This window comes from Mytilus galloprovincialis, chromosome 10, assembly GCF_965363235.1.
Source record: "Mytilus galloprovincialis chromosome 10, xbMytGall1.hap1.1, whole genome shotgun sequence".
Classification (NCBI taxonomy): domain Eukaryota; kingdom Metazoa; phylum Mollusca; class Bivalvia; order Mytilida; family Mytilidae; genus Mytilus; species Mytilus galloprovincialis.
In genome coordinates this window covers 18,674,880-18,745,816 of record NC_134847.1, presented here as the reverse complement: position 1 = coordinate 18,745,816, position 70,937 = coordinate 18,674,880, and the positions used below count along the sequence as shown (strand labels likewise).

The 70,937-nt window shown below is 33.1% G+C and overlaps 2 protein-coding genes and 1 long non-coding RNA gene across 3 annotated transcripts; 2 read left to right on the top strand and 1 right to left on the bottom strand.

Moving 5' to 3' along the window:
• Positions 1 to 2,021: 2,021 nt before the first annotated feature.
• LOC143049023 (uncharacterized) lies at positions 2,022 to 4,143 on the top strand. Its single transcript, XR_012970001.1, has 3 exons — positions 2,022 to 2,117; positions 2,642 to 2,710; positions 3,474 to 4,143. It is a non-coding gene; the product is annotated as an uncharacterized LOC143049023 (long non-coding RNA).
• A 6,348-nt stretch (positions 4,144 to 10,491) lies between these two features.
• Positions 10,492 to 37,876, bottom strand: LOC143049967 (furin-like protease kpc-1). The gene is made up of 15 exons (XM_076223747.1): positions 37,790 to 37,876; positions 36,682 to 36,907; positions 32,554 to 32,685; positions 29,146 to 29,238; positions 28,553 to 28,678; positions 24,332 to 24,399; positions 21,686 to 21,774; positions 20,645 to 20,826; positions 20,143 to 20,346; positions 18,600 to 18,700; positions 16,446 to 16,564; positions 15,378 to 15,495; positions 14,688 to 15,001; positions 13,644 to 13,721; positions 10,492 to 10,594 (listed from the first exon to the last, which is right to left on the bottom strand). Exons 2-14 carry the CDS (start codon positions 36,904 to 36,906, stop codon positions 13,660 to 13,662), a joined length of 1,833 nt encoding a protein of 610 aa, XP_076079862.1. The 5' UTR covers position 36,907; positions 37,790 to 37,876; the 3' UTR covers positions 10,492 to 10,594; positions 13,644 to 13,659.
• Positions 37,877 to 50,995: 13,119 nt separating this feature from the next.
• LOC143049966 (uncharacterized) lies at positions 50,996 to 57,865 on the top strand. The gene is made up of 7 exons (XM_076223746.1): positions 50,996 to 51,130; positions 52,182 to 52,318; positions 52,782 to 52,802; positions 53,396 to 53,650; positions 54,786 to 55,031; positions 56,385 to 56,420; positions 56,668 to 57,865. Exons 1-7 carry the CDS (start codon positions 51,039 to 51,041, stop codon positions 57,138 to 57,140), a joined length of 1,260 nt encoding a protein of 419 aa, XP_076079861.1. The 5' UTR covers positions 50,996 to 51,038; the 3' UTR covers positions 57,141 to 57,865.
• The last annotated feature ends 13,072 nt before the right edge of the window (positions 57,866 to 70,937 follow it).

The window sequence follows — 70,937 nt, the reverse complement described above, 5'->3', positions numbered from 1 at the left end:
TTGAAAAAGTTATTAAAAAAATTAAAGTGTACTATCTCTGTTTTGTCTGAATTGCAAATCCTAGCTTTTTATACCAAGATTACTTTAATTCTTAAATTTTACAGCAATACAACAAAAAACTAAATGAAATGGGATTCAGTAAGCTTGATATATATGTAAGATAGCTGCATAGTTTGATGAAAATCCAAGTTGATTTGAAAAAGTTATTAAAAAAATTAAAGTGTACTATCTCTATTTTGTCTGAATTGCAAATCCTAGCCTTTTTTACCAAGATTACTTTATTCTTAAATTTTACAGCAATACAACAAAAAACTAAATGAAATGGGATTCAGTAAGCTTGATATATATGTAAGATAGCTGCATAGTTTGATGAAAATCCAAGTTGATTTGAAAAAGTTATTAAAAAAATTAAAGTGTACTATCTCTATTTTGTCCGAATTGCAAATCCTAGCTTTTTATACCAAGATTACTTTAATTCTTAAATTTTACAACAATACAACAAAAAACTAAATGAAATGGGATTCAGTAAGCTTGATATATATCTAAGATATCTGCTTAGTTTGATGATAATCCAAGTTGATTTGAAAAAGTTATAAAAAAAATTAAAGATGCCTATCTGAATTTTTATATAATAATTTTTTTTTTACATATTGTAAAATTAAATTCTTTCATTTCACAGCAATAAATCAAACTACCTAATAAGCTTGAATTTTGTAAGATCAATATTTAATTTAGTTAGACGGGCTGATTTACACCAGTCAAAACTTAATTTGAAGGTCAAGACTAGTCGAGACAGGTCGAGACTGGTTGAGACTGAGTCGAGACTAGTCGAGACAGGTCGAGACTAGTCAAGACAGGTCGAGACAGGTCGAGCCTTGGTCAAGACCATTTCAGACTACACAAAGATCATCAAGTACTGAATCAGACTAATTAAGTAAAGTCGAGACCTAGTCGAGTACACTTAAGTACAGTTAAGTACAGTCGAGACAATGTCGAGACTAGTAGAGTAAAATGTGTGCTCGATTTTACTGGTCGAGCACAAAAACTGGTCAATTCAGACTCTGAGGAGTTTGTAGTGTAATGGACCTTGAGATGAGGAACTCAGATGACGTAATTAAAAAAAATATTAGTCCGCCATACAATTGTGGATGCTGTGATTTTAAAAATGGACATAAATGAACAATAAGAACTGTTTTATAGAGCTGATGTGATGAGAAAAGAAATATGTAGATTTGACCTGAAATAAATTATTAGAAAGGACATTTTTTATTGAATTTTATGATCAGAATTTTGAGATTATTTCATGAGGAGAGTGACATTTTTCACCATCTTCCGGGGTCCAGCAATTTGCGAAAAAAGTAATCTCACTTGCCACCCCGAAAATTTAACCAGACATGTATAAATGTACCAGCTTCGATATGAGCCATCATACATGTTCAAGTAAACGATATGGACTGAGCAACGGAGGAAAACGTTACCATTACCGCCTATGGAGAATTAATTGTAAATGTTGACCCATCTATGGATATAAAATTTATATAATTCAAGTGTTATGATTTTATAGAAATGCTGTTTATTAGTGTTGACTGGTTGATTACACTGTATTGACGCCATAACGTGCTTAACGTCTTTAACGAGTATACAGCATTACGACATTTCCATTGGCTATTCATGAGGTCATTGATCACTTTCGGTCCATGCCAACATACATTTATGTGATTGATTCAATAATACACTGAATACTGAAAAATTTCTTCTTTTTGTCAAATTTTATTACATTCTTAAGCGTACAAACGTCTTAAAATGTCTAATGTTAAAGTTATTAGAAGCTTAATTCTAGAAGTTTTCAAACTGGTCTATGGATGATTTCACCTTGCACACCACCAAAAATGATGGTAAGAAGTTTTTGAAATTTATACCTAGTTATTATAAATGGTTTAAGATAATAAAGATTAGCAAAACTCAATGAAATTTTCGCTTTTAAAATGAATTACTGGCACGGGGCTGAACACTGTTTTTAGGCACAATCATAACTTTGTTTACTTCCGAGAGATCCGAAAGGAATTTCTTTACTATATTGAAAAAGGCAAGAAATAACTTTTAAATATTATTAAATTGTAGGTAAACATGACACAATATAGTCTTTGTTATGTAATTATAACTCTGGTCTACAGGAATACCTGATAATCAAGGGAGATAACACACTTCATACGAGTAAAGTGAGATACATCATCGCATGTGCTTTTATCCAATGATTTGACCCCTGGTTAGTAGATATCATATGCAAAAAAAAAAACAAAAAAAAAAAAACATGTACATGTTTTAAGAAAATCATGAATTATTATTTTTAATGCACTTTAGCAAAACAAAAGATATTGTCATTTCTCAGTGAAAAAGGGGGAGGGTCAAACCTTTTTGAAAACAATATTTCTACATCTATTCAACTATTAAGCTAGTTAGCTACTACCCATTGCTTCTAATATAAAAGGTTTAAATGAAGGTGTCTAAGCCACAAGGGAGAAGCATTTGTCTTCTTTGTGATTAAACTTTCAAGAATTAGATTTTTTCTCTCTCAATGATACTTTTGTATTTAAATCAAATGATAACACAGCCTGAGTATATTTTTTTTGTCTTATTTCAGTTCCAGACATATCATTACTTCTTAACCTGAGATGGCAAACTAGAGGTTTTAAAAAGTCCTGAATAACTGGTAAGCATTTTGTTTTATTAGGCAAGCTCTAAATTGTTTATTGATGGTATTTATGCAATTGAAATTACAGTCGGTATGTTAAAAATATGCTAATATGAAAACCGTTGCTATGGTCTTGGTATTAAATGAAAAGGCTTAGTTACAGATCGTTTCGAATCAATATTTCGAGTTAAATCTTGTGGCAACTGTTTCTCACGTAACACTGCAAACTATATTTAGCACTATTTTGATCTGTCGTTATCTAATGACACCATAATACATGTGATGTCACAATGTTTCCTTTAAAACCTCATATGGATTTCTCACTGATAAAAGGTTTTCACTGAAATACATGTAAAAAATATTTTTTTCTCAAATGGAATTATGTGAAAGGACAAGTTTTGAAAATTTGCACTAAATTGCACTCTAATTATATGATAAGGATGACTTTCCCAGCAGTTTAGAGTGGTTTCCACAGTATTTAATACCAGAGTTCCACTAGTAAGAATAATTATTTTGGTGTTGATTTTTTTATAAATTTTTTTTTTGCATAATTTCTCTGTCAAAATGCACTTTAAGGCACAAGAAAGTTTTATAGAATGCTTTAACAGGGTCTGTGTATTGTAATTAAAGGTTATAATCAGAAGTTTTGTCCTTGTTTTGTCTAGTGAAAGTATTCTGGAAGAAATTAATTATACATACACATTGTATTCAAAATAAATCAATATAGCGACGAAAGTGTCAATGCCTTATAGTGCTAAAAAAACTTTATTTTTTTTTTCAGAAATGAACAAAAACACACAGATTTATTCAGAATGTTATACCGATGAAGATCACATAAAAATATTTGGAAAAATCAGAAGTATGGATTTCAATATGGGTCAGGATCCCTAATGGACCTTGAGATGAGGAACTACGATGACGTAATTAAAAAAAAATATTAGTCCGCCATACAATTGTGGATGCTGTGATTTTAAAAATGAACATACATGAACAATAAGAACTGTTTTATAGAGCTGATGTGATGAGAAAAGAAATATGTAGATTTGACCTGAAATAAATTATTAGAAAGGACATTTTTTTTATTGAATTTATGATCAGAATTTTGGGATTATTTCATGAGGAGAGTGACATTTTTCACCATCTTCCAGAGTCCAGCAATTTGCGAAAAAGTAATCTCACTTGCCACCCCGAAAATTTAACCAGACATGTATAAATGTACCAGCTTCGATATGAGCCATCATACATGTTCAAGTAAACGATATGGACTGAGCAACGGAGGGAAACGTTACCATTACCGCTTATGGAGAATTAATTGTAAATGTTGACCCATCTATGGATATAAAATTTATATAATTCAAGTGTTATGATTTTATAGAAACGCTGTTTATTAGTCTGGACTGGTTGATTACACTGTATTGACGCCATAACGTGCTTAACGTCTTTAACGAGTATACGGCATTACGACATTTCCATTGGCTATTCATGAGGTCATTGATCACTTTCGGTCCATGCCAACATACATTTATGTGATTGATTCAATAATATACTGAATACTGAAAAATTTCTTCTTTTTGTCAAATTTTATTACATTCTTAAGCGTATAAACGTCTTAAAATGTCTAATGTTAAAGTTATTTAATGTAAATAGTGAAAAATAAACTCGCCGTAGGCTCATTTATTAATACATCGAAATTAAACAACTCGAGTAGATATCAAGCGATAGATATCCCATTCTCACTCGATATGAAACCTATAATTATTATTGATTTCTATGTTTTGGGACGAATAAGATAGACTAAGATTAAAATTCAAAAATTCATTTAAAAAAATGAAATCCACAAGGTCTAGGTACCATGTGCATCTCATTCCCGTGCCCCCAACCCAGCCAAAAAAAAATTCATGAACAAAATTTTAACCGACGCAAAGATTGGCATCAAACTTTTCTAGAAATTTAGAGTGGGTCGCATAAAATTTTGTAAAGCATTCCATAAAGTGTAACTCTCAAAATAAATATAGGCTATTTTAGGATTTTTTACTTCCAAAAGGATCAATCGAAATAAAAAGTGTAAAATTGGTGCAATAAGTTTACAGACTTTTAAAACCAGTCCTCTGGTTTATGTGCATGCTTATTTTTGTTCTTTCAGTGATATGATGCTATTTCAAGCTATTTTTTACCCTGACCTAGCATACATTCCAGTCTTATTTGTAACAAACCTTTTCGGTAGATGGCAACAATCATTCCATATTTCATTAATGCTCTTCATAACCATTTAGAAGATATGAATTAGACACGGTTTTACTGCAAAACTGATCCATCTACCAGTTGAAAATACTGAAAAATATAAAAGACTAATAATAATAAACATTTACCTTACTGTGGTAAAAACAATCAAAGAAGCTATGTTCTTAAATTTCACTTACAGCATATTCACGATGCGCCTTCAACTAAAATTCCAGATGTTTCAGATTGGGTCCCTAAAATGTATCCTCAGGATCTAGATATTAAAGAAACTTCAGAAACAGCATCGTGCTCATAATATCCAGACACAACTCAAATAGACAAATTTATAATAAAAGAGATGATTTTTCAGTTCCTATAGTTAATTATCCAGTTTTAGATGGTGACGTTCTTGTACGATTCGCTCGTGTATGTAACAACGTATTAGATTTTAGCGAAATAAATTTATGTATTACTGAAAAATTATTACACCAGGGTTTTCGATATCAAAAACTAGTCAAAAAATTTACTAAATTTTATCACCGGTATAAGGAAATGATCCGTAAATATAACTCAACATGCAGACATCTTATACGTTCAGGTATTTCACATCCAATCTTTTATGGTAATATTCTTTACAAAGCACAAAAATGTCAGTATTCATCTCAAAAGCTTACAAAACTTTTAAACAGACTTATTAAGAAGGGATATAGTTACGATAATGTTGTCAGGTCATTAAAGATTGCATATTTTGGCTTTTATATTGATTCACTTTGCATCGGAACTAAACACATTTATTTAAAAAAAAAGTTGTCGGCATGTCACGGGTTATATTCTTCTCTTATGACAGTATGATACTAAACCCCTAATAGGAAGGATTGTGCCTGATATTCATATGATGAAGACATAATCTTTCAATCAGTTTAACTGAGGTCTGGAGCTGGCATGTCAGTTAACTGCTAGTAGTCTGTTGGTACTTATGTATTATTGTCATTTTATTTATTTTCTTTTGTTTCATCTTCTGACATCGGAATCGGACTTCTCTTGAACTGAATCTTAATGTGCATATTGTTATTCGTTTACTTTTCTACATTGGCTAGATATATAGGGTGAAGGTTGAGATTTCATAAACATGTTTAACCCCGCCGCAATTTTGCGCCTGTCCAAAGTCAGGAGCCTCTGGCCTTTGTCAGTCTTGTATGATTTTTGATTTTAGTTTCTTGTGTATAATTCGGAGTTTAGTATGACGTCCATTATCACTGTACTAGTATACATATTTTTAAGGGGCCAGCTGAAGGACGCCTACGGGTGCGGGAGTTTCTCGCTACATTGAAGACCCATTGGTGGCCTTCGGTTGTTGTATGCTCTATGATCGGGTTGTTGTCGCTTTGACACATTCCCCTTTTCCTTTCTCAATTTCATTAAGAATAGCGTATTGACTTGACAAATCAACGATACAAGGATGAGACTAAGAAACGGGGAAATGTGAGACTCTTATTATAGGGTTATTTTTATCTATTTCATTTATGTTTGTAAAAATCACCTTTTAAAACGACCACGTATCTTGTGGAGTTATATAATAACACAATAAAATAATCTGTTGGAACCAATCCGATAGTGAACGAATTCGTTTGAGTATGGACTTAAATGACAACAATATGCATAAAACATAATGATTTAAAGTTTTAAACAAAACTATTGTTGTCCAAAAGAAGGACGAAAGATAACAGAGGGACAGTCAAACTCAGAGATAGAAAATAAACTAAAAACGCCATGGCTAAAAGTAAAAAGACAAACAGACAAATAATAGTACAGAAGACACAACATAGGAAACTAAAGAATAAGCAAATACAACAAACTTGCAATTTGCAAATGAAATAAGTTTAAGTTGTTTCACGCTGCGTTGCTTACATTTGAAACAAAAACAAGTTGAAGACGTCGTCGTGAATAAATAAATATAGCTCCTGCAACTATTGTTCAAATATTTATGACGAAAAAGTGATATCGTGTCAGTGACTGTAATTGACACAGAAGTATACAGCCAATGCATTTCAACTGCTCAAATAGAACGAGTGCAGTATAAAAGATATAAAAGAACTTGCAGCTGCTACTCAGACGGTAAAATATCATCGGTGTCTGATAAAAAAAAACACCGATTCGTCCCTTTTCTCAAATTGTTCATCTAAAAGTATCAAGACGTTACATATAAATATTTAATGTTAACTTCAAAAATACTTCAAGAAAGCTACACGCTATAAAACCAATTTAAACCAAATATTCTCTTCGAAAAAAAACCTGTACAAGGTCCTGAATATGGCAGTTGATATTCACTTGTGTCGTTGATTGATTGAGTTTGATTTGGTCAGTTTTTATCGACCTTCCCTTTTTGTATATGTCTTGGAGTTTAAAATTGTTTGTTGTACTTAATTTTTAGCGCATTTTTCAATATAATAAAGTAATCGTTCATTGATCTGTTCATGCACCAAAGAAGACACTTCAGAAAAGATAAAAATAAAAACATAGAATTTGTGTATGTGTATGTGTGTGTGTGTGTGTTTGTGTGTGATGGTATGGAAAACTAATAGTATGAAACGGCACACACGCTGGTAACATTATTTACTCTGAAATATTCTACTAATTCAAGCACTGTAAAGTATTTGAAGAGTGATAGTTAAGGGAGGGAAGTAAATAATTTAGCATAGGTTTAACTGTGAGTAATTCAAAGAATATAAATGTTTGAAAAACATTTAAACTATTCAATTTAATTATTTCCACACGCATAATTTAAATATGTGCAGTGTAATATGCAGTGAAAATAGATGTGAATAAATGATATTGATATTTAATTTTTCATTTCCATAACATGTCCTTGAATATTACTGGCTATTAATCTAAATGATTTAAACAACTTGTATTCGATAAGACTAATGCGTATTTTTGTTAAATATGAATAATAATAGACTTTCATTTATACGAGTTCGGGCGATTCTGAAGCTGAAATCATCCCTTCGTGAATTTTAATGACGCCATCACGAGTTGGTTGACCGTTACTGAATAATCGTTTCACAAATGATATCGGATATGCTTTCATGAATGTGACCTACCGAATTAGACTATTTACCGGGTTTGTTATAACATAAGCAACACGACGGGTGCCACATGTGAAGCAGGATCCGCTTCGGAGCACCTCAGATAACCCCTAGTTTTTGGTTGGGTTCGTGTTGCCTATTCTAAAGTTTTCTATGTTGTGTCAGGTGTTCTACTGTTTTCTTTCTCATTTTTAGCCAGGCATTGTCAGTTTATTTTCGATTCATGAGTTTGACTGTCCCTCTGGTATCTTTCGTTCCTCTTTAAAGATCAATGAAAGCGATGAAGTATTTTTTGTTTGTGAAGAAACGTCGTTTGAAGAAGAAAATTACCATCAATGAGTCCTGTTAAAGACAGATAAAAGTTACATCAGTTAAATGAATACACATCATTCTGCGCAGACTATATAGAAGAGAAATTGATGGCAATTTTAATCAGATACGTGAGGTATAACGTTACTGGAAAATCAGTTTCAGATATACACAAGGTTTAGATTAGACTAAGTCACAATTTTGATGAGACAGTTCAAGGGCAAAACCTATTGAATTCGCAAAGATTAATATTCAGTCAATGAGACGTGTTCCTCGTACACATACACACATAAAACTTGTCATTGGAGTAGAAACTTAAAATTTGAAAAAAATAAGGAGTTGAAGATCAATAAAAACAAGAAAATACTGCAAATTCGTACAAATTTTACTAAGACTATTCAGTTAAAGAAAGATTATGCGAATCAAATATGAGAATAGAGAATAGAACAAATAACATAGAAACGATTGAATATCAAAGAAAATATATATCCACTAGATTTTAAGCAGAGGGACGAAAGATACCAAAGGGACAGTCAAGCTCATAAATCTAAAACAAACTGACAACGCCATGGCTAAAAATGAAAAGGACAAACAAACAATAGCACACATGACACAACATAGAAAACTAAAGAATAAACAACACGAACCCCACCAAAAAACTAGGGGTGCTGCAGGTTATCACGACATCGGATCCTTTGTTTTCGGGAACTTGTTTATGTTGATCCAAATTTCGCCTCGTTTTTTAAATAGTTAAATGTGGAAAATCTATATATGTCTATACACAAACATAAGTCATTTGTGATCATTTAGATGGGGGTACCATTCAATATATTTTGTAAATGAATATATATCTAATGAATTTCTAAGTCTTGTTCAAGTACTAATGTATTTACTTATTTTAATCTTTTATATTTCCTAGTCACATTATTACCAGGTCATTTATTTTACTTACTTATGTCTTGTAACAATATGAGTATATGCATGTAGTTTGAACACATATTAAAGAATCAATTGAAATTTGAATGGAACAACAAATACAGCATGTATAGCTTAATAAACGTGTTTCTTTAAAGTTGTTTGGACGTATTTGCTGACGAAAAAGCAAAAGAACTGCTAGTCTCTTGTAGAGAGTTGTCTCATTGGCAGTCATACCACATGTTGTTTTTTATATTTATATGTATAAATGTTTATTTAATAAAATGTCAAAAGGCACATGCTTACATTAATCATTTTAAAAGCAACACCAGGGTAAACAAAAATCAAAAAGAAAAGACACATTTACCACCAAACATAATATTTATTGCCGGAAAATGAGAAACACAAACGTATGTAATCGATAATGACATGGACTTAAGGAAAATGTGGAACATATTTTAAATCATATCTGTAGTAAACCCCATTAGGTAAAGTTGATCTTATGCATATTCGGTGGTATTGACTCTTGACCTTGTGTTTGTATAGGTCCACTTTTAAGTATATACATCCTCGGCTTGTTATATTTTTAGCTCAATCGTTTCTCATGAAGGCAAATTTAGTAAAGCATTTTAGATGCATTTATAGATTTTAGTTAAATACATTTTGACACAGATATGCCATAACGACAATATAACAAAGAATTCTGTAAAATGTTTTGTAATAGAATGACATCAAATTAATTCGACTTTTTATACATGTTACATGTTTTTATTTTACCGTCACTGATGCGTCTTTTGTAAAATCCAGGAATCTATAATTGAGTTATTTACAATGACGAGTTCTTTGTACAATAGCTATTTGTATGCAGCATCGCTCTATCTAAATCATGAATAGTTCTGATAAACTGCTTATAGTAAAAAAAAAGGGAAAAAAAGATGGTGACGACAAGATAACAAATCTGTGATCATCTTTGACCTATACTTCGCAAATGGCCCAACAAATTATATCGCGACCTTAAAAATTGAAGGAGATGAAACCTTTTGGCAAGACAATTCAAGCAGCCTGTTTATTAAGATCGTACATGGACATGTCTTATTTCAAATGTTGTGCGACAAGAGGTTAATATATTTTCAGACGTTAATCATTTGTTAATTGCAGAAAAAGATTTTTTTCCATATATGTCTTCAAAAAATGGTGTATCAGACTCAGGAAAATATGCTTGACTGATATACTCCTTAAGGTTGTGAATTGCATTCATCTAACACAAAATAAATATCAAAAGTTTATTAAACTGGAAATCCTATCACAAATATGTTTTTTTTATAAATATTAAGGTAATGTCTAAACTGTGAAATTCCGTTGACAAATACACCTGAAATGAAACAAATAAGAAATTTATGTGTACATAATCCAATTATATGAAAGTAGTAGGGCAATAAGGCCCTGATTTGGCCCAAAAAATACTGTAAATTTAAAAGTTATCATACATATTTTTAAATTACTGTACAGTATCTAAGATACAAGGTATTTAGAAAAACAAAACAATTTTAGACATTGAACAAGTTACCATGGCAACAAAGCATGACTTAATTTGCATAATTTGTAAAATTTCGTGATTTTCTTTGTTTTTCATCAAATCTTTAAGAATATTTAAGATTGAAAAAATATGTGCGCACACAAGAAACAACTTTATATTTGGTGATATTTTGTTAATAGTTATAATAAAGCATTTGTTAAATAATTTTGTTGTTGTTTGGCTGCGCAACAGGAATAAAGATAGAAAACTGCATAAATTCTGTATTTTTCATCGTGTTTGTGACAACAGTACATATAATGACGTAATTGTGACGTCATCACATAAAAATCTTAATGTTTTTCATTGATATTTCTTGATCCTATGCATTTCTAAACATTATGTGCCAATTTGAAAAAGTTATCAAAGTTTTATTTTCTTGAGCCAAAACCAGGCCTTAATGTCCATACTCCTTTATAACAGGATGATTTGCTGGACTTAAAAATCACAATCCTGATTTGAGACAATGCAAAACGATAGCACAAGACAAGCTGTGCTAAATTTCTTATTATTTAAAAAAATGTCTTCGGATTTTTATGAGATTCGAAAAAAAAACTATTTAGCTTAAAAAGATCAACAAACAAAACACAGTACACAAAACACTTAGAAAAGTAAAGACTGAGCAACACGAACCCCATCAAAACTGAGGATAATCTCAGGTGCTCCGGGATTGTCCGCAGATCCTGCACCATATGTGACACCCGTTTTCTTGCTCATTAACATATTAACCCATAGATAAGTCTAGTTCGTTAGGTGACATTTGGGGAAGAGGGGATTATTCCTCGTATGACCAACAATAATAGTTTACCCTAGAATCCTTAGTTCACAAATATACAGCTTCCAAACGAGAATTTGTGTGAACAAATCATAAAGAGAAAATAAGAAGTTACCACAAGAAGGAAACAAAATCATAACGCAAAGGACAGTCAGACAAAAATACGACCAAATCCATAATGGACAAACAACCCTTCGTAATAAAATACGCTTTAGATCTTATTTATTGAGATTATGATCCCCCTTATTAAAACAACGACTGACGTATTCAGATTCTTAATCTGTTAGTATTATCTTAACTTTATTTCTATTATTTCTCGGTAGATATATTCCAAAAAGTAAAACCACAAAAATAGTGAACTCCGAGAAAATTCAATCGTTAAGTCCCTTATCAGACACTTGAGAATAAAATGAGAATAAATAACTAGAGGCTGTAAAGAGCCTGTGTCGCTCACTTGGTCTATGTGCATATTAAACAAAGGACACAGATGGAATCATGACAAAATTGTGTTTTGGTGATATTAATGTGTTTGAAGTTCTTACTTTACTGAACGTTCTTGCTACTTACAACTATATCTATAATGAACTTTGCCCATTAGTAACAGAGGAAATTATTTGGTAAAAATTTACAAAAATTTACCAAATTAATGAAAGTTGTTAAAAATTAACTCCTTAAGGGGTCAACTGACCATTTTGGTCATGTTGACTTATTTGTAGATCTTACTTTGCTGAATATCATTGCTGTTTACAGTTTATCTCTATCTATAATAGTATTCAAAATAATAACAAAAAACAGCAAAATTTCATTAAAAATTACCAATTGGGGCAGCAACCCAACAACCGGTTGTCCAATTCATCTGAAAATTTCAGGGCAGATAGATCTTTACTTGATAAACAATTGTACCTCATGTCAGATTTGCTCTAAATGCTTTTGTTTCAGAGTTATAAGCCAAAATCTCAATTTTACCCCTATGTTCTATTTTTAGCCATGGCGGCCAATGTGGTTGGTTGGCCGGGTTACCGGACACATTTGTTAAACTAGATACCCTAATAATGATTGTGGCCAAGTTTGGTTAAATTTGGCCTTGTAGTTTCAGAGGAAAAGATTTTTGTAAAAGTTAACGACGCCGGACGCCGGACGCCGGAAGCCAAGTGATGAGAAAAGCTCACTTGGTCCTTTGGGCCAAGTGAGCTAAAAATACACTGAAGAAACTTGAGGCCGTAAACTCCAAACAAACAGAGGTGATTATGTTTGTAGACAGTATAAAAAGAGGTGGCATATACCAAGGTACAAACAAAACTCATATTTAGAAGTGAAACCGACAAAGTCGTGTCAAAAAATCATGATGCGTCTGAACTCTCAATTCGAATCCAAATGATTAAAAGTTACAATATGTTTTCTTTTTTATGTATATGTCCCTTATTCCTCAAACCTTCAGCAGTATGATTGAATTTATTTATAAATAACAAAATATCTTTGAAGCATACTAAGTCTTTTACTAGCACTTCACATATCATTTTCTTATAAGGTAAATGTTAAATAGACTAATACTTGCGACAATAATTGTACCTTGATAGACAGGTTTTTATCCTTTTATTGGATTTGATGATGTGCCATAGAGAGTAAAATAGTTTAACTATGATAGACAGGTCTAATCCTTTCAATGGATTTGGTGATTTTCCATAGAGAGTAAGATAGTTTAACCTTGATAGACAGGTTTTTATACTTTCATTGGATTTGACGATGTTCCACAAAGAGTAAGACACGGGAAAGGATTTATATAGGCTGGGCCTTTATCCAATCCTTTTGTTTGAAAGCTTATACAATAATCTCTTTGAATTAAATTGAGAGTAAGATAGTAATCTTAATAAACAGGGTTTCATCCTTTCATTGTATTTGATGATGTTCCATACAGAATAAGATCGTTTTACCATTATAAGACAGGTTTTTATCCTTTCATTGGATGTGATCTTCCTGAACATGCATGAAATATTTTCTACTGAACGTTAAGCAATCAACAATCAATCAATCATTGGATGTGATGATGTTCCATAGAGATAATGATATTTTTACCTTGACAAGCAGGTTTTTAACCTTTCATCGGGTATGATGATGTTCCATAGAGAGTAAGATACCACTCTTTTAGTTCCGCTGAAAAAGACAAAGGTTTTAGATATTTATAAGTTGTTAATTAGGTGTAGCAGGACTTTTACATATCGCTGTACAGAGTGACTGTTTGTTGTTCCTGAATTTGTGGGATAATTAGCATTAAGAGTATCTTAAACAAAAGGAAAAAAACTTTTGTGGATAGCTGTTTACTTCACCATTTTCTTCGTAAATGGCGATAACAAATCAGCATTCTACCAGATATTTACGAACGTGCCATTCGTTGAAATCGTCGAGCATTTGGTTTTGTTCACACAGGGTTGTCAATATAATGGAAATTGTATGCAGCTGTCATGAAAGTGAAAAGTTAAATTAGCTATAAAAACAGGTTTAATCCAACGTTTTAACACAAAAAAATGCCTGTATCAAGTCAGTAATACGACAGTTGTTATACCTATTCGTGTGATGTGTTTGACATTTTATGTTTATATTTGCGGATATTTTATTGTAATTAGGCATTGTAGATTGTAAATGCATATCATGACACGCTTACTGTGTCCGAGCTACCCGATGTTTGCCAGTTTGACGTTCATGAAATTTCCTAGTTTTTAGATAAGATGCTGTAGTACAGTTTGTGTTCTAATATGACTAATATCAACTTTCAAAGAGACTTTCATTTGAGGGTCGTGGGCTATTTGACCTTTTTAACTTTTTGGATTCAAGCGTGATGATTTTTTAAGACGATACGCACGTCTAGCGTGCAATATTTTATCCCTAGTATATAAGATAGTTATGAAAAAAGTAAGATGTGATATGATTGCTTTTGAGACACTCTCCACAAGATACCAAAATGACACAGAAATTAACAATTATAGGTCACTGTACGGCCTTCAACAATGAACAAATCCCATACCGCAGAGTCAGCTATAATAGGCCCCGTTTTTATAAAATTTAGATTTCAAAAAACAGATTTCGCCTCTAATATTGTTTTAATAATTGAAAGATACATACCACTGACTATCATGCTGTCTACCTTAAGTAAAACTTTCCACTTTCCCAAAGGATTTTCTCCCCATAAATGAACAACTTTGTAAGTCCAAGTAAAAGTGCCTGATATTGAGTATGTATAGTACGCGTCGGTGTATCGTTTAGGAAGCAAAACTACTTTGGTCCCACTGGGTGAAATAAGGTATACTTCAACTGCTCCTCTACAGCGTGAGTAATCAAAACTCACTGTAGCCATTACATGTTCTAAATGACGGATTGGACAATCGCTACGGGAGACGTCAATTTTGTCTCTTACTTTTGATCTTTCCTCTAGTGTCCTACAAGTAGAGTGAACATTTATTACTTATTGTGATTTTCATATCATTACAAGTATTATTTCGCTGCAACAATTTCATAAACCGTCAATTGATAAATTTATAATTTCTGTTTCAGGTATTGTTTAATTTTTTTCTATTCAATAATGAATCGAAATGCTCTACAAGCCCACATATTGTTTTCAATCATAACTCCATAAATCTAAGTAAAAAAACTACGGGAATCGAGCAAACATCTTTATATTCAATTTACCAACAATAAACCATTTGGGAGTGGGGCATATTTTACAATGTGATAGCAATCACACGATGCTAAGTTTAATGTCCTAATACTTTTTCTTACACGACGCTAGTTTTAACTCCTGTAACTTTTACTCACATGTTTGGCCTGTTGACTTGTGATTGCCAAGTTAGTTGTTCTGGAACAGTTTTCCACTTTATTGCCTTCTTAACCATAGCCTTAGCATTCATCAAACCGAATCCCATTTTGTGGTGAACTAATTAAAAAGATTAATTATGTCAAATACAATTTAAAATGCATCTAATATTGATGTAACCATTGCACCACAAATACAGGGGAAGTCCATAAAAAGTGTCCAAATCAAACGTTATCAATCAATGGAACAAGTGAAAACAACTGCCATATTCCTGACTTAGCGCAGGCGTTGACACATCAATGTATCAGGTTGGGGGAATGGTTTTGTTCCAGAGAAAAACATATATACTTCGTTCAACACATTCTATATGTGTCTATCCTAATTCAGGAATCCGTAATTCAGCGGATACCGTTTATTGTGGAATATTATATTCGATTTTCGCATTATAGTTTACTGGTGAGAATTATTTTAAACTATCAAACACTCTTTAACAAGTTCGTCAGGTCTAATTCAGTTTGAGACAAAACGACCGAATTGATTCAATCAAAATAACCTTTATTAGATTACTGTATAAGTAAAATATTCAACTACATATATAATGCACATGATATGGCATAAAAGTGATAAAACTTCGACATTGAGATTTTTAATTGTTAAACAGTGAGCTGATCAGTAACCACGATAATAATTTACAATAAAGTAGTAAAAATTCAAATAAATAAAATACCGAACTCCGAGGAAATTCAGTCCCTAATCAAATACCAAAATCAAAAGCTCTAACACATCAAACGAATGGATAACAACTGTCATATTCCTGACTTGGTACATGTAATTTATTATGTAGAAAATGGTGGATTAAATCTGGTTGTATAGCTAGCAAAACCTCTCACTTGTATGACAATCGCATCTTGACTAATTATTTAATAAAATATTACTGATTTCACCATTACATTTGACATATTATACCACTAAATTTTAGTAAACATAAGACGACATAAAAAGGTTATGCATGCAGTAAGTGATAATAATACAAAAAGACAAAATAAAGAGACTTTATAAGAACTACAAACCCCTCAAGCCTGCTCCATTTCGTTGCCATTTGTTCTCAATATCAAAGGTATCCTTGAATCCGTATGGTTTGGAAGTTCTAACTATTAAATGCTGAACATCTCTCCAGGTAAGTTCATTGCTAGAAAGTGTAATATTTATTGAATCAGGCTTTAAGATTGATTCACTAATAGGGTCTTTGCATCGGAATCAAACACATATATTTTAACACCAGTTGTTGGCATAGGGTATGTTCTTCTCATATATGTTATGATGATATAGTACTAAACCCTTAACGGGAGGGTTTTTGCCTGATATTCATATGATGAAGTCATAATTTTTCAATCAGTTTAATTGAGCTGGCATGTCAGTAACTGATAGTAGTCTGTTGTTATTAATGTATTATTGTCATTTTGTTTATTTTCTTTTGTAATCTCTTCTGATCTCGGACTCGGACTTCTCTTAAACAGCAAGCTTGCTGCAAACATAATTATGCAACATAGATTTGCCGCAAGCTTGCGGCAAACTTGCAGGAAGTACACATATACTAATCCCATGTGTGAAGACTCTTCACACATGACATTAGCATATGTGTAGTTCCTGCAAGTTAGACACATTTAATTTATCTCTATCAAAAATTACACAGCAACATATTTAAAAAGTCAATTCCTGTCTTTATACAAACTGTCAATGGAAGAATTCTTGCAAACTCATGAGATTTAAGGAAATACATACATGCATTTGAGTTTTGAAAAAGGGGCAGGAGTCATTCTCAAATGACATAATATACCTGTATTAAAAACTGAACAAGGTAAAATCTCAAATGTGTATTGAGAATATAAAGCTAGGTAATAATTGCATTACAGAATTTAACTTAATCTTAATAAACATGATCATGATGGTGCAGTACATCAGTTACAAATTCAAACTTATAATGGCTTAAGTTTTTCAATAAACACATACATGTATATATAGTTGCTTACTTAATTATGTATGATGATAACATTAATTATTTCATTAAAACATGAAGTTCTATGAATCATTTGTACTTACAAAATTACATACTGATTATCCCATATTATTGAACCAAAATGCCTCCTTAATCTCTTATATGTGAAATGCATTTCCAAACACAACCAACATGACCTAGCCACAATTTCAAATTATTCGCAACCAGGAAGTGCCAACTACAAATGTAGGCATGCCCAGTCAATATTGGGTAATTCCTGCAATGTTCTGGCAAACATATAGAATTGTCAAAGTTTTCTGCAATTTTGCGGCAAACATATAGAATGGTCAAAGTTTTCTGCAATCTTGCGGCAAACATTCTTTATTATTTTAAATCTTCTGGCAATCTTACGGCAAACATTGATGTTTCTGCAAACTTGCCGCAAGCTTGCAGCAATGTTTGCCGGAAATTTGCAGCTAGTGGCAAACATCTGCAAACACTATTTATTGTGTTCCTGCAAACTTTTTGTTTGCCGTAAGCTTGCAGCATGTCTGCTGCAAGTTTGCGGCAAACAATTCAGTTTATAAGGGTACATATTTGTTTACTGGCAACTGAAGGACGCCTCCGGCGCAGCAGTTTCTCGTTGCATTGAAGATCCATTGATTTGACCGGTGGTGGTACAGTAAAAATTATCACAACAAAAAAGGGAACGGTAGTACACCGCTGTCTACTAGTCATATCTCGATTAAGCAAAAACAAATCCGGTAACAAACTAAAATCGAAGAAAACACATCAACTATAATAGAAAAAACAACGGAACAGCAGAAACATCGAAGTTCAACAAAAGCAAACGCCAACACACACAGAACGGACTGTAGATAACAACTGCCATATTCCTTATCGTATTTTGATTTTTTTCTTTCTTAAAAAATATGAAATTTCTTAGTTTGGAAAAGTGGAGAAAAAATTCCTAAACGATTCAGCGAACCCGATGTAAAACTTAAACTGTACAATCTTTCAGTGACATTTCATGGATATAGATCCTGGAGGAGCTGATAATAAAAAATAATATCTTAATAATCGTTGATAACTATAATGTTCCTAAGTATTGATAAATTATGAAAATTGTTCTTGACAAATACTTTCATAACAAGTCGAAACTCTGACAACAAAATCGAGCGATCCCTGCCATCGTCACATTCTTGAAATTGTCTTTACTGAAACTTACTTAGCCTCTAATGCCAGTGCGATGATCCCTACTGCAATTGGACCGGAAAAAGAAGTACCTCGTAAACCACCTCTACACCCCGAGTTAATAGTAGTTGAAGTCTGTAAAAGTTAAAAAAACAGTTCGTTAGAAATAAGGTTGAACTGTAAATTTTGAATGGTTAGGCGTGTATGATCCTCTGATCGGTAAATTCATCAATTTTAAGATATTCCTTCTCGTGAAATATCTGACTGAGTTTAAATTCTGTCACTGCATCAGCCTCATTCTGGTTTTCAGACATTACATTATGTTTTAGTTTGAGTATACATAAGAGATGCTTTATGAGTTTTGCACAGAGGTTAATATAATGCAGTTAACGGTCATTCTCCTTTTAAAAATCTGTTCTGTAGCGAGGGCCACCTTTCCAAATTAGATGAAATAAGTAGATTCCTACATTTGATATAAATCTCGATTTATGGTAGAGTTCGTGTTGCTCAGTCTTCAGTTTTCTGGGTTGTGTTTTGTATACTATAGTTTGTCTTATGATCGTTTCCCGGTTTTTTTTGTCATGACATGTTTACCTTGTTTAAGACTATTGAGTTTAAATGGTATACTGTAGTTTGTCTTATGATCGTTTCCCGGTTTTTTTGTCATGACATTTTTACCTTGTTTTAGACTATTGAGTTTAAATGTCCCATTGTTATCCTTCGCCTCTCTTTTGTAGGCAATGACATGTTTTATAATTATACTTCTTAGGCAATGACATGTTTTATAATTATACTTCTTAGGCAATGACTTGTTTTATAATTATACTTCTTAGGCAATGACATGTTTTATAATTATACTTCTTAGGCAATGACATGTTTTATAATTATACTTCTTAGGCAATGACTTGTTTTATAATTATACTTCTTAGGCAATGACATGTTTTATAATTATACTTCTTAGGCAATGACATGTTTTATAATTATACTTCTTAGGCAATGACTTGTTTTATAATTATACTTCTTAGGCAATGACATGTTTTATAATTATACTTCTTAGGCAACGACATGTTTTATAATTATACTTCTTAGGCAATGACTTGTTTTATAATTATACTTCTTAGGCAATGACATGTTTTATAATTATACTTCTTAGGCAATGACTTGTTTTATAATTATACTTCTTAGGCAATGACATGTTTTATAATTATACTTCTTAGGCAATGACATGTTTTATAATTATACTTCTTAAGTTAACTTTTGACAAATAAAGAGCTATTCAGAAACTAACATTTTTACTCCCTCATGCAAAGTTAACTATGATGAATTTGGTATTTTTTTATATTTTCATTTCGTTCAAATAGCCTATTACCTGTCTGGTTTGGTTTTTTTTTTTTTTTATATCGCCACTTTTGATTTTTTTTTTTAGACAAAAATAATCATAATCGTGACTGTGAGAAATATTACATCGACTACCGTACGCGTAGCATTGTCAAGTTTATGTGATTTCTATTGAAAAATACTAAATTAAACAATGTTTTATACAGAAAACTATTACTGCCTTTGTATTTTATATTTACCATTTGTCTGTCAAAAACGCTTCCTCCATAAGCACTGGCCATTATCGAGGATCCTATTTCTCCATACCTAACAACGTAGTCGTATCCAACGCTTTGTATACCGATAGTATAAATCGTGTTATGATGGGACTTGGTATTGGGTGTTGCACTTGAGCCACCATTTCCGGCTGAAAAAACATATATATTACCTTTGCCTTGTCTGCCCTGGAATTAGAAAAAACAACATATATCATAGTTTCTCAAGACCATTCTCGAAAATAATATTACGGGAGGCGAAAATTAGTCCCTGAAATTAATACAGTAAATGTCAATTGTATCAGAGAGGCGGATTTAGATGGTTTTTCAGGGGGTCCCTTTTTGTTGGAAAAATTTGGTTGATTATATAGGGAATCACTGAAGCTTTAATGGAGCGGGCCCCTTCTTAGCCAGGCATTGCACCTCCATTTATGAAAGTTTCTGGATCCGCCCCTGTATCAAACATATAAGATATCAATTAACTTACATATTTTGCATTGTTTTCATAGGCTGTTTGGCGCAATGCACCTAATCTTGAGTAATAATAACTTCCAGTTGGGCCGTAGCTATTACAGTAAATATCAATTGTATCGGACATATGAGATATTGCCTGGGCTTGTTGCGACTCAGTTAAATAATTACCGCTATTCAAGCCTAGTAATCCAATAGCTGAAAAATATATGAAGAATGCAAATTTGAAAATAATAAAATCAATAAAAAAAGACATCTCCATAGCCCTTGTTTCCTGGTTATAATATACTATCAGAGAACTCTTTTTGTCAGAAAACACTATCAAACATTCAAACACATTATCCACACTGATCTGTGTCCACACTTGATATAATATAATATAAATCGTGATAAGTGAAAACCTTTTTAATAAAGATAAATTGCTTGGTTAAGGTTTCGAATTACATTTTAAGTGAGGTGTGCGAAGCGGAAAAAACACATAACAAATTGTGTGCCAGTACAGTTCTGAAGAGACAAAGTTGGTGACTTGTATTTTTTTTTTTTTTTTCGAAATTGACAACAACTGATGCATGCATGAAATAAACAAGATTTTCCCTCTATATACTTTATATATTTTTTTTTTATTTTGGACAAAAGCTTTAGTAAATAGAAAGAAACTGATATGACATACAGTACTAAAAATTTTAGAGCCTGCATGGCCTAAATTTTGACTGAAGTTCTTATAAGAATTGAGGTACTTGCAAAATCCCAAATTACTATAATTGTGATGTCAAGAACGATAACCCTTGTATAAGCTGTGTATATAATGCATGGCCGGTCAACATGTGACGCTCGACCACAAAATGAGTTTTATTTTAATCATTTGCAATTACAAACGAACTACTAAAATCTATAATAGATTTAAAATTTACGCCACAATGATGATAGATATGCGTTCAACGTTCAATGACAAATTATACTTGACTTTCAGGGCGAAAGTATTTTTATGTTACTAAGTAACTATTACGAAAAGTAATTTAGATAGATGATAGTCAAAGTAAATATCAGGTATGTTTACCTATGAGGGTGGCATTATATGCAACACCAACAGCACAAAAGTCATTCCCCTTTGTTGCACCTATAATACCAGAAACCGATGTTCCGTGACTGAAAGAATACAAAATATCATGTACACACAGCATCGGATTTGTATTAATACCACGAACAACAAAACTAGTAAACTGTATTAAATGAGGAGCAGCATCACAGTTCAGAAGCTCTAGAGATCCTGTTCAATCTTTAGGTTATGTATTGTCTTGTAGACGTTTTCTTTTTATTATGAGATTTTCGGTTGAACTTTGATTGTCAAATTATTCTAATGTGTCACCTTATTTAATAAAATTAGAAATTATCATTAACGTGTATTTGTTTATTTATTTTTTAATAATTACATTAGATGTATGTTTCATTATAATATTTTATTCTGATTGGCTAACTGCACATCACGTGTTATTCCGTAAGCAGTTGCATTGCTCAATACAACTTTTCATTCATGATAACACGTGCTCCAACAATAAAGTGCACAGGTGAATTAAATAATAAAATATATAAAATTCGTGTTTTCATGACCATAGCTAAAAAAAGTAATTATAAGTATTGAATGCTTCTTTTTGTAACTTTATAGGGTTGTAAAAGCGTTGACCGTGCGTACATTTTTAGAATGAAGCGCTTCCGCGCTTCATACAAAATGTACTTCGGTCAACGCTTTTACACCCCAATAAATTTACAAAAAGAAGCATTCAATTCTTAATTGCAACAATAATTTGTACTTCTTCATAAGCAACTCAGCATAACATGTTTGTATGCATAAATCTCGTAGCATATCCTTCATGAATATCTTGGTTCAAATTCCGCTTTAAGAAAATGAATAAAGTCACATTATGTATGTGTCTGTGACGTCCCAATTTAAGAGACTGCAGTTCAGTGGTTGTCGTTGGTTCCCTGCTGCCGTATTTGTTCAAAAACTGTTTTGTTATAAATTAAGCCTTTAGTTTTTTTGAATTGCATTTTTCATGTCGGGGATTTTAATAACCACTATATTGTACGGGTTTTCTCATTGTGGAAGGACGTAGATGTGCCAATAATTGCTTACACCCGCTTCATTTGTACTTTTATGGATAGTTGTTTCGTTGTCAATAACACACCGTCTCCTTATTTTTATATTATTTTTTATTGATGGTAATATGTAGATCTGTCATACATAACACATAACTGAGAGGGCGAAGAAACGTATTGCTACCCCGGGGAAAACTTGTCAACTGGAGGCGAGGCCAAGATTGACAATGTTTTTGGAAGGTTAACAATCTGGACAATACACTCTTAGCTCTGTATCATTTAATTTATTATACTGAATATTCTGTTTTATCTTTAATTCAAATAAGTTAAAACTATTGTACATAAGAACCATCCTTATTTAATAAAGCATACAATAAATCAAGGGTAAAATAGTATTAGCCTTGGGAAAGAGTAAATCATCTTCCTCGTATGAACCAATCAAAATCTGGCATTTAAACATGAAGAATAATAAATCAATATATATCTCAACCTATTTTTACCCAAACAGTTATCTGTGGAGGTCGTGTTACCCATGGAGTTGTCTGTCTCTATCATATTACCGTTGGAGTTGTCTGTTATAGTCGTGTTACCCATGGAATTGTCTCTCCTAGTCGTTTTACCCATAGATAAAGTCTGCCCTTGTAGTAATACCCATAGAGTTGTCTGTCCTGGTGGTATTATCTATAGAGTTGTCTTTCCTGGTCGTTTTACCCATATAGTTGTCTGTCCCTGTCTTTTAACCCATGGAGTTGTCTGTCCTGGTCGTATTACCCATGGTGTTGTATTTCCTTGTAGTATTACCCATGGAGTTGTCTGTCCTGGTCTTTCTACTCATAGAAATGTCTTTCCTGGTCGTCTTACCCACAGAGTTGTCTTGCCCTGTCGTATTACCCATAAGTTTTTCTGTCACCGACGTATTGCCCATTAACTATCTATATAGCTAGTCAGTCTTGACTCTTGTTTCTTTTTTCTGAAATTCACATAGATATTGTCCCCTTTTCTATACTTTTCTCCTAAAGGAGGGTCCAGATAAGAGTCATAATTGTTTTCTCATTTTATTCTTATGTCTTTCAGTAAATTCATTATTTGTTGTCCTTTTAGCAGTTACTCTTGAACTGAATTTTAATGTGCGTATTGTTATGCGTTTACTTTTCTGCATTGGCTAGAGGTATAGGGGGAGGGTTGAGATCTCACAAACATGTTTAACCCCGCCGCATTTTTGCGTCTGTCCCAAGTCAGGAGCCTCTGGCCTTTGTTATTAGTCTTGTATTATTTTAACTTTTAGTTTCTTGTGTACAATTTGGAGTTTAGTATGGCGTTCATTATCACTGAACTAGTATATATTTGTTTAGGGGCCAGCTGAAGGACGCCTCCGGGTGCGGGAATTTCTCGTTGCATTGAAGACCTGTTGGTGACCTTCTGCTGTTGTCTGCTCTATGGTCGGATTGTTGTCCCTTTTGCACATTCCCCATTTCCATTCTCAATTTTATTTTACATTTCCCTCCGACCTTATCCCTAGGAGGTACACTTAAATATTCTTTAAAATAAGGCTTGGGTTTTTTAGCTGATTTTTCTCTTCGACCTGTCTTATTTGTATTTATCATCTTACAACATAGTTGAATCCACAGGGTTAGGGTCATTGTCATCGTTGTAATAATCATATGAACTTGATTCATCCTACAAAAAATATTTAAAAATGTTAAAATAGATTAGAAACAAATATGAGAAGACAAGACAAGAAAATATAACGTAAGATGCAATACGATACGATAAGTAACGATAAGATACGAAAAAAAAAGATACTATACTATAAGAAACGATACTTCATGATAAGTAACAATAAATAACAATAATATACTATATTTTAAAAACAATAAAATACAATATCCGAACTTCTAGCTTAAGCCCAAGTCCCACTAGACCACGATCGCACCACGCTCACCGCGATCTAAAATAAATCCAGGTCGCGGTATGAGCGGCATGACAATATAAATTTCGTTGCTTTCATGATGCTACTACGTCCTCATTACGCTTCTACAACGGTCATGCTACGATTATACCACGTTCTCACTGCGTTTATTTTACGACCTCACTACGTGTTTCAAGATCCTTCTACGCTCATCACGTTCTCACTAGGACCACAACACGAGTTATCCTAATGCAACACGATCTTACCACGCTTCTCACTGCGATTATAGCACGTTATTATAGTATTAATAAATGGGTAATTTTATAATGGACTGGTTATATATCCAAGGTCTGTAATAACGGCCCAAGGATTGCTGTAATGGCCCGAGGCAACGCCGAGGGCCATTACAGTAATCCGCGGGCCGTTATTACGGACCGAGGATATATAACCAGTCCATTATTAAATTACCCATTTCTTAATACTTTTATTAACCAGTTCTGAGGCAATAAAAATGGAATTGTATATTTTCTTAATTATTTACTGATAACAAAATTTTTCAACAAGGACAACAAATACAGATTGAATTAGGAACTTGTCTGATAATTATTAAGACTCTTGAGAGCTGGAAAAGTCATCCCGTTTCCTCTTCCCAGAAAATATGTTTAGATTTATGACTCCACCATTAATAACAGCGCCAGTTAGAATACTGAATGGATTACTGCAGTCTTTTCTATTGGCAATCATGTTACTTTTACTATTGTTAACAATGCTAGAAGCCTGAGATGGTTTTTCAAACATAGATAGCTCTGAATCATTTTCCTTGTCATAATGAATATCAAGAGTTTTTTCTTGAGAGGAAACAATGTGAATATCATATTCAGGACAGTCACTGGTATCCTTATCTGAATTCTCAGGTGCCGTTTCATTCTGATTGCTGGAACATGGAGGAATGACAACATTTGATATGATATTTGATGCCTGGTCTTGTTGTTTCATAGACGGAAAATTATAGTGTGTGAGTGTCGAGATTCTCTGCAAGCATTTCGTACCTCATTATGTCATGAGACAAAACATCAAGCATGTCTTCGCCATTCTTGGCGTATCTGTCCGATATTTTTGCAGGAACAAGGCCTGCCATACTGTACTGTCGTCTGCGTCTATAGAGTTCCGGTTCTAAACATAGCACGCAAAATGTTGCTAAAAGAAGTTACGCAGTCCTGGACTTGTAGGTAATTCCACAGAAAAGTTGCACAGATCTTTTCAAAACATAAAATTGAAATCGAAGCGGACACTGATGTCAGCCATTTTTTTTTTGGTTTTTCAACATTATTGCACGTGCTCATAAAGGACTGGCAACAAATCAATAATGGACCGGATATGAGTCATAATGGACCGGGTAAAAGTCATAATGGACCGGGGTGACTATTTTGGGTAAAATAATGTATTGACACCTATTATAATGATAGGACAGTTAAGCTTATAATTATACTAACTGGTTAATAAAACTACGATAATACTACGTTCATATCGCCATCTTACTACGTTCACAGCAATAACGTCAACACCGTGTTCCATATCAATTCTATTTCATTTCAGTTCCATTCTTCTATTTTTGATTAATACGTAGATTTCTCGGAAACAATACAGTCATGCCACCATCTACCAGAACACTTGGACGTGGTGGAAGGGGTTGATGATAGCAAAGGGAGCTCTGATAGTAACGAACATGATTCAGCAGAGAAGTCGGACCGACAAATCCAACCTAAGTTACAACCTATTGCTGGTCCATCAAGCTCAAATGACGAAATTTTAGTGAACGATAGCAGAGATAACACAGATATGTCAATATATATATGAAGATGTGTCAATGAGACAATTCTCTATCCAAGTAACAATTTATAAAAGTAAACCATTATAGGTCAAGGTAGGCCTTCAACACGGAGCCTTGGCTCACACCAAACAGCAAGCTATAAATGGCCCCAAAAATTACTAGTGCATGTAAAACCATTCAAACGGGAGAACCAACGGTCTAATTTATATAAAAGCGAGAAGCATGGTTGAGCCGTTAGAGAAATTGACAAGAAGTCTTAATAACATTCAGAGAAACAACACCTGGAGAAATTTGATATATTTTACATGACAGTAACAATGAGAATGATGGTCGTAGTATGAACGTAGTGAGGTCATAAGAAGAGCGTGGTGACGACGGCAAGGGCGTTCTAGAATCGTACTGTGGTCTTGAACAGCGTGGTGTAAACGTGGTATGGTCGTGGTAGAAGCGTAGTTGGGTCGCGGCAAGAACGTGATTGTCGTAGTGAGGTCGCAATAACGTCGCTGTGAGATCGTAGCGCAGTCTCTCCAAAAAGAATCACGCTCTCGCTACGATGGTACAGCGACCTTTGCGATATTACCACGACCTTAGTGCGCTCTAACAACGCTTCTACTACGAGCTGATTTCACCACGACCGCACCACGATTGTTTTGAAAATGTTCAAAGTTGGCCACGCTCATCACGATCTTGAAGACCTCACCACGACCGTGATATGACCTTACTGCGATCTACACGATCGTACTACGATCATCAAAATTTGCATTTTTTTTCACAGATCGTAGTGCGATCGTGGCCTAGTGGGACTGTGGTATAAGTTGTTTCTTTTGATAATTTCTCATTTCTTAGTTGATAAGAAATAAAATTGAGAATGACTGCATATCCCCAAATATCTAGCTGCTACTTGGAGAGGAAATAAATCATACTATCAGTCAGATTGGCATATACCTTAAGAGAAATCTAACTGTTACTTGGTAACGAACTGACCCACCATATTTGTCAGATTGGTATGTATCTTAAGACATTTAACTGTTGCTTGGTAACGAACTAACTCACCATCTCAGTCAGATCGATATGTAGCTTTAGAGAAATCTAACTGTTGCTTGGTAACGAACTAACTCACCATATTAGATTGATCAATATGTACCTTTGGAGAAATGTAACTGTTGCTTGGTAACGAATTAACTCACCGTATAAGACAGATTGGTATGTGTTTTAAAACAAATCTAACTGTTGCGTGGTAACGAACTAACTCACCATATTAGACTGATCAATATGTACCTTTGGAGAAATGTAACTGTTGCTTGGTAACGAATTAACTCACCGTATAAGACAGATTGGTATGTATTTTAAAACAAATCTAACTGTTGCTTGGTAACGATCTAACTCACCGTATTAGACAGATTGATATGTACCGTTAGAGAAATCTAACTGTTGCTTGGTAACGAACTAACTCACCATATTTGACCGATTGGTATGTATTTTAAAATAATTACATTAGATGTGTGTTTCATTATAATATTTTATTCTGATTGGCTAACTGCACATCACGTGTTATTCCGTAAGCAGTTGCATTGCTCAATACAACTTTACATTCATGATAACACGTGCTCCAACAATAAAGTGCACAGGTGAATTGAATAATAAAATATATAAAATTCGTGTATTCATGATCATAGCTAAAAAATGTTATTATAAGTATTGAATGCTTCTTTTTGTAACTTTATAGGGTTGTAAAAGCGTTGACCGTGCGTACATTTTTAGAATGAAGCGCTTCCGCGCTTCATACAAAATGTACTTCGGTCAACGCTTTTACACCCCAATAAATTTACAAAAAGAAGCATTCAATTCTTAAACAAATCTAACTGTTGCGTGGTAATGAACTTACTCACCATATTAGACAGATCGATATATATCTTAAGATAAATTTTACTGTTGCTTGGTAACGAACTAACTCACCATATTAGACAGATCGATATATATCTTAAGATAAGTTTTACTGTTACTTGGTATCAAACTAACTCACCATATTAGACAGATTGGTATGTATCTTTAGAGAAATATATTTGTTGCTTGGAAACGAACTAACTCACCATATTAGTCAGATCGGTATGGTTTGTTTGCATCAACGTATCAATTACACCAACGGTAATACCTTTTCCTGTATAACCTAAGGCCCAAGCCTCTTCAATGTTGTGGGGGTATTTCATTACACCGTTCTGTAAAATGAATAAAATAATATGTGCAGTACTGCCAATAATGAAAATCGGAAGGAGATATTATTATTTGTTTTTGAATTTTTCTCATTGAACAATTCTAATATACAAAATACAAAGCAGTGTACTCTATATGTATTTAAAGTACGAAATGACTCAAATACAAGAATTATGACAACCTCTTTTACAGCCGATTCCATTGGGTGTGTAGGTAAAGGTACTATTTTTGGCTAGCTTGCTTGTAAGCTGAACCTTGAAGTCATTATAAGTTAAGGTATACTACCCTCCTTTCGAAGCAGCCTAGTCCTGCAGACCGATAGATTGGATATCTGTCGGACTAGTCTAGTCTTAAAGGAGAGTAGTTGATCAAACTTATATTAACTTAACATTTCAGTTAGAAATCAGGCTAACCAAAGATATTACCTCTACCTACACACTCAATGCAATCGGCTGTAACTTTAGTTACGTACTAGATGCCACAGATCAGTCAACTCAGGGTCTGTAGTTGCTGTTTCAGCATACGGCATATTCAATTCCTTCTTGTCTATCTCCAGAAAATCGACCTAAAATGCAACATAAAAATGAGTTTTAAAAATCATCTTTATCACACAAACAGACTACATTTATGTTGTGATAAATCGACTTGTTGTTAAATATCGGCCTGTTGGAATAAGCTGACTTGTTGTGTTAAATCGGCCTGTTGGTATATATCGGCATGTGTTGAAATATATCAACCTGTTGGAATATACTAAGCTGTTGGAATATATCGACCTGTTGGAATATACTGAACTGTGGCAATATACTGACATGTTGTTACATGTATATATCGGTTTGTTGAAATATATCGATCTGTTGGAATATATCGATCTGTTGGAATATACTAACTTGTTGGAATATACTCAACTGTGGGAATATACTGACATGTTGTTGTATATTGGTCTGTTGAAATATATCGATCTGTTGGAATATACTAACCTGTTGGAATATACTGAACTGTGGGGATATTCTAACATGTTGTAATATATCGGCCTGTTGGAATATACTGATGTGTTCATTGTTGAAGGCCGTACGGTGACCTATGGTTGTTAATGTCTGTTTGTCTCATTGGCAATCATACCACATCTTCTTTTTTATATGACCTGTTGTTATATAGCGATCTGTTGGAATATACTGACCTGTTGGTATATATCGGACTGTTGGAATAGACTGACTTATTGTGTTTTATTGACCTGTTGTTATACTTTCTTGACTTGTTGTAATATGATATTTCAACCTGTTATTTTTTTTTTATCTAAACAGTATACAATTGTCATTCAAATTCTATTTAATATGTTTAGGTTATAGTGTTTTGTTTTTCCTGTTGGACATACACTTAAGATGTATCTAATTTTCGATCACTACATCATTACACTATATGCCTTAATTTTTATCTTAACAGTTTACCTTTTTTATTCAAATTCTATTTAATATATTAAGGTTACAAAGTCTCTTGTTTTCATTTTTTAAACTAAAAAGACAAAATTTCAGTTTTGAGCCATCTCTGAGAAAAATTTGCTACACGATCAAAAATGTCCAGTTATGTCAGGTCATGCAAATCCAAGTGTCTACGAAATTTGATACTTATTTCGTTTGGTCAGTTCCTTATACTACGTTTGATAATGCACCATGTCACTTTCTGTCAGTTCCTTAGACTTCAATTATCTATCCATTGTCATTTTTTTTTCATTCATTGAGACACCAATTTTCCCGCGTTTTACGTTTCCGCAAATTGGCATTACTTTTCTGGGAAAGAAATATGACGTTTCCGGGAAAAAAAGTTTACGTTTCCGCAAATAAATAACTTACTTTTCCGGAAAAAGTAACTATTCCAGAAAAAAAAAGTTACTTTTCCGCAAATAATTAAGGAGTACCTGTTGATCGAAAGCAAAGTCATAATAATAAAAAAAATATTTCTTAAGTTAAAGGTCATCATTACATGCAAGTAGAACTCGTCATAAAACGTATAAAAACGTATGTTCAAAAGTCAGCACTAATCAGATATATCTTGATATGAGTTCATAAAACAGTTTTAGTTCTGGCAGTCTTTGTGTAGCCAACAAGTCATACAAAGTCCACAGTAGTACATTCACCGTTTACAAGTTTTGTATTTTGTTCAAGAAGGAAAACCATCTTCTTCTTTTCATATTTTAGATGTTGTTTTCAGTTTCAATAACACATCGACAAAGACAAAAATATTAGGTTGACTAGCGTAAAACTGCTCGTTTAGGTGGGCACAAAAGACTCTGCACCATTCGTTGTTCTCTTTTCCTCGGGGTCAAGATCTGGAGGTGATGACTAATTTATCTAATATATATTCAAATATTTATAATTTACCAGGTATAAATTTCCGGAAAAGTAATAAATACAAATTGCCAAAACGTATACCTTGAATTTGCGGAAACGTAGTATCGGGACTTTGAAAAATTAGCGGAAATGCAATACGCCCAAATTTTCTATGCGTCATTTCTCATTTTGTCAGTTCATCCGATTAATTGTGATTGTTTATACACCATGTCCCTGTCTATCAGTCCATAAAACTATGTAAAATTTCACGTTTTGTCAGTTCATACGATTATAATTGTTTAGGGAGCTACCATTTGATTTTTATGGGGGGCTAGGATGAAAAATTTTGTCCTGCATTTTTTTGTAGCTGTAATCTCTGTCCTGCCTTTTTATTTTTCACTCTGTTCGGTCCTGCCTTTTTTTTTTTTAGTTTATCCTGACTTTTTTTAGCTAAATTGTCGTCCTGACTTTTTTTTTGCAATTGTCTCATCCTGCCTTTTTTTTTACTCAAAACTCCTGTCCTGCCTATTCTTTTCACATTTCATCCTAGCTCCCCCCATAAAAATCAAATGGTAGCTCCCTTATGCAGTACGACCCTGCCTGTCAATCCATGAAAGTACGTATAATATCAGAGTTTGTCTGTTCATACGATTGTGATTGTTTATGTACCATGTCCCTGTCTGTCAGTCCAATGAAACTACGTATTATGTTAGTTTTTGTCAACTTATTAGCTATAGATTGCGATTGTTTATACACTATGTTCTTGACTGACAGTCCATGAAACAACGTATAATGTCTTCTTTCGTCTGTTCACGAGACTGCCATTTTATAGCACTATATATGTTTCATTTTATCAGATTTATGGCACTGCAATTATTTACATGTCTATAATTTTATATGACTCTGCTAGCCTATGCACCATTTCTAGTTTTATCAGCTTTATCAGGCCATGAGACGGTGATTACCTACATATCATGTCCAAATTCTTTTTTCTGTTCAAACGACTGCGATTGATAACATTATCGACATACTATAGATATAGGAAGATGTGGATGAGACAACTCTCCATCCAAATAAACATTTAAAAAAGTAACCCATTATAGGTCAATGTACGGCCTTCAACACGGGGTCTTAGCTCACACCGAACAACAGCTATAAAGGGCCTCAAAATTACTAGTGTAAAACCATTCAAACGGAAAACCCAACGGTCTAATCTATATAAAAAAACGAGAAACCTACGAGAAACACGTATAAATTACATAAACAAACGACAACTACTGTACATGTCTAATTCTGTAAATTATGTTCTACCCGGTCGTTGTGACATGCAGACTTGTTTATAAGCATCATTTTAACGAACACTATAGTGAAAATTGTTTTGAAGAGAGAGAAAAAAAGAAGTCGTTAAAGACTTATTACAGTAAGGCAAAGACACTCTATCTATTTCAATTCCTATTTCATGATTTTAAGCAGTCCCAGTTTTAAAATCGAGATCAGCTGGTTTTCATTATATTAAATGTACCAAATAAAAAACTAAGTATAATGTGTGTTAGTACCTTTGTTTCTTTTGTCATGCGCAGTATATCATTGTCATCCTCATTCAGTCCTACTGTACCATCTACTAACTGCTTTGGAATCTTGGACTCGTCCAACGATAACTTATAGTATGTATCTCCGAGAAATTCAAACTATAATATTCAACATGTATATTGTATAACTAGAGGCTCTCAAGAGTCTGTTTCGCTCAACTGTATATACTGGGGTTGTGGAAATCATGTTAAATCATTAAGATACATGTACGTTAATAAGGATTAAGGCCAAGTTTGGTTAAAGTTGACACAGTAATTACACAAAAAATTTAAAAAAGATTTGCAAAAATTACCAATAAATTGCAGAAATTAACTTTTAAAGGAAAAAAACTCCAATAAGATGTCAATTGCCAAGAGACGTTTTCATACTATCGACTTTATTTCATGTATACTTATTGTAATTTGAATATACGTTTTAGTATGTTATGAATCAATAACGAGCTAGAATTTGAGTCAAATCGGTGACATGAATTTTAGACAAATCGGTGGACATGAATTTGACAACAAATGCATGCCCTTTAAAAATAATCTGATAAATCCTATATACATCTGTATTTGCAAACCCGATGTCAACGCGCATGGCTCATACAAAACAGTGTCCATTAGTCGTAATATAATTACATTAGATGTATGTTTTATTATAATGAAACGTCGCACAATACTGGTGTTACCTAACGTTACACGCTTAAAGACTTTACTCAAATAAAAAAAAAAATCTCAAGTTAGATTGCACGTTATTCAGTTGACTTCAATTTTAACGGATTTTATAAACGAAATAGGTTAAAAGTTTAGATTCATGTTTTTCTTAGATAATAGAAATTAAACTTTAAATAAAATTGAGACAATTTGATAAATTTTCTAATCATAAAAGCCATTAATTTCTTTTTATTCACTATGCTCGGCAACAGCAATACACTCTAGAATGTCGAGGTGGATTGACTCCGGTAAAGTTAGAATGGCAGTGCCATTGAGTTCAGCACAAATATATACTAGGGAATCAGCGGGAACAACAGCTGTTTTCTTTTCTATTAGTTTATACTGAAGAGGATCGGCCTGACGGTCATAGTAAAGGCCGGAAAACACTTCAGTTCCGCGAGGTAATCTTGTCCCCCAAGAATCGGTAGAGAATTTGCTTAAAACATTTAGAGTTTTCTTTACAACCAATAAAAAATAGTCACAATCCGAGTTGTCTGTAAACACTGCAATTACACTTTCACAAGAAACTAAAGATGTCATTGGCAAAGTGTTTTCTGAAATTTCAGCTTCGTTGTTTCATTGTAAATGATGTTCTCGTTCCATCATGTGAACACGAGAATATCCTGTTTTTGAGACATTTAAACATTCTTTCTCTAAATTATTGGAACAGTTTTCACACGAAAAACAGGACAGGTCGTTTAACGATAAATGACCTTCTGAATTTTGATTGCGAACACTATGAATGGATCGTATTTTGTTAACAGGTTTAAAAGACAAAGGAAAATCGCGCTGAATTGTTTCTAAATATCGAAATATTCGTCTTCTTTGGTAGATGTCAGGGATTTAGTACCAAAATCACACAAGTCTTTTGCGGTCTGAATATGGCTACGACCTCTCAACACTGTTATATCTGCTTGTCGTTTTAAAATTCTGATTTGCTAACTGCAATATCGCGTCATTCCTTAATCAACTTCATTACACAATAAAATTTATCACTCATGATGAAACGAGGTCCCACGATTAAGTGCAAAGGCAAATTAAATCGTGACTTTAAAAATCGTGTTTTCATAACCCTAGCTAAAAATGTAAACTGTGCGCACATTTTTAGAATGACGCGCTTTCGCGCTTCATACAAAATGTACTTCGGTCAACGCTTTTAAATCCCAATGAAGTTGTTAAAAGAAGCATTCAATTCTTTAATACACATACCGATGTCAATTGCGCCTATGCTATACATAACGATCGTCCTTGGTCGTATTACACTAAACCCTTATTTTTTGGCCTTAGACTTTCTGTTCACACCATAACAAGTCAGGAAAAATTGTTATTTTATGGTTTGTTTCTATATGTGTTGCATTGTCGTTTGGTTTTTTGTTGCACTTTGATGTTTCTATTGTTTTGTAGTTTTCCTCTTATACTTGATGTGTTTCCCTCAGTTTTAATTTGCTTCTAGGATTTGTTTTTCTTAATCGAATTTTATGACTTTCGAACAGCGATATACTACTGTTGCCGTTTTTGTGCAATGTCAATTTCAGCATGGATCACTTTTTCTACAATCAGAAGTTTATTAAGGGAGGATTATAGGTTTGAAATTAAATTTACAATTTTCAAAGTAGCTATCAATGCATAAACGAAGATTAAAGCATTAATAATCAATATTCCAAAAGGATACGCCAAATACGACTGAGGCAATCTTTATCTCGGGTAGAGAATCCTTGATAATTTGAATATGTCTAACTATGTTTGCAGTCAATCAAATCTTAAAAGTCAGCGTATCTCTATTGATGAATAGAACGTAAAATAAAAAAACTCCGAGGAAAATTCAAAACGGAGAAGTCCTCAATCAAATAGCAAAATCAAATGCCCCAAAATATTAAACAAATTTTAAAACTGGCTTGATATTCCGTATTGTTCGCTGGCTTATTGTTCACTAACTTGAGTTTGGTATTATGTATCGTAACGAAATCAGAGATTTAAAACGACAGACAGATGGTCAGACAACGGTACGGTATATCATAATTCGTTCCGTCTAACACAGAGAAGTATAAAAAAAGATAAAGCGGAAACTTTAGCCATTATTTTTTTTAAAATTCGTCTGATGTTTAGATAAGAGTTATAAAGTGCTACTTTTCAACGAAACTGTTAGTCTGACCGAGGTAAAGTAATTGCAGGAAATCTAAAAGTGTGTTGTTTTTCAATTAATACAATGACCCCTGGGGTTATTGGGGGTGTGAACATGGGATGACTCCAACTTCCCTCAACTTTATGCTTCAATTAAAACACTTTCGTAACTTTACCCACCTCGGTCTTTGGTTCCAGACAAACTAAAGCTTACGATTAACCAAAGCTTTAAATCAATTCATATCTCGTTCTTTTTGTGTGTCACCCTTACAAAAATACCTATTTATATCGAAAAAATTAAAGATTTACCGGTTTTCTTGACATAATTTTAAGTACAAAAAATTTAAAAAGCAGTTAATAGTAAGACAGCTGCGTGTAGTTATAAGCTTTTACTTTAACTTGATAAATCATATGACAACAAAATGCTGTATTTGACGTTCATTGACCAATCTGTTTTATTTTATTTTATTTTTAAACAAATATATTAAGCTTGATAATTTAATTGTATACAGTATGAACTATGTATATTAATTGTTTCATTATTATAAAGACTGCAAACACATCTTTAATAAAATAACACTTTGAAAAGAAGGGATTCGCTAAAGGGAACTTTTAAAAGCATATAAGAGATAACCGGCTGTCAAAAAAATGTTTTAGATAACTTATCAAGTTTGTATTTAAGAGAATAAATAGTATTTCAATGAGTGTCGATTGATAGATTTCAAAGAAAGTTTAAGGTAAATGCAAGTCTTCAGTTTTTAGGCATGATCAGTTTGGCGCGTATTTATTATTGTTCGCTTGCTTTTGTTCGCTGGCTTGATATTCCGTATTGTTCGCTGGCTTAATGTTCACTAGCTTGAATCTGGTATTATGTATCGTAACAAAATAAGAGATTTAAAACGCTAGACAGATGTTCAGACAACGGTATATCATAATTCGTTCCGTCTAACACAGAGTAGAATAAAAAAAGATAAAGCGGAAATTCGTCTGATGTTTAGCTGAGAGTTATAAAGTGCTACTTTTCAACGAAACTGTTAGTCTTGCCGAGGTAAAGTAATTGCAGCAAATAAAAAATGATTTTTTCAATTAATACAGTCAAATGAAAATTTCTTTTGTTACTATTGATGTTAATAATAATGTAAATAATAATTAATTAGCAAATCCGACCAACATTTGAATGCGGTAGAAGAAGGTAAATAGATTCAACCCTAGAAAAATAAATACTTCATGTTTTTATAAATCAATTCTCCTAAATAACACATACTTATTTTGCCTTACCTGTTTTGACAGTTTGAACTTAGGATATCTAGATAAAATATCTTTGATATCTTCTTCAGTGCCGTCTGGTTGAAGTTTGATGATTATGTCTGTTGATTCAGAGTTCTGATCGAGATTCAAACTACTTTCTGGCTTTGTTACATCGTCTTCGTTATTGAGCTCAGATTGGTTGCTTTGTAATCCGTTGATAAGAATTATAAGGACAATAAGCAGTAATGATGTCATGCTGTCAAGGTAAAAAAGTCAATTATGTATAACGGCATATTTATATCACTGAAACATCAACCCCACGACAAGAATTATAAGGACAATAAGCAGTAATGGTGCCATACTGTCAAAGTAAAAAAGTCAATTATGTATAACGGGATATATATATCACTGAAACAGCAACCCCACGACAAGATTTATCAGGACAATAGGCAGTAATGATGCCATGATGTCAAGTAATAAGTCAATTATGTATAACAGGATATATATCACTGAAGCAGCAACCCAAAAACTAGAATAACCAGGACAATAATCAGTGATGGTGCCATGCTGTCAAAATAATAAGTCAATTATGTATAACGGGGTATATAATACTGAGACAGCAACCCAACGACAAGAATTATCAGGACAATAAACAGTGATTGTTCCATACTGTCAAAGTAATAAGTCAATTATGTATAACGGGAGTCCTGGATATGAAATCACTGAAACAGCAACCCAACGACAAAAATGACAAATCCATATACTTGTAGAAGTCTTAAAAAATAAGCAGGTGCCTGTACATTTTGTTGGTTTTCTGTATTGAACTGTTTCACTTGACAGTTTTCTATGTCAATGGTATGGGTTTTGATCATTGTTAAAGGCTGTGCGTTGATCTAAGTTTTTATTGCATAAAATTTTAAGCTATATATGATATAGACAGTACATTCAAATCATTTGACATCTTGTGAACAGTTGCCTCATTGTCAACCATACCACGTCTTCCAATGTGTATATGAATAAAAGGGAAACATATAGAATATCTTAATTGTATTCAAAACTGCACCTTAATTCCAAAGGTAGATCTTACTGTTTTTATTAATTCTACACTAGAATAACATGAGTTTTCGAATGTACTTACATTTTGTTTCAAGCATCTGATCACAATGAACTTTTCTAACTACAATGTATACAATAAATTTCTTATTTAAACACCTGGAAAACATGTATTATCTATTTGATTATAATAGCATATTTAAGTAAAGTAATATACGGATACATATATCCTTAAGGATGTACTTAGGTCAAGTGAGGTGAAAATTAATAAATTAAGAAGTTAAAATTGATACTTTAAGCTGGTAGGGCATCAACTAAGGATACAAATAAGCTAAAAATATTGATGGGTCATCGACCTCCTTTTCGATATATTCGAGATTTTAATATGGCGGGAAAAGGCTGACTGGGACTTTTACCTTAATATATTTGTATTGGTGTTATTGGGTCTCACAATAAAAGAAAGAAAATCAAGAATCTTCTAAAATTTTGGTAAGTGATCTCACATGAGCTATTAAGTCTTATATGAAAAAATAAATGGGTGTTATGGGGCAAGATATTTTACATTGTATTGTATGGAAAAACACCAAGGAGTCCGAAAATTTGACACAAATTCCAAAACCTCACCTTAGTACATCCTTAACATAGTTTAAATACGAACACCATTAATCTATCAATAAATTCACTACATACGGACAGCCAAATACAAGATGTGTGTGCATGATAAGGATGATTATCGTTATACTAATGTTTCTTATTTGATGAAGTATCTGTATTTACTTTTTTTGTGTAATAAGAAGTAGTTCGGTTCAAGACCTTTATTTAATTCTTTTGGTGCCTTTTTCTGATTATCGAGAAAACACCAAAGCGAGTTCTACAGTTATATTTAGATATTATTTAGAATGAAATTCAAAACAGTGTGGCTGTGGCCATTGATTGACACATTAAATTCATCCATTGACTGGGACAATTTACGTGAACGTTTGTCTGTAACGACCACTGTTCACGACGTACCTATAATAGACATTTAAACTGTGTGGTTACCAAAGGTTTCTTAACGCCTTTAATTATAAAATAATTCGAAAAAAATAATCAGGAATAACCTTTATGTTTTGATCTATATAATTGATATAAATCAAAACATCGTGTTATTTCTAATTAATTTTTCGAATTACTTTATTAAGGTGTTGAGAACCTTTGGTGGCCCCATAGTTTAAGTGTCTTTAAAAAGTACATAGTGAGCAGTGGTCGTTACATACAAACGTTCACCTAAATTGTCCCAGTCAATGGATGCATTTAATGTGTCAATCAATGGCCACAGCCACACTGTTTTGAATTTCATTCTATTGTTATGTTTTTGTATGGAAGTTTCTGCTAGTTCTAATTCATATCATTTGTATTTGTAGATTGTGTGAATTTAGGATTGTGCCGATAATTTGGACTTTAATATAATTTGGACTTTAATATAATGAATATGAATAAAACATATTGTTGAAAACTTTTCTTAAAACTGCTTTGGTGCATCTCTCAATTCACATCAGTCTTTAGTTGTCTTTGAAGTAATCAGAAAAGATTTATGTTCGGATGAGATAGCGAAGGAGAACATGCAATAGTTATCGTCTCCTAGGAGACGATATTAAGAATTGAACGATGGACAGTCAGTACGTGAATGCTTCTTACTACCTGATTGGAAGATATTATGAGACGTGAATACTCAAAGTTTATTGATTGGTTAGGACAATCCAAACCTAGTAAATGTCCTTCAATCCCGTAGAGTATCGGGTTTGTCCTCTTTATTTTAGCAATTAGATTTTGGCTGGTCATTAATCATGCATATTTATGAAATTAGTACACAGGTAACTTTTATCTATAAATAGCCGAATCTTCTGAAGTTTCGTAAACAACAACGTTAAACGATAATATATACTACTTCATAACGTGTGACCTCACGTGTGTGGTAAAATTTGTTGATTGATGCACGTGGCTATATATTCTAGTAAATGAATTAATCTACAAAGTGAGAGCACTTTCTATTTTCATCAGCTAAGAGACGACTAGCCCTTTTTGAAAGGCTAATACTTGTATCGATTAATGACTACTGAGCTGATGATACTCTCGTGGAATAGCTGTCCACCAGCAGAGGTATCGGAGTATCGATTAATGACTACTGAGGTGCTGATACTCTCGTGGAATAGCAGTCCACCTGCAGAGGTATCGGAGTATCGATTAATGACTACTGAGGTGCTGATACTCTCGTGGAATAGCAGTCCACCAGCAGAGGTATCAGAGTATCGATTAATGACTACTGAGGAGCTGATACTCTTGTGGAATAGCAGTCCACCAGCTGAGGTATCGGAGTGTCGATTAATGACTACTGAGGTGCTGATACTCTCGTGGAATAGCAGTCCACCAGCAGAGGTATCCGAGTATCGATTAATGACTACTGAGGAGCTGATACTCTCGTGGAATAGCAGTCCACCAGCAGAGGTATCAGAGTATCGATTAATGACTACTGAGGTGCTGATACTCTCGTGGAATAGCAGTCCACCAGCAGAGGTATCGGAGTATCGATTAATGACTACTGAGGTGCTGATACTCTCGTGGAATAGCAGTCCACCAGCAGAGGTATCAGAGTATCGATTAATGACTACTGAGGTGCTGATACTCTCGTGGAATAGCAGTCCACCAGCTGAGGTATCGGAGTGTCGATTAATGACTACTGAGGTGCTGATACTCTCGTGGAATAGCAGTCCACCAGCAGAGGTATCAGAGTATCGATTAATGACTACTGAGGAGCTGATACTCTCGTGGAATAACAGTCCACCCGCTGAGGTATCGGAGTGTCGATTAATGACTACTGAGGTGCTGATACTCTTGTGGAATAGCAGTCCACCAGCAGAGGTATCAGAGTATCGATTAATGACTACTAAGGTGCTGATACTCTTGTGGAATAGCAGTCCACCAGCAGAGGTATCGGAGTATCGATTAATGACTACTGAGGTGCTGATACGCTCGTGGAATAGCAGTCCACCAGCAGAGGTATCGGAGTATCGATTAATGACTACTGAGGTGCTGATACTCTCGTGGAATAGCAGTCCACCTGCAGAGGTATCGGAGTATCGATTAATGACTACTGAGGTGCTGATACTCTCGTGGAATAGCAGTCCACCAGCAGAGGTATCAGAGTATCGATTAATGACTACTGAGGAGCTGATACTCTTGTGGAATAGCAGTCCACCAGCTGAGGTATCGGAGTGTCGATTAATGACTACTGAGGTGCTGATACTCTCGTGGAATAGCAGTCCACCAGCAGAGGTATCAGAGTATCGATTAATGACTACTGAGGAGCTGATACTCTCGTGGAATAGCAGTCCACCAGCAGAGGTATCAGAGTATCGATTAATGACTACTGAGGTGCTGATACTCTCGTGGAATAGCAGTCCACCAGCAGAGGTATCGGAGTATCGATTAATGACTACTGAGGTGCTGATACTCTCGTGGAATAGCAGTCCACCAGCAGAGGTATCAGAGTATCGATTAATGACTACTGAGGTGCTGATACTCTCGTGGAATAGCAGTCCACCAGCTGAGGTATCTGCTTCAAATGTATTATACAATGAAATGCCAAAATGATTCAAATTAAGGTTTAACAAATTAAGGTTTAAATTTGATACCTATATTACCATGATTACATTATCTTAATTCTTTACAAGAAAAAGAAGTAAAATGAACAGCATCCTGACGTGTGTTAATTATGATTAGGCAAACACGACGATAATTACAACATAACTGGTTCCAACTATATGCTCCCATTCAAATGCATTGATCGGCCAAAAAAAGGGGGTTCCAACCCCTGGAACCCTTCTCCTGGATCCGCCACTGTTATTCATTAGATTGACATTAGAAACATGTACCCGACAAAAATTGTTAATTTCTATTGTGTACCCGCGTGGACCAAATCATGTGAAACTCATCTGCTTTTTTTTTTTTTTTTTTTTTTTAATTTTATCATCTTTTGAAGGGACGAAAAAAAGTGCACTACAAAATACAGTTAAGTTTTAATTTTTCTAAATCATACATATACAATGTATTTTATTTTTTCTGTCTGTTTTTGTGTCGATTCCCTCAGTTATGTTTACTTAACAACTGTGAGGCTCCAAAGCATAATTAATTCATCATAACTCAGAGGGAGATGATAAGACAGTTGATATATTTTTATATATATTACAAGTGTGGACACAGATGAGTGTGGATAGTATGTTTGGATGTTTGACAGTGTCTTATGACAAAAGGAGTTCTATGTTTTTCCTTTATGGTGTTATTTTTTTGTCTATCTGATGAGTTAAGCCTTTTTTAACTGATTTTTATAGTTTGTTCTTATGTTGTAGGGGTCCCAGGTTAGGGGAGGCTTGGGATCCCACTAACATGTTTAACCCCGTCACATTATTTTTGTATGTGCCTGTCCCAAGTCAGGAGCCTGTAATTCAGTGGTTGCCGTTTGTTTATGTGTTACATATTTGTTTTTCGTTCATTTTTTTACATAAATGAGGCCATTAGTTTTCTCGCTTGAATTGTTTTACATTGTCTTATCGGGGCCTTTTATAGCTGACTATATATGCGGTATGGGCTTTGCTCATTATTGAAGGCCGTACGGTGACCTATAACTGTTAATTTTGTGTCATTTTGGTCTTTTGTGGATAGTTGTCTCATTGGCAATCATACCACATCTTCTTTTTTATATTATTAACTGTGTTGCACGGTGACAACCAATTTGAGCATTAGAACTGTTATTTATTTAATATTTTTTTTTATGTTCATGACAGGCATGGAGGAGACAGTAATAACACTAGTTACCGAATGATTATGATAGAATATGTTCTACATCTTTGATTTTGGATACATTTTGTATCTAGGAGAGCAACACATAATAGATTAATTTTTTCACACGTTTTTTTTCTATATGGGAGATGATATCTAGATTTGAGAACATGATATAAGGAGCATGTAACTCGGTGATTGTCGTTTATTTATGTGTTACATATAAGTTTTTTTTTTTTTTTTTTTTTTACTAAATAAGGCCATTAGTTTTCTCGTTTGAATTGTTTTATATTGTCATTTCGGTGCCTTTTATAGCTGATTATGCGGTATTGGCTTTACCTATTGTTTATGTCCGTACAGTGACCTATAGTTGTTAACTTCTGTGTCATTTGGTCTCTTGTGGAGAACTGTCTCATTGGAAAGCATACCACATCTTTTTCATATGTATTTGCTTACTATTGGTATGGTTCACTAGATTTAGTTAAAACAAACTTAAGTTAAGACTAAATAATTCTTCAATGTTTCCATTTGTAAAAGGGCATAACCCTAGAATGATAATCAAAGTGCTTGTAATCACTGAATGGTTATTAAAGACTGCTTTAATTTATCAGTTGGTAGTAAAGTGAATTTTGCATTGTATATTGTATAAAGCATTAATTTAAGATGATTAAACTACTATTCTTGACAGAGAAAGACAACTCTAATTTTCAAAGAAGATTTCATAAAGCATTGGTTTTAGGTAATTCAACAACCATTCTGGACAATTTATGGTCTCGACTCTACAAACATGCTTGTTTTTGGCCCTCAATTCCTCGACTGTTTGCCCCAATAACCCTTAAAATATACCCCAACCTTCTACTTATGGTATTAAACATTATGGTACAATTTCAGAGCAATTGAAATACTTATACACAACTTATTGTACTGACACTAAATTAATGCTTGTTTTGGGCACCTTTGGAACCTAAACCTTATGGACTATAACCCCCAAAATCAATCCCAAGCTTCCTTTTGTGGTTATAAACATTGTGTTATAATTTTATTTATTTCTTTTTGCTTATAGTTAAGTTATTATATGGAAACCATCTGTCTTCGGACGACGACGACAGGATACCTATTTAGGACCGCAAAAATTTCTGTGGTTGTATAAAAATTTCAAGCATGAACAATGAAATATAGTTTAAGAAATCGATAAGCCTAGATAGAGCTTATCATTTTTTTTAACATAATTGAACAAACATAATATGTTTGGTTCAAATTTAAATAGAATGCTTTTATCTCCCTAATACTTACATTGTACATAAGAGGTGATACTACTTTGACAAATCCTTGTACATGAGAGTTGTCTTTCAAATCTTTATTTTACAAAGAAAGAATTGCATAAAAATGAACTGAGCTCAAAGCAAAGTAATTTAATAATACACTTAGACAAAGAGCTAAATCCAGTGATATACTTTGTACTACAGGTCCTTCGTGAACATCCATCGACCAAAACCATATCTCAAGAACATTCCATACTACATGGTTGGATTCAGAATTCCTGAAAAAGACATGATTGTTTTATCGTATTTTAAGTATATATATGCACAGGTTAAAACTTTCTTGTGGTATAATCATTCAGTATCTAGCAACTATCAATTTGCTTTATGCACATATTGATATAGGTTTAGTGTACATCTGTTGGAAATAAGAACACACACACCTCCATCTAGTTTTAGTCAACTGACAAAATATTCATAACTATAAAATGTTATCTAAGACCATAGGTGGATCCAGGGGGGCCGCCCCCCCCCTTTATGGGAAAAATTTGGTTGATTATATAGGGAATCACTCACTGAAGCATGACTGTACATATATAAGACTAAAACTGGCATTCAGCCTTTACTACATCTTCATACCCAAATATAAAAAAGAAGATGTGGTATGATTGCCAATGAGACAACTATCCACAAAAGACCAAAATGACACAAACATTAACAATTATAGGTCACCCTACGGCCTTCAACAATGAGCAAAACCCATACCGCATATATAGTCAGCTATAAAAGGCCCTGATAAGACAATGTAAAAAAAAATGAATGAAAAACAAATATGTAACACATAAACAAACGACAACCACTGAATTACAGGCTCCTGACTTGGGACAGGCACATACATAAATAATGTGGCGGGGTTAAACATGTTAGCGGGATCCCAACCCTCCCCAAAGTCATTTTCAAATTGGACTTCATGATAAAATAAGATTCTATATCTACTACCAATGAAAATGAAATATCCCTCTAATAGACTAGCATTTAAATCACTGTTTTCTAAACTGGTAGCTAGGTCACCATGGATCTTAAATATTTCAAATGCATGTACATTTAATAATATAAATTCTCCAAAATTCACTATATTTTCCCTTTTTTTGTCTTCTGTTTGATATACCATTTTTTGAGTCTATATATTGTCTATATATATATATATATATATATATTGTCCTTTAGGCCAACTAAAATTAATTAGTAGATTTTCATCCAAATTTTTGAAAAAAATGGGGCGGGTGGGAGGATTTTATTTTTTAAATTTTATTTCATATGAAACCTTCTTGTCACGTGTTATTCATATATGCAAGTGTAATAATAAGCTTATATCATGTAAATACATCCATAAGGTATCGTGTATAAGACAATAACAATCAAAACCAAGGAGTATTAAGACTCATAAAACCAAAAGACATTTGTTTACATCAACAGTTACAAATAATAAGTAGGAAACAACACGAACTCCACTAAAAACCAGGAGTGAAATCAGGTGCTCCGGAAGGGTAAGCATTTCCTGCACCGTATATTGCACCCATCATGTTATTTCTTTGTTCAGTTCGGTAATGATGGAAGGTTGTTATGATTGAGGAAGAATATCACTGAGATATGATTTCTGACACTCTTTTGTCATAATTGCGAATCAGCTCATGATGGCGACCATAAAATTGCTTGAGTAATGACCTTAATTTGATTGATTCATAGTCCTGTCTTAGCAACTTTTGAGAAAGCAGTATTCCTTTTTCAATAAAATTAAGGTACTTTTAGCTAGCTCTAGAGTAACGTATCAATTGAGACACATATACTCCATATGCTGATACCGCTTTTTCAAATTCGTAAATATATATATCTGATTGGCAACCACTGTTCTACATGTAATTGCCACTTTAGAAACCTATTTTATAGTAAACAACAGAAATGTGGAGAAATGCTCTCTTAAGTTGGACTATCTATGTCATCTATATCAAATGTATTTTGCTTTCTAAGCAATGTTTTTTTTTGTCCTAATAAAATGAAACAAAGGCATTGGTATGCAACACGAGCACGATAAGTACGGAATAAAATGAAAACTCAAACAGAGTTGAAATAATAGGGTTGGACCTCAATATGCAAGATACAAATATAATTACAATGTAGAACATAAAGTTTTTTAATGACTCTATCGTGGGTATTGGGACAGAGGATGTTTGCTGTTTTTCTACAAAAAAAATAAAGGCATGGATAAATCTAAATCTAGGAGCTTGCTATAAATTATTAAATTAAAAATGCGTATGTTTGTCGATTTTCGAAACTCAATATACGGTCACCAATCTATAAAGCTCATGCTTGTGTCAATTTCTGTATTCCAGTCAAACGTGTTCCACGATTCTTACGCTTTTTGGGTTTCATTCACAGTCCAAATTTCTTGACACAAAGTCATTGTATAAATAAGAGAAATCCAATGTGTTTTTCTCACAACATTTGTGTCATTTGTGACATACTGCGATTTGCGTTTTTTGGACACAGCGTATTACTCGTAACCCCGAGGACGTCCTTGGTAACCCGAATATTTCACGCCCTTCTCGTAATCAATCTCTATTCTCGGTAAATGATGTTGTCATCATATATCAGCAGAATATATCGACTTAATCATTCAGTAAGAATTCTCTAAGAAATACGAAAACCGAAATTAGAAAAAGGAAGTTTCACATGAAACGAAATTATCGACGGTTACCGGTAACGGAAATGAACAAAATACGGAAATCATATTTTTTCAAAAATAAAAAAAATCGGGGCGGGAAGATATCAGAGGGGCGGGCGGGGATGAAAATCTATCAATTAATTTTAATTGGCCTTATATTGAGGTCATTTTTCGCAAAATAAACCCACTTAATCTGAACTTTAAATGCAAAAGACCCCTAAATGGCTAACAGACATTGCTATAAAGAATTATAGTCCATGATTCATATACATGTGATTTAAGAATTCATGAAATTTAAACTGATGCACAATACTTTTTTATGAGACCTGTTTTAACTTAAGGACGACACCAAAAGTTCAATGAAGGATAAAAAACTTAATTCACATAGTTTTTTCACTGACCCCCCTACCCCCTTCTTAACTTAATTTGGGAAAAACTTATTGACCCATATGGATATATTTTGCCGCAGTCCAACCCCCAAACTATTTGAATTAAGTTTTTTATCTTACATTGATCTTTTGATGTCGTCCCTTACCGTAAAAACTTTAAACAAAATAATTTTTTACTTCAATTTTAATTTCGAAAAAAGTGGATCATACTATATCAACATGATTAAGGAGCCTCGAGGGTATAAAATTTTCAGAAAAAAAATAAACATTTGTTTTTCATTACAAATTTTATTTGTTACCTTTTGTAGTTGTTACTTTATCATATGGTACAAAAATCATTCAAAACAATAAATTTGTGTTGGCCCCAGATGACTTTTACAGGGACTAAACTTGGGAATTTCAAGCTAGGAGCCCAGACCAGATATTTCATAATTAGTTTGTATATGTTCAACTAAAATTTAACTGAAAGTTTAGGGGCCCAGCTCAAAATGTAGGAGCCATGGGCGACTGGGCCCCCTTTAAGTTTTGTCCCTGTTTTAGAATGTATTCATCATTGAAAAAGTTCCAAATGATCTCCCTTTGGTGGGTAAATGTCATTTTTTTGCTTTAAAATTGAAATATCTTTTTCAACTCATCTGTGACCTATATTTTTTAATATCATTTCCATATGTAAGCTGTACTTAAACTAAATTATTGTAAAATTTGAGCGATTTCTGTAATAAATTTCTTTTTTTATTTCGATATTAACTTTATTTCTCCTATTACTTCAACAGAAAAAAAACACTTTTACATAAATGTATGCTTCTTTGGAAGACTGATTATGAGCGCAAATGAAGGGTGACCCCACTTTTTTTATTTAATTTTTCTATTAACTATAATATAAAGTTCATTTATAGAAAAATATAGAGAAATCCTATATAAATGATTTAGACCCGCCACCCCCTTACAGTTTCTTGATGATCGCTTTCTAAAGTTTTTACTCCCTCAGCTCTCTACTAAAAAAACTCTATTTTCAGCCACATGACCCAAACAGGGAGTTGTACATTTGACTGTTTTTTTTTGAGCATTTGAGCGATAAGGTGTATTTTTCGTATTTTCAGGGATTGTTGAAACCTTGCATATTCATCACTATCTGATTTTGTGGTTTTAACAATCCAGACAGACAAATGGTTCGAGACCACAATTGTTGTCCCTTGATTTTCGTTGTTCACGAATAAAGTCCCTAGTGTTAATAGTGGGTTACTTGCCATTAATTTTAATACCCCTTCCAAATTAATTTATCCATGTTTAATGCCTCAAATTGTAAGTAAGGGGGTGAAATTACACTGTAAAAAAATTTGGGTCCCGAATTTAAAAGGAAAGTAGTGATTTGTTCCAGGTGAAAAAGGTTGAAATATAGGACTTCCTTCGGAAGCTGTCAAAAGATTTCAAGACGCCCTAAAGATAAAATTGTTCTTATTTTGAGTTAGAGACGATGAAGTTTTCTACAATTTTGATATAATTTGTCCAAAAAGTAGTACAACACACTGTAAAAGTTTCATTGAGAAAGCGCAGGTGGGATTTTTTTATTTTCATTTATGTTCTAAAAGAAATGCGCTACCAATTAATTGTGTTCGTGAAGTCTGTCAATATAGAATCTGTACTTGGGCAACTTCCTTAAATGATTTGGTGGTGTCAATTTGTCAAATAGCATGAAACTAAAGGATTCAAACTTTTATTCTATAGAATTTCTACAAAAATTACCAATTTTGGCATTTTATGGTCAAAATAGGCATTTTAAGGCTTTTTCAATATTAATGCATACATGGCATCCTGACTTTCTATCGGACAGGTTTTCATGTGTCAATACTTGTGTTTCTATGCCTTTTCATCTAGTTCCTTTACTTGTTTATGAACTCAGGATCTACAGAAAGAAGATTATCTCAGACAATATGTGCAAAATGTGTTGTATAAATGACCCTTGTCTAACGCCCTTGTTTGGATGAAGTCAAAAGTGGGGTTCTTGGTACATAAAATTTGAAGTCCACAATAAAGACCTCACTAAATTTGAACCAAAAGCACTTTACAATGTCTATTGTACCTGTTCCATTTCACATATCTTTCTTTTCTTCTGTAGGATAGCAAGTGGTTTAAATATAAGCCTGTTGACACTAAAATTGCATTCAAGTTTTTCACTAAAAAGCCAAAAATCTTTGTATCAGACCATTCTCTCTGCAAGAAAAGTTAATTGCAAGAGCCTTTTTGTGCTCAGATTTGTTGTATCATGTCACATGAGTATAGAAATGAAAAAAAAAAAAGACAATCGGTCATTAATGTAAATGGACTAAAAGTATGACTTTTGCGCAAATTTAAAGGGAAATGACGGGGAAGGGGCAAATTAGTGTTCAAGGGGAGCAAATGCTGTTTAAATTAGTATGCGGTTTTAAATATAGAGGGAAAGTGGATCGAGTTATCTTTTTAGACATTAGTTAAATATAACTTATGTAGACTTATAGTTACCTTCTAATTCTATAAAAAAAAACAAAAAAAAACACACAACTCAGAACTATTACTAATTCACTTGGACTATACTGATATGCAGACCTAAAAACAAAAAGAAATATATCATAAAATAGTGATTGAAAGATTCATAACACTTTGAAAATATAATTCAGACACGTGTTACACGGGGAGCATGTATGTTTACAAATAATAATGTCACGTGATCGCGCACTGACCTCCCATGTTGCATCGCCCTTACAATTCACTAATACATAACCATTTTCATGCAAACATGTAACGTGAATTTGATTGGTTATCAAACATTACAGAAATAATGCATGAACCGCTGAAGAAGAAATTATTTCATCAAATAGATGATCATAGATGCGATTTTCACTTTCGACACGAATAGGTCGGGTTGACATTTCTGTCATCGGAGATAGTATTGAGATAAATGGGATAAAACGAACCGTCAAAAAGGTCTAGAGAAGCACATCAGTAGAACCTTAACATTAATAAGTAATACTTACCAAAAATTCTCTAATTGATAAACTATATGACTAAAATTTCACGAAAATAACAATAAATAATTTTGTTGATGGTGATGAAGCTGCTTAAATTGGCGCGAAAAAAATTCTTACTCCTATTGCTTCACGTAAAAAAAAATGTATAGAATTGAATTCGACTACAGTTCAGCATAAAAAAAACGTGAATATGCAAAAGTCTGGTAATATGTTAATGAAAAAGTGTGTATAAATTTTCGTAAACGAAGTTACCTGTATACTTCACCAAGAATTACATTTGAGCGCAAAGATCTGTATGTGTGATTCGGCTTATGTAACATCGTCAATCGGAACTACTCGGCTATTCACTTCGTGCAAGCAGAAAGGCCGAGAAGTTCCGACTGGTAACAAAGTACAACATGATTAATGGAATTTTTTGCGTTGCTATTAAATCATTGAGGCCACGTGATTAAGGCCATCTATTTTTATTGCGGGTTCCACATATTTAAATCGGAATTATAGAAAAAATGGAATGTTGTGAGCAGAATCAAAACAGAAATGATGAACACTGCAACATTTCCAGCAAAATATAAATAGGATGGAGGATCTGTGTATTCACATTATTTGTAAAACTCTCCTTATTCCTGTGAAGCGTGTGCTTTACATCGAGGCTTATTATGCTAAGCACCGACGCCACAGTACTTCAACCAATCAGACAATGTTTATTTGGGGCATTCGATCTATTTTTACTCAGATTTTGGAATATTTTAATCGAAATTATAGAAAAATTGAATATTGTTAGTACATATAAAATAGAAAAAGATGAATACTTTTAGCTAGAGATAATTTGGATGGGGGTTCTGTGTATTCACATTATTTGCACAACTCTCCTTACTGATGCCATATTTTGGAATTTCCGTGACCTAAATGGTTCGCGAAAATTAATATTTTTATATATAGTATAGTAATAAAAGTAACAGATGAACGTAGATGTATTATAGATAAATACATTTTTTACCTATTGATGGGTCGTGATAAATACGTGTTATAATACATTTAATATGGGTCACATAACACAGGTATTTTTACACATTTATATATATAGCAAACATAAATGTAAACATTGCAGTTTTATAACTTTCTTTTATTACTTTCTTACTGAAGTATGACTGTCGTAAACATGGCGGAAGCTTTCCGTGGTTGTAGTTTTTATTTGTTTCTTATATATTTTCTTTTTTTCGAAACATCATTTGCAAGGTAAGAAGACATATATTAATTAGTAAGCTATATTAGCAACTGTGAAATCAAAAGTTATCTATTTGAACAATTATTGTACAATTCAATAGCCTGTCTATATGTACAATTTCCGCAATGTCATTTACTTGTAGAGCTTAAATGAGTCACCATATCAGTGATCATTACGGTAGTAACGTTATGAGGGAACGACTATTAAACTTCAAAGGGGGAGAAAGGGGAGGGGGTTCTAAGAAATATTCTGATCCCCAATTTGATGAAAGAAGAATATAATTCTGGTCAAGCAGATGACAAAAAAAGTATATTCTGAATCCAGATTAAATCTCCCATACATTATAGGTTAAAATAGGTATATATGTACCAACATAAACCAATCTCAATCGCTTTTAATATAAACGCTTAGTTTTCATTAAATCAAGGATTTGTATAGTAATACTATACAAATCTTTGATTAAATGTACACCCTATTGTTAACTACATACATTTAAAGATTGTGTCTTAGTCGTAACCTGTGATTTGACTAATTTATGAAACTAATGTACCAACTCGTTCAGGCAAAGATGACCTTTATTTGATGAATGTGGCTGTCTTTACAGTTCGGTTTTGGTAAAATAGATATAAGAAAATGTGGTATGAGCACAGGCACTTGTCTCAGAAAAAAATCCTATATACCTTAATATATTAGTGTTATATAAAGGTATATAGGATTTTTTTCTCTCTGAGACAAGTGCCTGTGGGTATGAGTGACAATTAGACAACATGCATCCAAGTAAAAATTTGTAAAAGTAAACCATCATACATATGTAGGTAACAGTACGGTCTTCAACACGGAGCAATGGCTCACACCGAACAGCAAGCTTTAAACATGTTAAATGGCACAAAACATGACAAGTGTAAAACGACTCAAACAGGAAAAACAATTATGGTCAATTCTGCATCGTTTATAAAAAAAAAACGAGAAACGAAGAATTTACTTGACATGTTTGCCACTGGATGTAAAGCAAACAAAAATCAATCATTCCTATTTTAATATGTATGTTATTTAAAATTTCAGAGCCTCAATTTGTGAGAATAACAGTAACGATAAAAACATGTGCTCATATTTAAATAGCGTCAGTAGTACAGGCTATACTTGCGAAACAAGGTGTTGTGATGGGTGGACTCTAGATGAAGACGGTCGCTGTGTCTCAAGTAAGTTCATTAATTATTTATTACATATTAGGCAATATGGATTTGATATTTGTCTAAAGTACAAGTTATAAAATTTAGAAAGGAAAGGGGGAATGTGTCAAAGAGACAACAACCAGACCAAAGAGCGCAAAAAAAAAAAACCAAAAAAAAAAACCCGAAGGCCACCCCTCGCATATATAATTATTGTGTGCAATAAAATTACAATTTAAAAAAGAATGGACAAGAATACGAGTTTAACTATTGCGATTTCAGGAAAACTATCATACAGAATTATATTTTAGATTCATTTCACTTTGTGAGAGTTTTGATTCCTCCCAAAGTAGAGCATATAATTTAAACATAGTTAATGGGATCTTATAGAAAAATTTATGAATCTTTACATGTCGTTACTATTTTAATTGTTTTGGTTTGAATGTCATTTACTATTTAAATTGTTTTAGTTTGAATTTCGTTACTATTTTAGGTTTGCCACCAGATTACAAAAGTGAGTCTTAATATTTCTATAGCAAGTTCAAATGTATATCAATATTTTCACGAATAATTCAGTCGTTATATTTCGCTATTCTACGATTGCTATTGGAAAGTAGATGATTGAGATCAATTACAGGGAGAGACTGACTTATTCGAAATTATTCGGGTTATACATGTATCAGTACATTTATATATGTCTACCGTAAATATGTACCTCTCGTGGATTTATGTTGTGGTAGTTAGATTTATATAATGCAGAAAAGTTTACGAAATGCTTGCAAGCCTTGTTTTTCCAAAATATAATAGAAAGAATACCGGGTTATCTATGCTCAATGCCAAAAATCAGTACAGTCATGCGCAGAACATGCGGTCTTCATCCCAAAGTCATTCTGACAAAGAAATCAATTGTATATGTTAGGGTATTCATAATGACATTCATATCCATTATCTTAATCTTCAAATTTCTAATAACAAAAATAGAATTTGAATTCAATATTCGAACTTAAATGACTTCAAATCTTCACATCTTCTTTTTATTTTCATGTCAAAATAATAGTAAAACTAAATCCATTGTGTAGTTTTTAAAACTGTCTTCTCTTTCTATAGAACCTACAATGATAGGCTGTCCAAGACTTGGTGAACACATACCAGTTTATATTGGCACAACACGTAATGTCGGATTTTTATCAAGAAAACACTTCCATGCCCAAGACTGGAAAGGGACTTCCCTTTATGTAGGCATATCGAAGGACGAATTTGAGCATTGTCGATGTTCTAGTCCCTATGAAAATGTTACCGCTACCAGTGAAAAGGACGCTTATGGAAATAGAACGTATTGTCACTTCTCAGTTGTCATAAAAGGTTTGGATTGTATGCTTTTAGTATTAAAGTTTGGGATTAAACATGTGTTATCATCTGTATATTGCAAGTGTTTGTATAAGGTTTATACTGTACAATCGTGAAAGTAATAAAGCGATACATTATGCGAGAATAAACTCCTTATAGCATGTTCCTGAACGAAGTGTCCAAGAGTTGATTTTTTTTGGAATTAAGCTGCTTATCTGTTATCCAATCTTTTTAACTTTAGGGTAAATTAATAGTATATACATGTAGTTTGAAAAGGCAAAAGTTTAAATTTATTATTAATCAAATCTTAAAACAAGTACAAAAGAATACAAAAAATGTTGTTTTTTTTTTTAAATTTAGAAGGATAAAAATGGTATAAAGGTACCATGGACACAATAAAAAAAAAAACACATTTCGAAAAAGACAGACGACACCAGGGTCATTAAAAAACAAGACAAAATAAAATATTAAAGTTAAACAAGTTATAAGCAAAACAAACCCTATCAAACACTGTAAATGAAGACAGGTTTTTCGTTTGGGCATGCTGTCCGTGATTAAATAACGAGATTGCACTATAATGAGATTTATAACGCTTTTAAAATATTTTGAGATATAAAACAAATTTTGAGTTGTGCAACTGTAAATCAAACAGGTCTTCAATCATAGGACATGCCAATACTATTAATTCAAATTTATTTGGAATGATTGTATCCATATACACCGTAATTAAATCTCAATTTTTAAGATGTAATCTACTCCTCTCAATATTCATACATATAACATGGTCTTATATGAAGATAAGAAGATGTGGTATGATTGTCAATGAGACAAGTCTTACAAGAGATCACTTAACACAGAAATTAACAACTGTATGTCACCGTACGGCCTTCAATAATAAGCAAAGCCCATACCGCATAGTCAGCTTTAAAAGGCCCCGAAATTACAAATGTAAAACAATACAAATGAGAAAATGAACGGCATGATTTATTGACAAAAAAACTGAAAGAAAAACAAATAGGTTACACAGCACAAAATACAATTTACAGGCACCTGGCTTGGGACAGGCACACACAAAATGTGTCGGGTTGAACTATTTTGATGGCACGTAACACATGTTAAAACCATTGAATTGCATTATTTTTATATATAGATATCTACCCACCAGTATATGAAAACTGTCCTAAAGACCAAATTGTTTCATTTGGAGAAAATGTAACATGGACTGAACCAACGGTGACGGACAATGTGGGTGTTTTGTACAAAAATGACCCGAATCAGTTCAATAATACGAAACTATCCCCTGGATTGCACTGCTTGGTCTATAATGCGACAGACCACTCCAGAAATATCGGGACCTGTATGTTTACAATTAATGTATTACATGATATAGTGTCTGGTATGTATTGATCATAAACTGATAATTAAGTATGTATGAAACAAATTGAGGGGTAAACGTTTATTAGACAGTAACCAAACTACCCACAAAATGGAACCACTGACTTTGTATTCATTTTAAGCATGGACATTTTTACAGCTTTTCGAAGTTTAATCACTGGTCCTTGTATTACAATTCAATCTCCCGTTTTGTTGGTTATGATAGTACTATTACAAATAAAATATCATTAATATTCATGTATCGTTAAGCATAAGAAACCGTCCATTTGATTGGCTGAGAACAGTCGTGGGGCATTTAAATTGTAATACGTTATATCGATGAATGCACGCGTTTTTCATGATACATTTTTGTAACCGTCGCTACAATGCATAGGAAAACAAACGGAAATCTTTATATAACTCTTCATGTCATAAATGTAGTTATAGAGTTTCTATGAATGTAATCATATAAGAATTGAACTCAAAATAAATTATTGCCATTCATTATAAATAAATTTCTATCAAAAATAAGGCTCAAAGAACTTTTTATATTATTTATATTAACAATAACAACGTACACACATGTTGGCGTATGAATACACAACGTCAGAGTGGGCGTGTCGCCATCAAAATTGACAACATTGAAAATAAAACTAATAATTTTAACCAATCAGAAGACAGTAAAAACACCCAATTTATTTATTTTTTAATTGTACAAGGTTGCTAAACCGTTGTTGATATTTGCGCAAAATTTAGTATGTGGCTCAGTCAACGCTTAATCACCAAAAAAAAAGTTGAAAAACTGAAGCATTCAATTTATAAATATAGTGAACTGAAAACTTAGCAGAAAACTTTTATTATTGATGAAATATTTGTTTTCATGGACCGCAACTTTTCCAATAGGTTTGAATTAGAACGCTATTGAGTTATACTATTATTAACTTTAAACAAATACACCTAATGTATCACAAATAAAACCATATAAAAACCAAACTTGCCTGTTTTGTCTCCATGATATTTTGCATGTTTTAAGTTTAGATTGTTATATGTATATCTAGCGATACTCTCACTAATTCTGAGTTGTTTTCTTCTTCCTGAAATCGGACAATTCTTGAATACTTCGCGGACTCTTACAAATATTGCAGATTTCAATAAAGTTTATGATGATACTTTATGATGTTTTTGGAAATGTTAGTTATGACTTACATTTCTTTTCTGGTTTCAATCGGCATTATTCAACTAATAACCGTTCAAGACCCGCCCAGTCAAGTGACATAAATCAAGTAATATTATATTATGTACATCTGAATCATTTTCTTGCAATATTGTTATAAGGACTATGCATATGACTTTAGTATAACCTTTGATGTTTCAGATTGCAGACCAAGAGTTAACTCATCAATAACTATAAGTAAGTATTAGAAAATAGAGATATTTTTTTTCGATAAACTTTCAATGGCTTTTATCTCAAAAACAAGCATTTTATTTTCTGCTTTTATAGTTTCTTTATTTATATACTATATATATATCCATTAATGACAGTCTTTAATAGAATTTTTTCTTTCGAGAACATAAAAGAATTGTGTTTTTTTTAATACGATCTGTACTAATTCGCTTAATTGTAATGAGTTTAAATAAATTATCCAAATCTTTTGTAGGTGGAACAATCCTCGGAGCTTTGGTTATAATATTGATCGTAATGACAGTAATTTTGATTCCACTTTGCAAACGACGCCGACGACGAAATCAACTGCAACGCCAGTCAAGGAGTGCGAGCAATTCGAGTGAAGTTCACCTGTTTACCGTTTATAACAATGAACCTCCACCCTATGACGTTGTTGTTTCAAATAAACTACCAGAATATAGTCCACCCATTGAACCACCATCCTATGATAGTTTACATTCAGACAACGCTGTGAATGATCAGAGGGGAGACAACGGATTTGTCTTATCAAACAATGCAGTTTTTGCAAGCGAATCAGCAATACGTGGCGATTCATCTAATGCATTTTCGTTGCAACATACTATCAATAACGACAACAAACCAAACAACACAAGGCACAATGTCAATCCGCATTCTATTGAAACAAACAAACAGACCAACGCGCAGAGTACAGAGACTCTTGTTTAAACATTTGTTAAGAACATCAAATCACAATCAGCATGTATACATCATTAGATTATTAATCCAATTCGTTATATCTGTACCTTTTGAAGCTTTGCGATAAACAAGATATTTGTATAAAGGTTTAACAAACTGTTTTTGTATGTGTCAATAGGCTATTTGCCAATTCCCGTAATTGACCCTGTAATTAGAGATTCCTTTTTTATGTGTCTGCCTTATGAGGGACACTAATTTTTATTTACATTGGAGTGCAGAAAAGGCAAATCTACTTGTGCGTAATGTGAGTAATCTATAAGGTTTTCAAATCTTTTAATTACATTAATTTGTTGTTGAACTAAATACTTTTGACATCATAAATTATTTTTCATGAAAAATTAGTTAAATTGCCGATACATCACTTTCAGTTCATCATGCTTTGCATTGACAAAGGCCAATTTTGTCCGGTATGGAACCAGTCTACGATTGATAAAGGAAAGTAATTCGTTAAAAAATAGCCTACCCTAAAGTGTTTTTTGGTCATTTTTCAATAAGCACTGTTAAAGTCAGGATTTCTCTCCCATAGACTCAATGTAAAAAAAAATGATAAAATAAAAAAAAAATCCCTACCTACCTACCCTATTTTTTCAAAGATGAAACAGGAAACACACATATTATTTTATTTGGCCTTAGTTGGATACTATTTGTGATATTCTACCAACCTTTTTTAAAAATAATATAACTTATAAAATCTGGTTTTGTGTATATAGCTGCACGTATTGTATATTCCTTTGTGTATAATACAGTACGAGTAATTTTCAATTGCAAGAAGCTTATATTTTATTCACGGTTTTTAAAAGTAGACGGTAGGTACTAATGGAACGGGTACAGATAACATTTTTCTAGCAGAAGGGTTCATCTCAATTTGATCTTCATCAACAAATTCGTATTGCCTTTGCTTGACATTTTTTTGTATTATCATATAACGAATGACGAATGATCGCATAAGAATTCAATGAAAAAAACTTTCTTATAAATAAAAAAAAAAGAGGTTATTATACCTTTAAATTTAATATCCTGTTTCCATATTTGTGGTTTTCCGAATGTAAGAGATGTTGAATATATCCTTTAGCAGAGTTTTTGTCATCTTTAATTTCCTCGTGTTTTCATCACGGATTCTTGTAACACGTGCAGAGTAAGATTTTTTTTTATATGTATTCATACACTTCCCATATTTACTGTCAGTCTCGCTCTGGTGTACCATTCTATGTCTTCAGGTAAAAAAACCGGTCGAAGACGTTATTTCGTCGTTTTACTAGAAAATTGTCGAAGTTGAAATATTGCTGCACCTCTTTAATTCAAAATGTCTTTCAATAATTGTTTGCAATTTATGTTTATAACACGACCATCTAGTACAATATAAATCTAAAAAAGAAATGGACATAAAGTAATGCAAGAAATGAAAAAAAAATAGTTGTATGCTTTCTTTTATGCTTAGAAAACAACCATTTGATTCTCTTGGAATCGGGCAGGGATTTCTACCCCAAGTCAATTTTTTAGTAGCCCAGTAAAAATCAATTATATAGATATAGGAAGATGTGGTATAATTGCCAATGAAACAACTCTCCATCCAAGTCACAATGTATAAAAGTAAATGGTCAATTGTATAAATTTCCTGTGTTCAAATATATAAATTTTTCGAAATATGTAGAATTTTCTTATCCCATGCATACATTACCTTAGCCGCATTTGGCACAACCTTTTGGAATTTCGGGTCCTCAATGGTCTTCAACTTTGTCTTTATTTGACTTTATGAATATTTTGTTCTGATAAATAAACTCATCATAGATACCAGGACTAAATTTAGTATATACACCAGGACTAAATTTAGTATATATACCAGGCGCGCGTTTCGTCTACGAAAGACTCATCAGTGACGCTCGAATCCAAAACAGTTAAAAAGGCCAAATAAAGTACGAAGTTGAAGAGCTTTGAGAACCAAAATTCCTAAAAGTTTTGCCAAATACAGCTAAGGTAATCTATGCCTGAGGTAGTCAATGATGAGTCTTATACCGGCGTCACACATCAGCGTATAGCTCCGACGTACGCCGGGAGTGTTAAAAATCATGTACGCTGCCAACACGCTTGTAATTGTGGATGCATTCAACCTGTCAATCATATCTGTAACGTGTGCACAACGAGCTCTAAGCGTGTATTGTGCGTACGAGAAGCGTACCTAAGCATGTATCGGGCGTTCAAGAAACGTTTGTTGGCGTATGCCTGGCATGTGTCTAACGTAGATGTGATGCACGCTACACGTGTCTCAAACTTATCGGTAGCGTTTTCAACGCGCTTGTAGCGTATGTATTACGTGTGTGTAGCGTACAGATATACGCTTTACAAACGCTTCAGCTGGATGAAAATGTTTATGCTGCTTAAAAATTTCCTCGCGTTGTAGCGTCACCAAGCGTATACCTTTGTATTTCGACGTACTTCAAACTTATCAGCGAGGGTTTAGCGATTGCTTAGCGTTCCTCTGGCGTGCAACTAACGTATACCGACATTGTCAATTTTCTCTGTACGTTTGGTGCACGTCGGTCTATACGCCAATGTGTGACGCCGGCATAAAAATTTCCTCGAGTTGTAGCTTTCACCAAGCGTACACCTTTGTAATTCGACGTACTTCAAACTTATGCAACGAGCGTTTAACGATTGCTTAGCGTTCCTCTGGCGTGCAACTTACGTATACCGACTTTGTCAATTTTCTCTGTACATTTGGTGCACGTCGGTCTTTACGCCAATGTGTGACGCCGGCATAATGAAACGAAACGCGCATTTGGCGTATTAATTTTTTAGCTTGATAACTTTGAGAACTATTTATGTTGTTTTGAAGTTATAAATGTTTGATTTCTTTAAAACGTGAATTTACCAAGCCAAGTCATTTTAAATCGTGGTTTAAAAGCTTTGGTCATCATTTGTCAGTCGTATTTGATAGATCAGATTGACAAGCGGTCTGTATAAAGTAATGGTGATAATACATACTTGTTTTATTGATATATTAAAGAGAACAGATATAGGGCAAAGACATAAATGTGTACTAAATCAGCAACAAAATAGGTATGAAAGATACCAGAGGGAGAGTCAAACTCATAAATAGAAAATAAACTGACAACGCCATGACAAAAAAGAAAAGACAAACAGACAAATAATGGTACAGTAGACACACAGAAAACTAAAAACTAAGCAACACGAACCCTATCAAAAACTGGGGGTGATCCCAGGTGTCAACGGAACAGGAACCAACACATTAAGAGCAATCACTTCCAAGGACACAGCAAAATTTAAAATTCCTTATATAATCTAACGGACTGGTTTTTTTTTCAGGAAGTAGGAGATCTGGAGTGCTTTTTTAAATTTAGATATAGATTTTATGAATTTTAATAAATTTTGACACTCTATTGCAAAAGTAGCAAATGTATGAAGATCTTGGCCTTGCAATGTTTCATTTAGACTTATATGATACGTAATTAATTGTTCGATGTAAATTTCATCAGCTACTGCAAGTAAAGGGAGAAGGCAAGATTTTAAAAACAAAATGTACGGAGGACGAACTTTACCGTGTTTACATAGGGTTTAAACGCAATTTGATATTGGAAAAATGTAAACGAAAGATAACTCAAGAGCAATAAACAACCAGTATAGAAATGAAATATATCTTTTAAAATTTACGACCTCTTATATTCTTGTTACCTTTCCGAACAACATTTTTCGCACAAAGAACATTTTACCTTTGAAACATTTAATATTTAGTCGGACTTTGTATCGTATACTGCTAATTTGTGTCCACTAAGTCAAGTGTCTAAAATAAAACAGATTTTGAAATGACAGAATTATGATCAGTGTGGACTTTTGATCCTCAGAGCTGTACAACTTTGTCCCCCTTTTTTTGACTTTCGAACTTTTATATCTGGGCGTCACTGGTAAGTCTTGTTTGGACGAGGCGCGTTTTTGACGTAATGAATTTTAAACCTGATGCCTTTTGTTATCTATTATTCATGTGTTTCTATGCCTAATACGTTCTGCTATTTATTTGTATTGTAGTCCTGTATTATTATGTTGTCATTTTAATGTTATATTTAACAATGCCATCAAAGTGCGAGGTTTGGCATGCCACAAAACCAGGTTCAACCCACCATTTTTTTTTCTTTAAAAATGTCCTGTACCAAGTCAGGAAAATGGCCATTGTTATATCATAGTTCGTTTCTGTGTGTGTAACATTTTTACGTTGTGTTTCCGTTGTGTCGTTTGTTTTCTCCTATTTTTGAGTGTGAATTCACATTACTATAAGACGTGTCACGGTACTTTTCTATCCCAAATTCATGTATTTGGTTTTGATGTTTTATTGGTTATTCTCATAGGATGTTGTCTAATGCTTACTCCGTTTCTGTGTGTTACATTTTAATGTTGTGTCGTTGTTCTCCTCTAATATTTAATGCGGTTCCCTCAGTTTTAGTTTGTTACCCCGATTTTGTTTTTTGTCCATAGCTATATATAGATTTATGAGTTTTGAACAGCGGTATACTGTTGCCTTTATTTGGTATTTACCTACTTATATAAGTTTGATTATCAAAACCCGGTTTTTATCCTGTATTTCAAAAGAGTAATATTCCATCAAGGAGAGTGAGTGATTACTTGAATAGACAAATAATTATTTCCTTAAATCAAAATGAAAACCTCCGAGTGTAGTATTCCGAATAGACATGGTGGGAAAGTACACTACATTAATTCATAGTGTTTTTTTTTTATTGAACATGTAAAATAGTGCGATCTCCAGCAAAAAGTTTTTATCTTTACCTGCTTCGAAAAGTTTTACTTAAGGATGTACTTAGGTGATCTAATGTAAAATTAAATAAATCATGAATTCAAAAATGATACTTCAAGCTGGAAGAGTATCAGTAAAGGATCAAAATAAGTTAAACATATTGATAGGTCATGGAGCTCCTATTCGAGATATTCGATTTATAAAAAATGGCGGGAAAAGGCTGTCTCTGACTTTTACCTTATATTTGCATTGGTATTATTTGGGTCTCAAATCAAAAGAAAAAAAATCAAGAATCTGCTTAAATTTTGTCAAATGACCTTTTATGAGCCATTAAATCTTGTGTTAAAAGATAAATAGATGTTATGGGGCAAAATATTTTACCTTGTATCGTATTGAAAAACACACTACTTGTTTCGGCTTCCAACTTTTGTATCTGGGCGTCACTGGTGAGTCTTGTGTGGACAAAATGCACTTCTGGCGTATAAATTTTTTTTTTAAAGTTGTTGCCTTTTGTTAGCTATTATCGTGTGTTTCTTTGTCAATTGTGTTCTATTTATTTATATTGTAGTCCTGTAATGTTGTGTTGTCATTTTAATCTTATATTTCACATGGACATAAAAGAGGGAGGTTTGGCATGCCACAAAACCAGGTTCAACCCACCAATTTTCCTTTAAAAATGTCCTGTACCAAGTCAGGAATATGGCCATTGTTATATTATAGTTCGTTTCTGTGTGTGTTACATTTTAACGTTGTGTTTCCGTTGTGTCGTTTGTTTTCTCTTGTTTTTTTTGAGTGTGAATTCACATTACTATAAGACGTGTCATGGTACTTATCTATCCCAAATTCATGTATTTGGTTTTGATGTTATATTTGTTATTCTGAAAGGATTTTGTCTAATGCTTAGTCTGTTTCTGTGTGTGTGTGTGTGTGTGTGTGTGTGTGTGTGTGTGTGTGTGTGTGTGTGTGTTGTCTCCATTTGTTTGTTTTGTGTGTGTGTGTGTATGGTGTCTGCGTGTGTTTGTTTTGTTTTGTTTGTGTATGTGTGTTTGTATGATTGCATGATTGCTGTGAATGAAGTTGTATACGCTTGATTTGTATTTGTGTTTGTATGTGAACACTTGAATAATTTATGAATGATTTGTAAAACTGAATCTTGTTTGTATGATTTTTTTTTGTTTGACATTGAGGGTCGGGATGGGGTCCTCATTTCGGATTTCTTGTATCTGTTTAAGCTATTTTCTTTATTCTTATTTTTTTTTTTTTTTTGCCATTTATTCTCTATTCTGTATGTTTCAGCACACCATTCTGTATTCTTAATTCTTTTTTGCTTTTCTTTATATGTTTTGGCCTTTGTTCTGCATTTTTTTGTGTATGAATCTATTCTTTGAACCCCACCAGACCCTCGTGTAAGCATTGTGTTGATTGTATGTTGTATAAATGTGATTGTATAAAAATATTTTTTGATTTTTTTTTTGTTGTTGTTGACATTTTTCCTTATGCCAATAACTTTATATAGAAATAAGAAGATGTGATATGATTCGTAAAGAGACAATTATCCCCAAGAGACCAAATAACACAGTAGTTAAAATCTATAAGTCACTGTACGACCTTCAACAATTAGCAAAACCCATACTGCATAGACAACTTTAAAAGTCCCCGAAATGACAAATGAAAGAATTCAAACAAGAAAACAAACGACCTAATTTATTAATAAATGTACAGCTCTATGGGAAAAGTTTCTAAATTAATTTTAAAATAAATTTCATGGTTCTCTAAAAGAAGACATTTGTATGTATTGTTTATAGGGTTCTATGTTAAACAAAGTCTCCCGCTAGTCATATTGGACGATGGATCAGCTACAAATTGACAATACTTGGTCAGCACACCTGTTTCATTTCATTGCGTGTTTCTCTAGAAGAAGTTCAAAATGTAAAAGTTTAACGACGACGACAAGACGACGAACAACGATGGACGTCAAGTGTTGAGAAACGCTCACTTGGCACTTCGAGCCAGGTGAGCTTAAATGAAAAGCAACATTTAGTTTAGTTTTTAATATTCTGAAACTAAAAATGCCTTTGAATTTTTATTTATCTAGATCCAGCCATGTTATAAAACTTTTACAGATGCAACATTAAGTCACCGTACGACCTTCAATAATGAGTAAAACTCATATCGCATAGAAAAGGCCCTGGAATGTATTGGTTCAATCTATTTATGTTGCTGTTAAAAAATTACAATCATGAAGGCATTGGTCCTAGCTTTATTCTGTTGGCGTAAAGAAAAATTATCTGCTTTGAACTAGCTGTCAATTGTCAGTCAGACTAGTCTCGTTATCGAGAAAGAGGTGCTATTTCTGTTAAATAAACGTCAAAAGCAATACACTTTAGTCAGATATTGCTACCATTTAGTGTAACAGAAAAATGACGTTAAATTGAAAACGCACACTATCTAATTCTTCCTGCTTTCCTTTTTTGGTAAATGCAAAGTATAACACACAAGTGTAAATGCCGTGAGAATCCAATCCAGTATGATTTTATAATTAACATAGGAAGTGCAATTTTACTGCTAGTAATTATGTGTTTTTGGAGGAATATTGCTGCATTAAATATTCAACCCGAGTATGATTTTATTCAAGCAGCAACATACAATAGCTTATAGTTATGATACTGAAGTTTTCTTACTTTTTGATCGTCTTATAGATGTGTATTTTTGTAATGTGTGCAGCATTTCGTTTAGTTGAAAGCAGGACATTTATATTTAGTGGCGGAAGGAACAAGCGAATGCAGTTTATGCCGTCCCTATAGCTAGCATAACGCTTATGGCGACGTCAAATTATGATAACGGACAAACTTGCAAGACATTTTCATTAATCCGTATTTTTTATAGATAACCCTGCAATGTTAATGCTATTTGGTGTACCAACTTCAACTTTAAAAGTACTTTTTATTGGTATGGTTATCAAAGCCGAAAAATAATCTTCACGAAATCAAATCTGTTATTTTGGCCGTAAAAGTTTTGTGAAGGCATGAAAGTTTAACTCGGACATTTCCGCAAGACATTGCAAATCTATTGTTTTGAATTGAATATGTAGCTCAATTTATTTTTCAATTCGAATTTTGGAAGCTTACACTTAGTACAAAACGATCGTGCTTACAATTTAATGAATTTTCTGTCAAAATTTTATTTTTGAACTGAAATGTTTGAAGTTTCCAAATTAAATTTCCGATGGGACATTTACGTAATCATATTCTTTTTAAAATATGTATGCAAATTTTAAATGGAGACAGCCATGTTAACCAATACTGAAATATATCACGTCATAGAATGTTCATGCAAAATTTCGAAGAGTTTCGTGAACATTCTGCGAATTGTGCGAGTTTTATGTCCCGAGTTTGTTACATGGGACAACGCTAAATAAACGTTTTTTCGGATAATCTGTGTCTTCCTAAGCCTATGAATATTATATTTTTATTCTTTCTCTATCATAATGTGAAAATGTAAGAATCAATCTTTATTTTCATGTATAATTTGAAATATTTATTTCTGCATTTCTATAAAAATTTTCCGGTCAAATATTTACTTAACGCTATTTTTCGTGTTAGTAGCAATATAGATAACGTTGCGTCTTGAACAAGTTAATTTTAGTTCGTTTATATGTTTAGGTGTTTTAAAGTATGACGTTCATTTTCACTGAACTAGTAGTCTAGTTCATTTTATTTGTTTAGGGGCCAGTTGATGTCCGCCTCCGGGTGCTGGAATTTCTCGCTGTGTTGAAGACCCATATAATTGCCTTCGTCTGCGATTGTTTACTCTTTTGGTTGGGTTGCCTCTTTAACACATTCTCCATTTCCATTCTCTGTCTAATTTAGAGACTATATTCAAATTTGAAGATTTTATATGATTGCTAATAAGAAAACTCTACACCATACCGTAATGTTCATAGAAGTTAACAACCAATATAGGTGACCCGTCAGAGTACGGCATTCAACAATGATCAAAACCAATACCGCATGCTCACAATTAAGACTGGAAATAATCATAGATGGTTTGATGTAATATAAGAAGGCCAACCATGTACCGCATTTCAGATCCCATAAAATGATAAAGAAAACTTGAGTGAAAGGCTTAAGAATTTTAAAGGCCCCGAAACGTACAAAATAATAACAAAAAACAAATATGATATACAGAACAAACAGCAACCACTGAAGTACAGGTTCCTGAAAAGTGATATGCTCATATATATATGTACAGAATGCAGGGACCAAAACATGATTGCTGCCACCAAACGTTCCTCGTGGTCTGGGACAGTGGTATAATAGTACAACATTAAAAAAAACTTTAAGAAAACGGGTTTCACTCAAGAGATGAGCAATGAGCAAACCCCAAAAATCTAACAAAAAAAAAAAAAAAACAAAAACAAAAAAAAAAACCCTCATCACAAAAACATTTGGTACATATTCTGAGACTACTCGCAGTTACAAAATGCTAGTTGAATACTTATAACAACAGTTAATTTTCTAACACAACAAAAATGTATTTCTATAAGACTCAATAATTACCCAGTAATTATAAAAAAGAGATGTTGTATGATTAACAATGAGACAACTCTCTACAATAGACCAAATGAAAGAAATTAACAGCTATAGGCTAACCGTACGGCCTTCAACAATGAGAAAAAGACCATACCGCAAAGTCGGTTATAAAAGGCCCCAAAATGACAAATGTATACAATTCAAACGAGAAAACTAACAGACTTAGTTATGTACAAAAAATCTGAACGAAAAACAAATATGTAACATATCATCAAACGACAACATGCATAGATTACGTTCTAACATTGAAATTCAAAACACCACTACAGACACGTGACATAGCGAACGAGTTTTGGGTATGTACATACTATGTGATCCATACTATAAGATAAAACACAACCGTTCAAGATGGAAACATTAACAATATTGGATGGGAAAACAAATCTTGTCGTAAAACTAGTTACTAGTTTTATAGTGTGTTGCTTTTGAATCTAATGGTCATCGGTTTAGGAGAAAATTTCCAAAACCAGTTAATTCAAAATATGTTTAATTAATAATATAATTCTTCATTTGAATGTTGTCGTTCTACTAATTATATATAATTGTTTAAATTTTTCACTTCCTAAATTCTCCCTTGATATTTGCAAATTTCGTTAGTGGACACATTAAATAATTTCAAGAAAAATGCATCAACTCTTGTAATCAGTGCCCCCCTCCCTCCCCCTTATGACAATTTCCTGATCCGGGTCCTTCATTATGATTTTTTTGCCCCTTTTTTAAACATTCGCTCATTATTCTTAACCTTTAAAACTATGATTAATTGATAGCTGTATTCTTTTTGTAATCAGTATGTTTTTACCCTATTCTTTAATTTTTGCAGCTATTCATGTTCTTTTCTGTAATCGGTATATTTTCATCAAATTATTTAATTTTACCAATTCTTTAATTAATTTTCCATTTTCTTAGTGTTTAGTTTATATTTTAGCGGAATCTATTTAGCACTCCATCATTCTCTATTTTATATAATGCTTGCCCATTTTTCTCTTTCTATTATTCTTTTTTGCCAATTTAAACGATTATTAATTATTCTCTATTCGGTAAACCCCCTAAGCTAGCTCGACCTTTTCTTCACGCTTCACCGAACTACTTGCATTGTGGGTTACTATTGGCGGGAACTTCTATTGATCTATTTATCAACTCTTGCGGAAGGATCCATTTTGATAAATAACACGTTACTCTGAACGGCTGTTAACACATTTGTTTTGAAAGGTTGGTTTTATTCTTTCTTTAAATTTAAAAATAACATATGGCCTAGTATAATTTGTTACGCAGTATAAATATCAAGTTTTAAAAGTTACATAGTATCGGAATGTAAATTTCAGTTTCGTCGAAAAAAAATTGTAATCACTTTATCTGTTTATAAAAATACGTTTGTGAAAAAAGATAAGAAGAGAAAATTTCATCATTTAATATTAAATACCAATTATTTAGTCTGGTTCAACCAAAGAATTGGACTGCATGAACTCTGGATTTTCGATTCGAGTTGACCGGTATGCATGTGCGAATCGATTTGAAATATTATGCCATAGACAAGTAAATTGTTTTATGTGATATGGGTAATTCGAGTTTTATCCTATAAAACAGAAATGTTCTTAGTAGAAAGTGTCAGTTTACATATGGAAACCCGGTTGAAATAGAACAAAAGAATCAAAGCTCTTTGTTAGAGAAGGCGATAAATGCTTACTGTAATGTTTACTATAGTAACAAAAAAAATAAAAGTTAATAGAAACAAATAAAATGACAATTTTCTTCTCAATTACGAAGTGTTCTATTTTAAAAACACCATTTGCATAAGGTTTCAATGTATCTATTACATAGTTAAGCAGAACAATTAGATATCAAGTCGACGACATGGGTATATATCAAGTTGGATGTAGAAAATGCATAACCTCCGATTTTTTTTGAAAATTCCACGGACGGAAAACACATCAATCTATTAGTTCATTAACTTGTGTGTCTGCCCTTCCATTATGAGACTCGAGAAATTAAAAAAAAAATGGGTAACAAAAATGAGAAAATCGAGTGCACCTTTTTATGTTAGGGTGTGTTTGAGTTGAATATTTTGTCTCGAAAACCTACAAAGCAAGAATATTTGATATATCATCTCACATCAGATTCTATCATTTTTATATAGCAAAGCTACAAGTTGACTTTATAACATAATAAAATCATAGTACTAAAAGATGAAATATATGGGTCAAGTGAAATACCTGTCTAATTAATCATAAAAACTGAGTAGGTGTGTTCGAATAGCTATTTTTTACTAAAAGTACTTGACGACAGTCTTTCAAGTTGGATGATGAAAATGCAAATCTTCGAAAAAAAAAAAATTTTTGTGTGATAACTAAGGTTTATAAACCACTAAAAAAAATCTAGTCTGCCTTTCAACGAAATATTTAATTAGAATTTGTTTTAATGTTTATGAATTTTCAAAAATTCCACCTGATAACCAATTAGACAATTGTTTTAAGTTGAATCAATGCAGACAAGATCACTAACTGATGCTCATTAGCTTGTAGATACATTTGTCTTTTGAAATACAACTGAAATATTAAAGGTTCATAATGGTGCTATGCGGATAATTTTATCGGTTTTCAAGAGCAAAGTTGGCAGCACGTCATCCCTAAAATGGCTTCTATTTGTACGATTGTGAAAATTAACTGCTGTAATGGGGAGATAATTTTGACGAAGTAGATTCCTGACTGTTTAATATTATTGCATTGTCTTAAGATTCCAGAAAAGTCAAAATATAGGACACTACAGAAATATCTAAACTTTGCCTGTATTTTTCTCACATGGTTGAAATTTAAATCTGATGCCTCATGTAAAGAGAGTGCCACTTTCATGACTTTATATTTTGCACATTAAAGAACCCTGCTACAACTCTTTAATGGGTACATAAGTGGCCTGTTGCAAGGCAAAATTTCTTTCCTTATTTAATATACCCTCATTTTCCAGTGGCAGTTCTTATTTCCCTAACCATCAGGGGTGGATCCAGCAATTTTTAAAATAGATCCAAACCCAGGATAAAGGAATGGAAATGGGGGGGGGGGGGGTCCAACTTAATGTCCCCATTCAAATGCATTGATTGTCAAAACAGAAGGGGGTTCCAACCCCTGAACCCTCAGAGGGATTCGCCACTGACCATGACCATCATCCCGGATGGCCTCTTTTTGAGACGTGTCTGTTGTATTTGTTGTTGACTTGCTTTCATTATTAATATTCAACATGAATGAAATATTTGCCACTGTACGTTAAGCAACCACGAACAATCAATAAATCATTCTTTTTACCTCACCTGCCCCAAGCGAGCTTTTCTCATCACTTGGCATCCGTCGTGGTCGTTAACTTTTACAAAAATCTTCTCCTGAAACTACTGGGCCAAGTTCAACCAAACTTGACCACAATAATCATTGGTGTATCTAGTTTAAAAAATGTGTTGGATATGCATTGACCCCACCTGTAAACCAAAATGGCAGCCATGGCTAAAAAAAGAAAATAGAGGGTAAAATGAAGATTTTGGCTTATAACTCTGAAACCAAAGCATTTAAAGCAAATCTTACAAGGGGTTAACTTGTTTATCTAGTAAATGTCTATCTGCCCTGAAATTTTCAGATGAATCAGACAACCCGTTGTTGGGTTGCTGCCCCTGAATTGGTTATTTTAGGAATTTTGCCCTTTTTGGTTATCTTAAATATTATTATCGATAGAGATAAACTGTAAACAGCCCTTATGTTCATCAAAGTAAGATCTATAAAAAAGTCAACATGACCAAAATGGTCAATTGACCCCTTACAGAGTTAATGCCCTTTACAGTAAATTTTTTACAATTTTTGGTAAATTTTTGTAATCTTTTACAAAAATGTCCTCTGAAACTACTTAGACAAATTTAACCAAACTTGTCCACAACCATCACTTGGGTATCTAGTTTAAAAAAATGTGTCCAATGACCCTGTGAACCAAGATGGACGACATAGCTAAAATAGTACATAGGGTAAAATGTAGATTTTGGCTTATATCTCTGAAACCAAGGCATTTAGAGCAAATCTGACTGAGAAAATTGTTTATAAGGTTAAGATCTATCTGCCCTGAAATTTTCAGATCAACCAGGCAACCCGTTGTTGGGTTGCTGCCCCTGAATTGGTAATTTTAAGAAAATTTTGCAGCTTTTGGTTATTATCTTAAATATTATTATAGATAGAGATAAACTGTAAACAGCAATAATGTTCAGCAAAGTAAGACCTAAAAATAATTCAAGCATGATAAAAATGGTCAATTGACCCCTTCAGGAGTTATTGCCCTTTATAGTAAATTTTTTACAATTTTCTTAAATTTTGTGAATTTTTGTAAATTTTTACAAAATATTTTCCACTGTAACTACTGGGCTAAGTTAATTATAGATAGCGATAGTTG

Excerpts from the sequence above, each read along its gene's own strand:
- LOC143049967 (XM_076223747.1), bottom strand. The coding sequence starts at position 36,906 with ATGACATCATTACTGCTTATTGTCCTTATAATTCTTATCAACGGATTA. Across the intron at positions 32,686-36,681 it reads AGTTCAAACTGTCAAAACAG|TTTGAATTTCTCGGAGATAC; the intron begins GTAAGGCAAAAT and ends TGAATATTATAG. Across the intron at positions 24,400-28,552 it reads ATACCGATCTGACTAATATG|GATGAATCAAGTTCATATGA; the intron begins GTGAGTTAGTTC and ends TATTTTTTGTAG.
- LOC143049966 (XM_076223746.1), top strand. The coding sequence starts at position 51,039 with ATGACTGTCGTAAACATGGCGGAAGCTTTCCGTGGTTGTAGTTTTTAT. Across the intron at positions 51,131-52,181 it reads TTCGAAACATCATTTGCAAG|AGCCTCAATTTGTGAGAATA; the intron begins GTAAGAAGACAT and ends TTAAAATTTCAG. Across the intron at positions 52,319-52,781 it reads AGACGGTCGCTGTGTCTCAA|GTTTGCCACCAGATTACAAA; the intron begins GTAAGTTCATTA and ends TTACTATTTTAG.